The sequence below is a fragment of the Notechis scutatus genome, chromosome 2, assembly GCF_049901735.1.
Source record: "Notechis scutatus isolate UNSWTSFEM ecotype Mainland chromosome 2, rNotScu1.2, whole genome shotgun sequence".
Lineage (NCBI taxonomy): Eukaryota > Metazoa > Chordata > Lepidosauria > Squamata > Elapidae > Notechis > Notechis scutatus.
Genome location: NC_142010.1, coordinates 129,086,777 through 129,158,865, shown reverse-complemented (window position 1 = coordinate 129,158,865; position 72,089 = coordinate 129,086,777). Strand labels below are relative to the sequence as shown.

The following is a 72,089-nucleotide window of genomic DNA, read 5'->3' as shown; positions in this document are numbered from 1 at the left end:
CTCTCTCTCTCTCTCTCTCTCTCTCTCTCTCTCCCTCCCCTCCCTCCCTCCCTCTTTCACACACACACACACAAACAAACAAACAAACTTCTCATCTCCCCCCGCAATCTAGGCCACCCTGAATAGTGGGCCTGAAATAGAGGCCTGGGCCTTGACTTCAACCCTAGCACTGCCACTGCCAATCAACAATGCTGCCTCGCACCTTTCCCCAAAGTGTGATTGCCTCCAAGCCCAGTGTTCCACAAAATCTACCATGTTACCTTAAGATGGTAACATATTAAGGTTCTCTTTCTGCTTGAGGCTGGTCTGGATTGCATGAGGCCTTCATCCGTGTAGCCACTTCAGAGAATGTTCTTCCGCTGCTCCATAGACTCCGAAAGCATGTCCTGTTCTTGTGCAACTTCTGAAGAGGTGTAGATGCCACATGAGAGCAGACCCCATTTTCACATGCACTTTACTGCCTCCGAAAATTGCTGTGACTTTCGAGAATAGTTGCTGTTGAACACTGGTGTGTCACCAAAATGTTGTGCTGGGTCACCTCTAACACGTGTCATCAGTTCACCATTACTGATCTAGCTATATTTTCTTTAAATGAAGATGAAGAAAAGGGAAAGGTGTGCTATGATTGTTGACAATTATTGGAGTCCAGTATTTTGTAAGGGTCCAATCGAGATGACCAGAAGGACAGAAAATAATTTATTGCCATAATGTTTAAAATATGATGACAAAGGCTCCACCAGTATCCTACATTTAAGAAAAAACATTATGCAATGGGGAAGGAGTGCTCTCTATTTCCTCATCATTCAAACTAACACTTATTTCTTACACACTTGAATAGCATAGCATAGCATAGCATAGCATAGCATAGCATAGCATAGCATAGCATAGCATAGCATAGCATAGCTAGTGTGATTGGGCACACAAGGAATTTGTCTTTGTGCAAATGCTCTCTGTATACATAAAAGAAAAGATACATTCATCAAGAGTCAAGAATCATAAGGTACAACACTTAATAATAGTCATAGGGTACAATCAGCAATCAAATCATACTAGGAAACAGTCAATATAAATCGTAAGGATACAAGCGACAAAGTTACAGTCCTACAATCACAAGTGGGAGGGGATGGGTGATAAGGAGTGATGAGAAGGTTAATAGTAATAGTAGTGCAGACTTTGTAATGGTTGAACAATGTTGAGGGAATTATTTGTTTAGCAGAGTGATGGCTTTCGGGGGGAAAACTTTGGGTTTTTGGGTTGCAGAATCAAACCAGACAGTTATAGAGGTGCAGATGACAGACTCAATAATTCCTCTGTAGAACTGTATCAACAGCTCATTCTGCAAAATGTTGCTTTAGCATTCCTTCTATTGACACATTTCAGCTCACATCATTGTTAGAATGTGAAAAAAGGTGCCACTGTTAATTTTTTTGTTTCATGTTTCCCTATCAAACTCTTGTGCTTTCTGGGCTTGGTTGTTTGCTTGCAGACATTTCATTAACTAGATAACATCATCAGTGCTAGTTTTGCTCCCTGTATATATACAGTATCCTACCCTGCCAGTGCAGATGGATGTGTGGTTTTCCCCTTAGTAGTAGTTCCTTGATTAAGGACTGTATAAGAATATTGAAAAATAAGGGACTGCATAACTACACTAGAAGCTGGTTTTTTAAAAATGCAGAAGAAATGGACAGCACCATTCCAACCTTTTAAGTCAAAATAAGAAATCAGAGTCAGAATCACAGCAGCAATTATTGTGATTAAAAAGTCCAACCACCATTCTGGATGGATCAGAAGGCTGCTAGCTTGGCAGGAGGAAGAGTGAATAGGGAGTAAGCAAAGATACAGATTTAGAAGTAGAGAAGATCTCCTTAAGTGTTTGTTTTTGCTTCCTATCGTTTTTCCCACAAATGCAGGGTCTGCTTTTTTTTCTGCATTAACTGAATGTTGATCCATTGGTTGCAACAGGAATTGACCAACCAGCTTGTTGCCCAAGCATGACGCCATGGGCTGAGAGACAGTGACAGGCCCAAAGTCAGCCAAGCAGCTTTCATGCTTAAATAGCGAATAGAACTCACAGTCTCTTAATTTTTAGCTTGGTGCCTTAACTAGACCAATAGGTTTTGTATCTATGTAGGGGCACAGGATTTGATCTCATGTAAGGATCTGGAGGATTCCAGATGTATTCCTCTGATGCCATGCCTATGGTTCAGGGAACAAAATGTTATTATCTGAGTCCAAAGGATCCTAGTTCTTGCTTCAATCACCATACAATATAAGGCAAACCCTTGGAAATATTGATGAACACTGGAATACAAGAAATGTGAGAAACCATCTCATAACAATTTCCACTGTGACCCTAATTACTTAGTATTTGTAAGATTATTCTATTACTGAATATTTGAGATGACTTAATAATTGATCACAATATCCTTCTTTCCTAAATGTGAAGGCCAGTTTATCTGAAAGATGGTATTCGTTCCCATAACTGCATTTATACATTCAATAAAAGAGGAAATGTATGCTGTTGATATAATGGAATTAAGCTGATCTTTTTCAAAAGAAAGAGTAAATATTTCACCTCCCAAATTGCAAATAGTAGTCTGACTTTATTGAAGAAGGATAATGAAAAGTGGCTCTATTTTACTATTTCACCCCTAAATCAATTTAAAAAGAAGAGCAGGTGGAAATAAAACTAGTAAATTCTCCCATAGAAGCAGTGCAAACAAAACATATGCTACTTGCTATATTCCAGCACTCAGCATTGGATTAGTACTTCAACCAAGTTCCCAGGTAGCATTCTTGGGAGTCCAGGCTCAGATTAAACTTCCCTTGGTTGATTTGCTATTACTTTTATTTAATTGGGCCTGAGAAGATCATGAAGTGGTAATCTGGGAATTACAATGAGCCCTTGCTCTAATCTCTACCTAGCACATTGTAGAAAGGTCCTGAGTACTGAAAGCCAAACAGTCAGTTATTTTTCTCCACCCTCATATTCGCTTTTTCCCAATTATTTGTTTTTAAAATTACTGGGTATGTCACCATCTTTCAAGAGTCGGAAGAAACTAGACATTGAATGGGCAGGGTTTTTTCCCCTTCCAACCCTGCCAATGTACCTCTTGGTTGCCCAATGCCATTCCAGCTATTCCAGGTTTTGGTGTCTATAAAGTAGACATCCAACAGAGTTGTGAGGAATCGAAACATATTATTAAGTGGTTTTATGCTGTGTACAAATGGCTACAGAAGACATTGTACTAATTTTCTCTCTGGGTATAAGGCAGAATTTAACACATATCTGAGCTTCAGAAGAAGATGAAATACTGCCCTCTGACAAGGAAAGGCTTTGCTCATCCTAACATAATGTAATATTGCTCAGATATTTTTTTTTACTCTTCCACTAAACTAGTTTACTTTGATCTGAAATATGAAACCACACATTTCTGTAATACTACATGACCGACTGCAACCAAAGCTAAATCAGCCATAGGAGAGAGGCTGTTCTAAGATACAACACACACATGCTGAATACTAATCTTTAAAAACTCACTCTACAATATAAATTGGGGTAAATTATGAGTATTCCCATGCTAATTTTTGAGTAGCTATTTAGTGGTAAGCTTCAACACATTCCTTTACCAGCAATCTCCCTGGTTGTTAAAGAATTAATAGTGTATTAGCTTCCAGCCTTGTTTATTATAAACTTTCTTGGTTGCTTTACAGTAGAATTTTTGTTGTTATGCCTTTAAGTGGAAAAATGATATACCAGTGTTTTTTAAACTTTTCAAGACTAGAGAAGAGTCACGTTTTTAAAAAATGAGGAATACTTAAGACTCCTTTTTAAAAGGGAAAAAGAAGAAACAATGAACTAAAACATGTTAATTTTTAAAAAATTCCTATACTTTTAATACATTACAAACATTAATGGAATATATGATCTTGCAAACCGTAGCATATTTCACCAATATCTGGAATATGATTAAAGAGAGTCACAGAATCAACATACTATTTAGCTTACTTCAGCTTTTGGTCTTAGTTTTAGTGAGTGCTGAAAATTCTCTTTTAGGAGATTATTAAAGAAAAGAGTGGCTTTATGCAATGGGTAGGATGGCATGCCTGGCCTCTCTCCCCTCCTCTTATGTCTAGCCTGCCCCATACTATTCAGAGTTTTCCTTTCCCTACTTCTCCTATGGGCTAATGCTTTTGGCTTAATCAACAACAAACCTCACTGATCTCATAATCTCAGTTTCTCTACTTCCCTGGCCTTAGCCACTGTCATGGCTTTCTCCTATTCTTCTCCCAAAAAGCATCTATCCAGAAAACATGTTTTGAATCCCCACCCAGATCAAACACATGTATTTCAGATCCCTTGCAGATCAAACAGGCTAGTTTTAACCTGGTCTTGAAAATAGCTCTTCCATGGAAGGAACAGATCACGAATGGAGTATGTTGACCAATTCTAGGATACCTATTAAGTAGTGAATGGAACCAAAATCTGGAATAGATACACATGGTTTGGGAATATTGGCATTCCAGAGAGCAATACATAATTTAAGAAACTGCTGCAGAGTATTCTGTATAGAAAAAAAATCATAAGTTTCTGTGGTGGCTTTTTTGTCACCCAAAGTAAACTAACTGATAGCTAGAACAAAAGACAGTATTTTGGTCTGCAGAATTTATAGGAATGACAAGGATTATGTATTAGTATACCAAGAGGAAAAGTTCATATAATGAAATATTTATCATAGATGCATAAAAAAGGCTTTAAGAAATTCAACATGTAGTCTTTATCCTTGCTCTGTGTGTCTGTGTGCATCTGTATCTATAGTACCAGTAGCAGCTCCCATACCTGAGTATTGTTCAGCAATAATTTTAACAAAAGGTTAAAGGGCTCCCAAATATCTTCCAGGATTTCTTAATTTTGTTCCCCATTTATTATTGATGGATTTATAAAATCCTCAATGTAGGAGCCAAGGGTTGTTTGATATTCCAAGATTTCAGTGCATAAGCAAAAGCCACAGAATTGTATGATTGCTTAACTCTTCCACCAATATTTCATTTCTTCCTCCTTGCTCAAGATTGTGACATATGGTCCACATACACAGCCAAAATAATTACAAGTACCTTCAACGTTCACTGTATATGGAAAATCAAACATTCAGAGAGCGATAACATTCTTCTGTGGTCTAGAAAAGAAGCAATCAATTTTTTTCTGACTAAGAGGCACTTTTTATTTTTTATCTCCAAGAGTCTCAGGGTTTGTAACCAGTAACAGGGAAGTCATGGAGAAGAGCAGGACTACAAACATTTGGGCCCACCGGGGTTGTTGTTGTCATTACTGCTGTTTCTTCGTCTTCTTCTTCTTCCCTTTCATCCATCTTCCAAATGTGAATAATATCAAGCTTTGGGAAAGCTTAACACACTGTTTTGTAACTTCAACAGGTACAGAAAGGTTGAAAGTTTACCACCAAGGCTAAGTGGCATGTTGTCATTGAAGACCACAAAATGGGAACTGGGGGTTGTGCCTTTCTCCAATTTAGTGCCTCCAGGTACTAGTTGGAAATTCTAGAAGCTGAAAACTAACAGATCTCCAAACTATTTGGTAAGGGAAGGATGGTCTAGGACAGGCGTCTCCGATCCATGGCCCACAGGCCACCTGCAGCCCTGGAGAGCTAACAATGAGGCCCCGTAAGAACATAGTAAAAATATAAAAATATGTTGAGATAGATAGACAGACAGACAGACAGGCGCGCGCGCACACACACACACACACACACACACACACATATATATATATATACACACACACACACACACAATTATATGTGGCCCAAGACAATTTCTCTTTACTCAGTGCAGACTAGACAAGTCAAAAGTTGGACATACCTGGTCTAGGAAAACCCAGCTTATTTTGGAAAAAGGTTAGAAATTCACTGTGACAGGGAACATGGAAATAAATGCCTATCTTTTCAGCCACCTTCTGATACATCTGACTGCATGCTGTAAAATAGAGATACATACACAATGAACCAAATGGCTGTTCTTTCCCTTTGAGAGGGAGTAACGTGACTATTCTCCATGCATTGTTTTACATCTTGTCGTATGAACAATCAAAGTGCAATAGCAAGTTTTCAAACAACTGAGGCACAAATTCTGAGCCCCTGCTGCCAAATAATTACAAGATGCCCTATAACTGCGTGTCAAAACCTTTGCTCATACTAATTTGTTGAACTCAGCTGGGAATTGCCAATTAATTGTTCAACAACTTCATTCATTTATTTATTTTATTTATTTATTTGATTTGTCAATTGCTTACAAGATAATAGGTATAAGTATATATACATAGTTATCAATACATGAAATGGGTACATATAAGAAAAATAAAATAAACAATAGGACAGGGACGGTAGGCACGTTGGTGCGCTTATGCACGCCCCCTACAGACCTCTTAGGAAAGGGGTGAGGTCAATAGTAGACAGTCTAAGGTTAAAGTTTTTGGGGTTTGGGGAAGAAACCACAGAGTCAGCTAGAGTATTCCAGACATGGACCACTCTGTTGCTGAAGTCGTATTTCCTGCAATCAAGTTTGGTGCGGCTAACTATTGTGTGCTCTTGTGTTGTTATGGTTGAAGCTGAAGTATTCATTGACAGGTAGGACATTGCAATGTATGATTTTATATACCATACTTAGATCAGACCGAAGACGGCATAATTCAAGGTTTTCTAGGTCTAGAATTTCAAGTCTGGTGGCATAAGGTATTCTACAACGAGTAGAGGAGTGGAGAACTCTTCTTGTGAAATATTTCTGGACTTTCTCAACTGTGCTAATATCAGATACGTAATGTGGGTTCCAGATCGATGAGCTGTATTCGAGTATTGGTCTAGCAAATGTTTTGTATGCTCTAGTTAGTAGTGTGGTATTACCAGAGAAAAAGCTACACAGGATTAGGTTAAAAACTCTTAATGCCTTTTTGGCTATGTAGTTACAGTGGGCTCTAGCACTTAGATCAATGAGTATTCCAAGGTCCTTTACAGAGCTTGTATCATCAACAAGATCTTGACTATTCAGCTTGTATTTTATTTTCTGGTTTTTTTTGCCAATATGTAAGACAGAGCATTTATTTGTTGAGATTTGAAGTTGCCATTTGTTTGACCATTCTGATACATAGTCAAGATCTTTTTGAAGGGTAGCAGTATTGTCTGTGGTATTGAACAGCTTTACATCATCAGCAAAAAGAACGCAGTTGCTCTTAATATGATCACAGAGGTCATTTATGTAGAGTATGAAGAGAGTTGGTCCTAGAACACTGCCTTGGGGGACACCACTACTGACAGGTACAGAATTTGATAGGACACTCCCAATTTTGACCATTTGTTGTCTGTTTGACAGGAATGCTTCTATCCAGTTATTCAGTTGTCCAGAGATACCATAAGATTTTAGTTTTAGGAGTAGTTTGTTGTGTACCACTGAATCAAAGGCTTTACAGAAGTCTATGTAGATTGCGTCTATTGCTTTGCCCTGATAGAGTTGTGTCGTCGATATGTTTTTGCAATGTAAGAGTTGCAGATTACAGAATAGTTTTTTTCCTGAAACCAAATTGTTTATTGGAGAGTAGGTTGTTTGTCTCTAAGTGGAGGCTAATGGATTGGTTAATAATTGATTCCATGACTTTACAGGTGACACAGCATAAGGAGATTGGTCTGTAATTCAACGTGGTTTCTGAAGACGTTTGAGGTACAGTGTAGAATGGGCTGCATATAAGCTATCGAAGAAAGTCACTGCTGCAATTTGCAGCAAAAAAAAATCCTCTTGATCTCATCTGAGTCTTGTGTCTCTGATCAGGGGATGATCAGAGTAGACTTCTTGTATTAAAGATATGCCGGATGCTTTCATAGCCCAATAGACTTGCAGGAGTGTCAAGGGCCGGATGCATCACACACAGCTCCATAAAGGCAAAAAAGTCACGTGATGTCACATGTCACATGACATGATCGAATTTGACACCCATGCAATAGAGAAATAGCTAAGCTACATTAACAATAATGACAGCTACAATCTCCAGCACGCCTGCTTTCAGTAGAGATGCCAGTAGAGAGAAAAGTGGCACATAAGTAAAAGAAATAAATATGTAATTATAGTTTACATTCCTTTCTTGCCTATGTGACTCTCCTTGCTTACCTCTAAAAAAAACACAAGCCTGGTTTTTACCAATGTTAACCCTTTACTGCAAAGAAAAATACTCATATTTATTTCAGGCTTCTGTAAAAGCTTTCATGGTAGTACAAATCCTTTCTGATTCTGTGAGAAGTCGGTCTTGTGAAAGAATCCATTCAATCAGTCCCCATCATTTTGATTTATACGCCTTTGGCTTATGCTATAGCTTCACCTATCTCAGCCCTTCTCTCTGCAGCCAAAGAAAGTATCTCTCTTCCAGATGCTCTTCTCCAAGTGGGGTGGCCCTGTCCAGAAATGCAACTTACGCTACCTAATAATGCTGTTTACCCAGCAGTGGGGTAGTGGCTTTTGAGCCTTTAATAAAATTTCCAAACATATTAATTAAAAGCTGCAACATCTGGGAATGAGTGGGTTGAATAGATATTAGTGCTTAACAGGGTGGCTATACTGTACTGTCTTTCCATTAAAATATTTCTATATGAATTGGAGAAGAGCTTCGGGGGGATTATCTAGCTAGTCCAATCTGACTTGTATGTTTTTTTCAGGATGGGACATCTCTTATTTGATGGGATGTGGCAGGAAGACCTGTAAAAATACAATGGGACAATGGCACATCCCCACCAAAGATGCTGGCATGGTCAGAAGCTCTGAAGCATGGAAAACTAAGCATAAGATGAGTCAATGTTCTTCACTGCTCAAAAAACTGAGTGGAGGGAGAATGGAAGACTCTTCCCCACCGTGGGAAGACCCCACTCTGAATGAAGCCCCCTCTCTTGATCCTGTTCCCTTGCCTTTTGCTGTTCTCCGCTTAGTAACTGGACATTGCCTAGTTTTGACAACACTGTTAAGATAGCTGTATCTCATGTAGCCTTATTTCCAACTCTTTGGAAAGGATGTGTCAAGCACTGGGGAAATCTAGAGATTCAGATAGTTCAAATGAGTATAACGATTTATTGCGAGCTTAAGTTTTCTACAAGAATCTGAACTACTCAAGGGAAATGAGCAGAAGCTAAGAAAAGAATTCAAGGTGGGCTGGACTTAGATCTCTTGTGGGCACTCAGGGACTCATGACTGATGACGTGTTTGACCTCTCCCTCGGGATCAACCTATTCATCAGCTACAGGATGTTTCAGATCCATTTAACTGGAAACATCCATAACTGAACCTGATTAATTTTATGAAGCATATGGCTTCTCACTGATGAATCCAGTGGTAATATGTTGTCACTGAGGGCTGGCTCTAAAAAAAAAAAAACCCTCAAGTCTGTGTGTCAGAAGTGTACTCAGCTCTCAGCCCCATTTTTGCACAATATTTTCATCTCTTTAAAAGTATTTAACCTGTTTAACTTCTGGGAAGCTTCACAAACTTACTTTCTGAAGCTGCACACCCACTCCCAAAAATGAAAAATGTGCCAACGGTGATATCACCATCTCACTAACCATATTCCTTGCAGTCTCCTGAAGGTGAAAATAAATTAACAGAAGTGCAACCACTGAAGAAAAAAATGTAGCCCGACTTCTGAGCCCACAAGTCAGGCTTGACTCCTGGTGACTACACAGGCACTTCTCTGTAATTAATTTGGCAACAATACATAAATAGTTCACCACTGTCTTCTTCCTGGATGTTTTTTCAACTTCCAGCCATACCAATAACATTAATCAAACCTGAGCTTTCTTAGCATTTTGGGGGATAGAAGATTCAGCCAAGCTCAGCAGCTCCTGCTGTGATATATGGTAAACTGCTTATATCACTATGGTTAGTCCATCTAACTCACTACTGTATTGTTAGGTGGTTTTGCAACTAATAAAGCAGCTTTTCAGAGAACAGTATGAGCCAGTTGATGAAAACCACAGTAGCTTTATTGTCAATTATTTACCATAAAACCATAGCTTTTTCTATATATCTTTTCTCAAAAGCCTTTTTCTATAGACTAGAGAGAAGGGTTCTACTTCTAGATCAACCCACACAAGCCTTCTGGCTTTCTAAAGTTAGCTTTCAAAACTACCCCTTGCTTTCAGGAGCCACTTTTCTTATTAGGGACTGCCACGTTGACTAGTAGTGGTGGCTATTTCTTCACTTATTATTGCCACATTGGTAGACCTATAGTTGGATGACTCTAGAACAAGGGTGCCAAACTGGTGACCCACGGGCCGGATGCGTCACACGCAGGCCATGCCCACCCCAGCTCCATGAAGGAGAAAACCGTCACAATACGTCATGTGACTTCAACGTGACATGGCAAGTTTGATACCCCTGCCTAGAACAACAGTCCACAACCTTTCCGGTTCCACGGACAAGCAGTGGTTCCAGGGAATGGTTTCACACATGTAACCTAATCCTGCACATGTTGAAATGCTTTGCGCGCTCGCTGATCACTTGCATAACCTGGTTCCCAACAGGCCATGAACCGGTAGTGGGTCGTGGACTGGGGTTGGGGACCTTGTTCTAGAAGACATTAGCATGTGTCTCAGTCAAGATTGGAGGTATTGAGCAATGAATTGAGTACTTCTTACATATGGCCCCGAATGATGCTAGTGTATGCTGGCAGTCTTCCAAGCTCATTCTGGTCATTAGAGACTGCAGGAAAGCTTGATGGCTTAAATCCCATTAAAAAAAAATAACTACCGTAAATGGGGTTTGCTTTGACCACATCTCAGGGTGGTTTCAAAATTCAGCTTTCTGGATGCCCTGTTGACTCTGGATTACACTATTCAAAAAGGTACAGTAGTCCTTCTAGATCTCATTAATATATTGACCATAACACTTGAGTCTAGACCAAATAATTCTCCCCCATAGCAGTTTAATGAATACATTAAATAATGTTTAAGTTCATACACTAAACAAAGTCCTAATTTGATTTTGGTTTAGTATGCTGCTCAAATTCAGCTAAATGTTTTTATTCTGCAAAATATGGTTGAGTGCAGTGTATAAATCCAGTGAATGAGTGCCAAAATGGACCTCTGTTAAATTCTACCAGATTAACCCCTGAAGTCCTATCAGAAATAATCCATAACAATCTTTTGAGTGAACTCTTAGATACTTGAAATGAAACATAGCAAAGCAAAAGCACCTTCCTTTCATCTTTTTCACTCACTGGCTGAACTTGGGCTTTGTGGACTGATATGCTCTACAGATTTTAATCACGGCCTAAGCAGCATGTATTTATTCATTTATTTAGGTGTATAGACCTTCAGACCAAAGAATCTAAATCAGGGGTGTCAAACTCACAGCTTGCGGGCAAGATGCGTCATAGGCTGGCCACCCCCACCCCCGGTTTAGTGAAGGGGGAAAAGTTGCAATATGTCATGTGACAACAACGTGACACCGCCAGTTTGACACCCCTGATCTAGGTGGTGTACCAGGTTAAAAAATATAACTTCACATATCATTTTAAATGCCAGGTGACTTTCATAAGATATTAGCTCTGGTACTTTTTCCTTTTTTGTTTACGCAAGAGAGCTTCATTTGCACTTCTGTCTAGACCAGGTTGCACTGTCAGAGAGCTAGCTGTCCAGTTCCTTTCACATTGGAACTGGAATTCACATAGACAGTGGCTGCTCAAAAAGCAAATAGCAGTCCCACCCAAGGCAACCAGACCAGGTACATATTCTGTTTTTTGGAAGTTATTTGCTATTGCCTCCTTCCCAGGGCTGAGAGGGAACAACTAGCCCAAGATCCCCCAGTTGGCTCTGTATTTAAGGTGGGATTAGAACTCCCAATCTCCTGATTTCTAGTCTGATGCATTAATGTTAAACCAAACTGGTTCTTAATAATCCAATTATGTATTTTAAACAAGCTAATCTAACCATGATGGTAGTCTGGACAAATGCCTAAGGGCCAAAATGCTAGGAACACCTATCTCAGTTATGTGAAATACTCGGCTAGTGCAATTTTGTGCCATAGGTCATAGCTGGAAGAAGAACCTTCCAATCTCTGACTACTGAAGATTTGACACAGTCACAATGGATGATTGCTTGCTTTTGTGCAAATTACAGATACAGGCAGTTCCCATTTAGCAATCACTACTTGGACCAACAAAAGCAGTTGCTAAGTGAAACCATGACTCTGCTTTGGGACAACCATGACCTGGATGACTGAGAATCTCCATAGACATTTACTTCAGCTGTCCTTTCTTTTATAGATCTGCAAAGATTGTAAATGTGAGGATTGGGTGTAAAATTATTTTTTATCACTACTGTAACTGTGGCTGGTTACTAAATGAAGCAGTCGCCTAACAATCTCTCCCTTCACGTGAAGATAACTGGTAAAAAAAATCAAGTTGGTTCCCAATACAAGATTTTATTTAGGTTTTCTTTTTTGTCTGCATCTGGACTAAGAAAGGGTAGATTCCTTGAAAAAAATATGCTAGACAAGAAAGGAAAGAAAGAATGAAGGAAGGATATAGAAGCCACTGTTATATATAATGCTAAGTCAGTATGGGCAACAAACAAACCACCGGCTATACTCTCTTAGACCCTCAAAATACACTTAGCAGGCTCTAGAATACCACTTAATACACTACTGAATTTGATTTTTATTTGTATGTTTTGTAAAAATAAGGGACAAAATACCCATTTTGCCTCTTAAATCTTTTAATCCTGGTCAAACTAGCTGATTTTTTCCAATTTTCCATCAAAAAAAGCAAGTTGCTTATTTTCAAAATGGTACTCAGTAGCATTAATTTGACTTATAATTAGATGGTAAATAAATGGTAAAAAATATCATTGCATTTACTATTGATATCTGAAGGTAATTGGACAATAAATGTCTTGGATGGTTAGGACCTGGGAATTGTTAGCTGCATCATAGAACCACATTAGAAGAGATATAGAACATCTGTTATCAACATCCCATTTCATGGTTTTTTTTCCCTGACTCTATTCATTTAGCAAAGTGAAAATTAGTCAGGCTTGTTTTCTTCTTGATAAATTGGTTTTCTGATTAATTTCAGACTTACAAGGAAGAAAGGATGGATACTGTATATGGTTGTTCTCTCTCTCTTGTCTCCCCAGTAAAGAACTTCTGCTCCTATTAACAAATCTGTTGGGCACTTACTCTTTCCAAGCAGTTCTATGCAATCAAACTTTTTCCCACATTTACAGAGTGACAGTAAACACAACATCACTTTCTCAGCTTGCTCAATTTTTCCCCTTGGTACTTCTGTATTAATTCTCTCCCTCATTCTCTGCCAAGATCTTTCTTTTTTGCTCAGAACTTGCCCAATTAGAGTTGTTCTATCATTCCCCCCATCTCACAATACTTGGGGCACCCTCTAGTTTCCAGAAACAAATCATCCCGTGTGGATAATGGAACAAATAATACATATTTTCCAAATTTCTTTGGACCTTGACAGTTTTCCACATTGGGTGAAGTTAAAAAAAAATCTGCATCAGAGAGACAATATCACAAATCACGGTGTCCCTGCCTTAATTTTACCTTTCTAATTTCCATTTTCAGACTGAATACAAGCCCTGCGGATGAAAACACATACAGTCCATTTTCTAAGAAAACAGGGCCCCTGCAGGTTTGTATTCTAAATTCACAAAGCACCATCATAATTGTAATACCGTCAGTCCTCAACTTGCAACCACAATTGAGCCCCAAATTTCTGTTGCTAAGCGAGAAATCTGTTAAGTGAGTTTTGCTCCACTTTACAACTTTTCTTGCCACAGTTGTTGAGTGAATCACTGAAGGTGTTAAAACAGTAATCTGGTAAGTGAATTTGGCTTCCCTCTTGACTTTGTCTGTCAGAAGGCCACAAAAGATGATCACAGGATGTCTGGGACACTGCAACTCTCATAAATATGCCAAGAATCTTACTTTTGATCACATGATCATGGGGAAATGGTCATGTGAAAAATGATAATAAGTCCCTTTTTTTCAGTGCCATTGTAACTTTGAACAGTCACAAAATGAACTGTTGTGAGTCAAGGACTATGTGTAGACTTTGAATACAGTTATTTATTCCCCAGCCTTCCTTAAGCATGTGATTCTTCAGGTGTATCCAATTTTTGCCTAAGACAGTTTACTTTTTTTTTTTACTTTTTCTCTTTTTTCCTAGCTCTAGAAAAGTCAATGAGATTTAACCCGCCTATCTTGTACTTTTAACCACCTAAAAAGCAACAAATGTTTTTGCCCCTGATACAAGGTTCAGTCCTGAAGAATGCTTATTGGCACAAGATACAGTCTTCTCTCTCTCTCTCTCTCCCTCCTAAAATCAGACTATTTTTAAACCCACTTCTTTGCCTCCTGTTTGCCCCAGACTAGCAAATATTTGCAGCCACAAGTTTTCACAAATGTAAATTAAAGAGTGGGGAGGGGAAGAGGGAAGCCACCTCTCCCCTCGATGCCAGCCGACTAAAATTAGTTTGGGGTTTACTAGACGCATTGACTTCACGCTGCGAACGCTGAGTTACTTTCTGTGTTAAAAAAATATTATTGTTTACTTAACTGTTCTCAGTGAGAAATGTGCGTCTGTTTCTTTAAACGGCCAGCTCGGCAGGCAGACAGAGCGGCTCCGGGGTTGTTTGCACCTCGAGCTGAGGGCGGGAAAGGAGAGCGATGGCAGAGATCTGAAGAGAGCATCCTCTTGTTGAGAAGGGGAGGAGAAATGGCCGTTAGAAAGAATCCGGGGCAAAGCCAGAATTGGAGAGCTAGAAAGAAAACCTCGTGTTGCTGCCGAAGCTCAGGCTAAGAGCAATTGCAGATAATATAGGTAGTCCTGGCTTTACAAGAGTTACAGCTGAAAAGTACAACGTCCCTAGGAAAAAGTAACTTATGACCAGTTTTCATGCTTATCAAAATTAAAGACACTTGGCAATTGACTCATATTTATGACGGTTGCAGTGTCCCGGCGTCATTTAACAGTTTGACTAATTTAAACACCTGCAGTGATTCACTTAACAGCTGTGGCAAGAAAGGTCATAAAATGGGGGTAAGCTCCAGTGGTGGGATTCAAAATTTTTTACTACTGGTTCTGTGGGCATGGCTTGGTGAGTGTGGCAGGGGAAGGATACTGTAAAATCTCCAGTCAGAGGTGGGATTTGCCGGTTCTCCAAACTACTCAAAATTTCCACTACCGGTTCTCCAGAACTGGTCAGAACCTGCTGAATATCACCTCTGGTAAGTTCACTTAATAAATATTTCACTTAGCAACAGAAAGTTTGGGTTCGATTATAAGTCGAGGACTACCTGTACAGGTTTATAAGCAACCTTGTGCCTTCTAGCCACCTTTCTTGCCAGAAATGAGGCGTCTCGATTTTAGCACAGGGGTGGGCAGACTTCAAGCATTGGGGAGACTTGATCCCAGAGATGGCTATAAGGCAGGGGTGTCACTCAAGGCTTAAATCTGGCCCTGGAAATAGCAAAGGACTGGCCCGCAGTGCCTCTGGCAGCCAAAATGGGGCATGGGGGGGGGCACCTCCTGCAGTATTCTGCTGGGCAAAATGGGGCATGGGGGGCCATGTCTGTCCCGTCTCCCCCCCCACACACCAGCCAACAGAGAGAACTACAGTGGTGATCAGGCCCTCAAAGAAATCCAGTTTGACACTCCTACTATAGGGCATTGCATGCCAAAACACAAAATACAAAGACATTTTTCCCCCTGGTGCCATTAGTCTGCTAAGCAACTAATTCCCACAACACTGTTTTAGGATATCAAACCATGTTGTAGGGCTGTACAGGTAGTCCTCGTCTTACAATAGTTCATTCACTTTCACCGTTCAAAGTTACAAAGGCACTGAAAAAAGTGACTTATGACCATTTTTCACACTTATGACTGTTGCAGCATCCACATGGTCACATGATTTACATTGGGATGCTTGACAGCTGACGTTTATGACGATTGCTGTGTCCCAGGGTCATGTGATCCCCTTTTGCGACCTTCTGACATGCAAAGTCAATGGGGAAACCAGATTAATTTAACAACCGTGTTACTAATTGCAATGATTCACTTAAATGTGGCAAAAAAGTATAAAATGAGGCAAAACTCACTAAACAAATTTCTCACTTAGCAACCTAAATTTTGGGCTCAATTGTGGTCATAAGTTGAGGACTCCTTGTATTACTATTATCCTTTTCATCTTTCCTATTACCTATTCCTTTAGCATCTTATGACTTTGTGGCTTGTATCTGATTATTTATGTTGATTACTTTTATTTAGTATATTATGTCTATCTTGTGTGTGTCCAAATCACACTTGACCAATAAAGAATTCTATTATGGTCTATTATCTATTATTATAGAAGTCTCTTTTTTCCCCTTCAGATTGGACTTAATTTTTGCCAGGCACAATTAGCACACCTTGGAGACTTCCAGGAGGACTCGTTAGGCTGGGTTAACCTCCACGCCCTGTTAAGAGTTTGTATATTTTGACAAGTTTTCATTTATGTGGTACTTTTCGTTCGGGGAAGGTTGTCCAGTCGTAATTATAGCTGTCATAACAACCCGTCCATTATAAATAGTGTTATTCCATTTCTATAATTTTGTATTCGACCCAAAGAGCTGCTAGTAAATGCCTGTGGAAAATTAACCTCCGGAGAAGAAATATGTATGTTTCCCGTATACAGATTATTATAAACCTGCGCAGACGGTCTATGTATCTGTCTTCTGTACCCAACTGCAGGTATATCTACAAAAGACTGGTGGAGAAAGGAGCAATCTTTGGTCCAGTCCTCAAACATATTCTTACATTTGGACTTTAGCTGATTTTTCTCTTTTAATATACTGAATTTACATTCTCACTATTTTGATTTTGATTTTTTTACATACTTCTCTTAAAAAAAATAACTTATTGTGAGAAAGGTCCACCAAATTTGAAAGTTATCTGGCCTGTCTGGATTTCTGCTTTGATGTAATTTTATTTTATTTTTATTTATTTAGATCTTGCCTTTACTACTTTTATAAATGACTCAAAGAGGTAAACCTACCTAATACTCCTCTTTCTCCTATTTTCCCCACAACAACAACCTCGTGAAGTGGGTTGGGCTAAGAGAGAGAGAGGGACTGGCTGGAAGTTTATTTACAGGCTTTGTTCCTTGGATGTTTAGTATTTGGTGCTGATTATAACTTGTATTCATATATGATATACCTCAAACATAATGAAGATTGTTTGGACTTATTATGTTGTATGAGCCCAGCTGTTATGGGTGGTGAATTATGGCCTAGTGTCTTAAGTAATTCTGGGAATTATAGCTTATTCAATTATAATTAAAGTACTAGTGCACTGTAGTGGATTATCTTTTGAGATGACTACTTGTCTATCACAATTTCCTGTCTGTTATACCTATACAACTGTCATTTCTTAAACACCAATCCCATACAATCAGACTGAGTCTCCCCTTTCTGAGCTGACTCAAAATATTTTTTGCCTGGGATAGTGGAATCTACTCCATTCCAAGTATGATTGCTGGCTGGTCTGATAGTTGACTCTTAAGCATTGACCTTAGATATTATCTTTTGTCCTACCTGAAGCAAAGGCCAAACAGTTCTGATCTGCTTAGGAGAAAGCCCAATGCTGCCATCTTGCCAGCATAAAGCATCTAAGGTAGTTGTGTCAGTTTGCATATTGGTAGATCCAGCTCCATCTCTTGTGTTTCTCAATTCCAAAACTTCCTTGCATGATTTCAAGAATTAGAATGTGAAGAAATATTGAAGGAAAACCTTCTTGGCCATCTCTAGTTTTTCAGCAGTTTGATGAATTTGTGCCAGAGGTGATATTCAGCAGGTTCTGACCAGTTCGGGAGAACCAGTAGCAGAAATTCTGACTAGTTTTTACAGTATCCTTCCCCTGCCATGCCCACCAAGCCATGCCCCCAGAACCATTAGTAAAAAAAAATTAATCCCACCACTGATCTATGCCATTTTTGTTATCGTATTCCTAGATTTTAAAGCTGCTGCTGTCAATTTAGAATCTGATCATTTGTATATATTACTAACTTGACCTCCTTAATGTCCTATATTAATGTCCTATATTAATGTCCTTACTCATTAGTTAGGTTTCTAAATTTGTTGTAAACATATAAGGGAAAATGTGTAAAAACTACCTTTTTGAGAATATGTCTGTTTACACGTTTGTTTATATCTGTCTCACCATCCATCCTTCTGTCCACCCAGTTATCCCTGTCTAGAGCAATGGCTAGTTCTAGATGACCCAGAAGATAAGCACATTATTTTTATGCCCCCTAAAATTCAGAGTTCAGAACATAAGAAAATGCAGTATCTTTTTTTTCCTGTATTGGCCAACCAGATTTGAGATGAATTCAAGCAGGACATGATGAATACACTTGCTTTTCCATTGGAACTTCACAGCAGCTGGTGTTTAATTGTTAATAGTATTGCTTCTAATACAGGTACTCCTCAATTTAAAACAGTTCATTTAATGACTTCAATGGTGCTGAAAAAAGGGACTTATGACCGTTTTTCACACTTACAACATTGCAGCATCCCTGTAGTCACATGATCAAATTTCAGATGCTTGGCAACTGGTTCATATTTATGACCATTGCTGTGTCCCTTGGTCGTGATTCCCCTTTTGCGACCTTCTGACAAGCAAAGTCAATGGGGAAACAAAGTTCACTTAATAGCCATTTTACTAAATTAACAGCTGCAGTGATTCACTTAACAACTGTGGCAAGAAAAGTTGTAAAATGGGGCAAAACTCACTTAACAAATATTTCACTTAACAACATACATTTTGGGCTCAATTGTGGTCATAAGTGGAAGACTGCCCATAGTTTATGTCAACCATCATAACTACATGAATCTATGTCATGCAGTATTTTATTGATGTAAACAACATCACCATTGAGCTGAAGGAGGTAGTGAATTTTCATATGTAGAACTGAATCAAGAAACATTGTCTAATATTGATAATAAATATGGCTATCCACAGCCCTTCTTTGCTTAACTCAACAATTAATGCTTGCTGTGTCAACAAAGAATTGAAAGCACTAGCTAAACTTCTAGAGTAGCCCACAACACAGGCTGGAAAGATCAAGAGAAGTAATTGAAATCAAGATGATTGTTTTATTTTTAAAACATATATTTCTGGATGTTTCTGTTGTCTCACAGCTTTTATTTCTGTGATTGTATAAATATAGAGTGTGCCATAATGTTTGCAATTTCTGTTTGTAAATAAAGCTTTTATCATGAAGGAACTTGCATTTTCTCATATTTTGTGAATGATAATTCACCCTTCTTTATATAAATAGTGAATAGGTAATTAATCAGGAATATTTTCTATGAAATGGATGCACAAAAAATTTGTAAACCAACCGACACACTGTTTGTACATTTATGAAAGAAAGTTGGATGTTTTTTATGTTTTGTTTGTTTTTGTTTGTCTTTAAAAACCAATAAAACTTGTTTTTTTTAAAAAAAGGAATATTTTACCTGATGTTTTATGCATACATGTATGTGTATGCATTAGAGAGAGAAACAGTGTAATAAAATGTCAGAGTTTCAATCAATTACAGAGTGGCAGATCAGAAAGAAAAGAGGAATATTATTTCCATTTTCCCCTGCCCAACTTACAAATCAATGGGAAGGAATTAAACTACACCAACTCCAGATTTGACATAAGTTTAAAAAGAAATCAATGATTAGAGCATTTGCTAAAGCTTTTTAATTTTTTGGGTAACATTGATGCTTCTTCCATATTGCTGGTTTAGTTCAATGTACTTTATATCTTACTGCCTTTAGCTATTTTAGGTGTTAGTGAAGTTGCTTTTTCCAGCTTCAAGAGCCTTTCCGTTCTTGCATTTAACTGAAGAACAAACAAGTCCGGGTAACATTTTGTTTTTGTGCTGTGTTCCCCATGATGTTTCCTTCATCACACCTTTAGCCCATTTATGAGACAGCCTTCAATCCTCCTCCTATCTGACAAAGTCTTTTCCCCTGGAACCGACAGCAACTAAGAGCAGTCTTAAGAGCAGGGGTGGGATTCTACCAGTTCGCACCTATTCGCTAGAACCGGTTGTTAACATTCCAAGCAGTTCGGAGAACCGGTTGTTAGAAGAAATTACTGGCCTAATCCTGTAAGGAAGGCAGGAAGGAAACATTCTGGTGTTGCTTACAGAAACTGCCTCTTCGTTAACCCTTATTACATTCTTGGCAGGACTAGACTTCCTGTCTCAGGAACTTCTCTGGAGTTATTTTTATCTCCTTTGCTGGTACTTTGCTTGTGTGGAATGACCATTCAAAGTTACAATGGCACTGAAAAAAGTGACTTATGGCCATTTTTCACACTTACAACTGTTGCAGCATCCCCAGTCATGAGAGGCCAGGCGAGGAGATGCAAGCCTCGATGTGAGTGATATTGAGTTGCCCACGCCCAGCCAATAACATGACCACCAAGCCATGTTCACCCAGTCACATGACCACCAAACCATGCGCACCAACTAAGCCATGCCCACAGAACCGGTTGTTAAAAAATTTGAATCCCACCCCTGCTTAAGAGGTACCAAATTTGATATGTTTTGCTACCCACGCTGTTGGCAACTCAGTCAGGTGATCCACAGGGGGCAGGATCTGCCCATCACTTACCGATCACTAATAGCTGTGCATATTCTGAAAACTCTTTTCCATCACTATTCTTTTTCCTTCTTCCCCAAGTGCAGAAAGAGTTGGGGAGTTTCCTGGTTTTGAAAGAGCCATAGGAGAAATAGGAGATTATAAATATGTCAAAACTTTTAACCTCCACATGCTTGCTGAACAGATGTTCATCAGGCTTCCAAAGGTATCTGGTTCTAAAAGAGCTACACTCCCAAGCAAGAAAGCATGATTCTTTTAAAATAAAAAATAAAAACAGGTCTGCAAAATCCACTGAGCAAGCAGAAGAGCTGGAAAATAGACCTACCTTCTCCTCTTTTGCAGTGTCAGCCCACCTGTCCAAACTTCCCCAAAACGATACTTTTGCCCCATCCTTGCATCAGCATTGGGATGCGAAGAGGATTTTCCACTAGCTGGTTAACCTTCTAAAAAAAGGTTGAGCGACACACCCAGAGAGTTTAATACATTACTTTGCTTAACCTATCTGGCACACTTAAAAGAAAGACATCACTATCCCACAGTTAGCCAAAACATAAGCAATAGATGCAGCATAGGGACTGGCAAAAGGGACAGTGAATGTTATGCTGGTACAGTTTTCATTGACTCATATTAATTGGCAGTGGGAAAAGGTCCCTTGTAAAAAAAATGCAGTAAAAAAAGTGCATGCATGGTCTGAATCTCAAGCCAACCAGTAGATTCTGAGACTTCACAAAATTAGGGATGTGCAACATTTTGTATTTGCAGCAGGAGAGGTGCTTTAGAGGGGATGTCACACTCCCACTGTCTTCTTAAAGAAGTTGCATTTGTGAGGCCAAGCAATCCCAGGAAAATGTACCTGTGTAAATTTCCACCTTGTTCAAGACTGATGCTTTTGTTTTTATTTTATTTAGTTTTGTTCTACCATTTAAAGGGATGCTGCATTTATGACTTATTTTCTTTAAGTTATGTTTTCAAATAAAAGCTGACTAATCCTGCCTTTACAAGTATTTGCTCCATATTTAATCCCAGTGTTACAGAGGCAGACTGCTTCTTCCCCCACCTTCACCTCCCCCCCCCCCATTTAGCATGGCAGACTGTCTCTTGTTAGGAAATCTAGGGTAACAACAACACCAGAAAATAATGTGGGAAATGTGTGTATGCCACATTTTAAAGCAGATTGCAGTGTGAAGGAGCAAATCATCAGCGCTCATGTAAAATCCCACCTAAGCATGAACGAAATTAGGGATGGATGGATAACTCAAAACTCAGTCATACGTGCATCTCAGAATTAGCTTTTGTGCCTTCAGGGACCCTCTGAACCACGTTGGTGACATTTTAAGACAAACGGGGGGGGGTCTTTAAGTGTTTTGTTGTTGTTGTTGTTTACTTGTCTAGGAAGGTGGAGAACCTGTTAAGGGAACCTTGGGGTAAATGCATTAGTGTCCTCCAGTTGGGAAGCTATATAATGATTCCTTGTGTTCATAACCTTGAATTAGGCTGCTGACTTCAAGCTGCAAATCCTAATTTAGTGGAAGGCAGTTGTCACCGTCCTGTGCACACTGAGGAGCCAAAGAAGCATTTGATTGACCATAAACTTGAAACAAAAACTTTGGACAAAATATGATTTTTTTTTAAACTGGTTGGGTTGATTTGGATCATGTGTGTTTAATTTCCTGTTTGTTAAAATGTTATATATGTGCTTTTAAAATTCAAATCCTGCAAATCTTATTTCAGTCTAACTCCATAAGACCCACATTAGACATCAGTTATGCAAGTCCTAAAATAGGCTTAGGATTGTTAACAAAATAAAACAAAGTAAACCTTCGGAATTCCCCACTCCCCCCAAAAAATCCTTTGAAAACCTCTTCTTTTGTGAAGAGTGACTAGAATGAAACGCTTGCTGATAATGAAAAATTCAGCAGAAGTAATGGGTGAAAATAAGACTTTTACAGATGAACCTATCTTAAGCCAACATTGGTTAGGATTCTCAAGATGCCAGTAAGCAATATATGCTGGGGCTGTGCACTTCTGTGTTCTCTTATCTAGCAAACCAATTTGAAAAACTGGACTGTCAAATCGAACATCTGAACTTACTCTGTTCCAGTATAGTAATTAATGTGAACACGGTCATTTCAAAAGCCTGGAGAAGAAGAAAAAACAATTTAACTGAAAACTTGCATTAATTTGTCAGTTTAATTTAATGAACTGATCTGACACATAATATTGCCAAAATTTCATCAAGTTATGATTACAGTGGAGCATGTGGATGGGCTTGATATGTCTAAGTAGAGCCAGATTGTGAACACTTGGTACTCCAGAAGATCCCAGGGTTGTTGGTTAGACTGGGGAGGGGGGACGGACAAAAGATAGAAGCAAATATCTTGGTACCATGAAAGCAACAAGGGTGTGCTCATTGAGTCCCCAGGACCTGAGACTTTGACTTGATGGAGATTTTATCAAATATGTATGTTTAAGTTTGGGTATTTCTGTAGGCCAAATAGGAAAAATGACATATGCATATCATACTCTTGTGTGTGGTTTCCCAAAAGGGATGATTGTTTTTCTGTTCACTGATCTTGAAATCAATGTCCACATTTTTGAAAATGCCAATAATATAATTATCAGTAAAATGAATGAATCATTTCTGAAAAGAAACCACAGTAATATTTAAATCAGTCGGAGCAGGGATATCAAAATCAATTTCATTAAGGGCTGCATCAGGCCTGTGTTTGACCTTGGGGGCTGGGGTGGGCGTGGCCAGCTTGACATCACTCATGTCGGGGCGCCTGTGCTGACCCGAGCATGTTGCCAGCCAAAATGGGCTCCTAAGCTTTGTTTTCAGCTGCGACGGCCTGCAGCCCTCTGCCAGTGAAAACGGAGCTCAGGAGTATGTGTGGCTCCCCTGGGCCCCACCTTTGGCCATGGCAGCCTTCTGCAGCCCTTTGGGAGCTCCATTTTCACTGCAGAGGGCTGCAGGAGGCCGTCACACCCAAAAATAGAGCCTGTGAGGGCCATGTGCAGCCCACCCAAGCCCCATTTTTGCTGGCAGAGGCACCATGGACTGGTCCTTTGATATTTCCAGGGCGATCCCGTGGGCCAGATCTAAGCACCCTTGGACCTTGAGTTTGACACCCCTGTGTTAGAGCAACAGTCTCCAACCTTTTCAGCTTGGCAGATGGTTGTGGAAATTGTAACTACAAATACAAATATATATGTTTACTGTATGGGTGAATATACACATACATATATCTTTGCAAGAAAAATGTCTGGGGATTTTTAGTAGTTGCCAAATGATATCTATCTTTTTTTATTCAAAATCTAGAGTATATTGGTACCTAGTAGAGTACAATGATGTTAAATGTCTGTGAATGGTAGATTTCCTCATACAGTTTTCAATAAGAAGGTAGGGCCAGAAATTCAATTCAAGTTTCTCCAAGTAAAACCATTCCTTTTTATTGCATATACAGTATCCAGATATTTATTTGTGTTTCCTTGAAATGCAGAAATTAGATCTCTAAAGGTTCTTACTTATCCATTTCTATTATTAGTCTTTATCCATGACTAAAAGAAGGCAGACAGGACAGAAATTAGCGTACAGAGAAAGAGATGGAGTAATACATTCTCATTTGCATATTACTGAAAATAATTCAGATTTAAAGATGCCCCATAATTACCATTTTGTATTGTTTAATTCACATTCTCAGAATAAATATAAGTAATATCCAAGAGGATAGTTTAATCCTTTTGTTGTTCAAAATTTGACGACTTTGTGTATGAACAATGAAAAACTTTCTAAAGTTTTTCATCAACTACTCTTTGTCCCCAAACCACGCGTCCTTATTTAACCTTAAATAGTTGTCTCGGAGTTTCCAGGAATGTGTTTCTTTGTCAAACATTTGGAAATGTATTTTTTTTCCTTTTAAAGTCAAGAAAGTTTCATATTTAGAAGCACATCCGAACCTCAGTAAGCTCCTTTGATCGGTTGTGACACTGAATGAATGGTAAATACATCCTCAGACACAAAGTAAATATTCAATGGTATGTAACTCAGGTAGAAAGGAGTAAATTTTACACATGTTGGCCACAGACGCCTTGTCATTTCCCAGTAAATTAAAGGGTCTTCCCCTAGACCTTTAAACTTAAATTTGTCATGCTAGTATTCTACCATAATTAATAGTAATATGCACATCCTGTATTTATATTGTGTTTGTTGCCCATAGGACAATAATGGTTTCATGACATATGCACATGCCTAGAAGAAGTGGAAAAAGATGGAAGGCAGGGCTTTTTGTATTCTGTGTAAAACTTTCTACAATTATTTGATTTCTCTGTTTGCTTTCAGTCTTGGCCAGAAATTACAACTTCTCATGCGTTCTTGTTTCTTGGCGATTGAAAAGCCTGTCTCTTGCTCTGGCGTCACTTCAATAATTATGCCACTATTTCCTTGGTAAAGACTCATAAATGTAGTAACTTCTTGGTGAAGGGTGGAGGAGCATGGAACTTGGGAAAAGTTTTCCTCACCGATACAACTTTAAATGCTAAATAATTTATTCCTATTCCCATCTGGTGGTGTTGTAAATATGCCTTGGGCTGTATTTATGAATTTATTAATAATCACAAAAAATAGATCCTGGGTAATTAAGAATGGTAGAGCAAAGAATGCTTGGGCAAAGTGCTCCACCAGTTTTTAAAGCCCTGCCTTATTGTAGCCTGGCAGGGTAAGGAATAGGGAGGAAAGAAGATTTCTCCCATTGCTTGCATTAAGAGATGGAAGCATTTAGTATATTTGCGGTTTATAATGAGCATTTCTGTCATTCTCCATCCAGCATAAGTGGACGCTGGCCAGAGGAAAGCGGGAAAGTCCTCTAAGAGAGCAACTGTACACAGATCCATTCATAAGTACATCCTGTTGCATTCATTGGATGTTTATCCAAGTAAATCCATATGGTAAAGATGAGCAAACATTTGATAGCCAGAGATTGTTCTTAGCACTTTTTCATAACCTAAGAGCCAGAGTGGGTAGAGCCATTATGCAAAATTGATGGGACCAGATCACACACCTGGGTATAGTAACATTTTTGTGTCTCTTCCAATTTATTATTTTAAAACCTGGAAGTTGTTGTGTTAAGACAATAAGCCCACACCTGAGTTTTGTGTGTCTCTGGGCTGATCCACACATTCCATTAACTATTGCACAAAGACACCCTATCCTCATGATGTAGCCTTTATAGCTGCAGTGGTGCAGTGGCCAGAATGCAGTATTATTATTGTTGTTTTTGTTGTTTTGTTGTTATTTATTGAATTTATATTGCCGCCCATTTGTACATGGTGGCTCAAGGAGGCTTACAGAATATTAAACCTCATTTAAAACAATAAAAATAATAAAATAAATTAATATATTGTAATATAATCACCCCTACACTCTATCCCGGCAACAGCAGATCACACAAGCCATTTAATGGGTTCGTATTGCAGACTAATTCTGCCCACTGCCGGGAGTTTGATTCTGATTGGCTCAAGATGGACTCAGCCCTCCCCTCCTTCCGAGGTCAGTAAAATGAGGAGCCAGATTGTTGGGGGGCAATATGCTGACTTTGTAAACTGCTCAGAGAGTGCCGTAAAGCACTATGAAGTATTAAGCGATATATAAGTTTAAGTAACATTGCTATCACTATTTATCTCACCCTGAGCCCTCTTCAAAGGAACCATAAATTTATCCATAAGTGTTCAAGTGTTAGTGTTTTCCATCTTCTCCCAAGACAAATCTTCATAAATGTATACAAACTAGGATGTCTTATTCATAATCTTGGGATAGATGCAGTTGGATTGGCATGTGCTGAGAATATATTGGTTTCTTAGGCTGCTGTGCACTCCCCCTTTTCTCTGGTCACTACATTTTATGGCTTGGGGTGTTAGAGAGAAGACACCTGTCTTCCTCAGAGGCATGTCCTTGCATAATGCCTGACCTGCTGTTCACATATTCTATGACTCAGACAGATAACAGATAATCAGAGTTGGAAGGGACCTTGTAGGTCATCTAGTCCAAACCCCCGCCCAAGCGGGAGACCCTACACCATTTCTGACAGATAGCAGTTCAATCTCTTCTTAAAAGTCTCAAATGATGGCTGTTGCGGCCAGCAAGTGCTCACTCCGGTCCACTGTTTAAGCGGGAGCTGGAGAAGTCCCTGATTGGCTGGACCGTTTGACAGCTCCATATAAAAGAAGCTGTCAAACGGAATCAGCTGTCTCTCTCTCTCAGCTGCTGCCGAGAGCCGCAGCTGAGTTACATGTTAGCAATAAAGCCTGTTAAAGCTTTATATTGCCTCCGCCTCCTTCTCTAAGCGCGCCAAATGTAAAAATGGCACTCCCACAACTTCCGAGGGCAAGGTGTTCCATTGGTTGATTGTTCTCACTGTCAGAGTTTCCCCTTATTTCCAGGTTAAATCTCTCCTTGTTCAGTTTCCTCCATTATTCCTTGTATGGCCTACAGGCGCTTTAGAAAATAGCTTGACCCCTTCCTCCCTGTGGCAGCCCCTCAGATATTGGAAGACCGCTATCATGTCTCCCCTGGTCCTTCTCTTTACTAGACTAGCCAAGCCCAGTTCCTGTAACCGTTCTTCATATGTTTTAGCCTCCAGTCCCCTAATCATCCTGGTTGCTCTTCTCTGTACTTTTTCTAGAGTCTTTTTTGTAATGTGGTGAACAAAACTGGATGCAGTACTCTAGGTGTGGTCTTACTAAGGCTTTATAGAGTGGTATTAGTACCTCCCTTGATCTTGATTGTATCCCTGTTAATACAATTTAGGATTGCATTAGCTTTTTTGGCTGCTGCTGCACACTGCTGGCTCATAATTAGCTGGTTGTCCACTATTTATCTTCATCTGCCTTAGTATGTAGGACTTCTGGATGAATATTAAATAGATTATTAAACATGTTCAGTGATAGACCTGTCTGTTAAAAAAAACAACCTAGGACTGCTGTTTGATTTATAGAAAGAAAGAGATGTTTACTTGTTCTGCCCCAATTGCATGGATTAGGGATTTTTGCTGTTTCTGCCAACAAAGGGATTTGATGGCTGGGTTTTTTACTGGGATTCTTATTACTTTTTGGAGAAGGAAATGACATTTTGCGTACTCTGTGGGATACTTTGACAGTTGTCAACTGTGGCCACTCAGTCAGCACTGCTATTTCCTTTCCTTGCAGTACTTTAGGAATTTGAGATATTTGGAAGCAGAGTTAAAACTGAGAAAGAGTTCTAACTAGTTTCCCCATCTCGTCAAAGTGAGTGAGAGAAGGGTAAAAACTGTTTACTACTTTTCTGGCAGACCTTTATTATTTTTATGTCACTGAGGCTTCCAGACTGGTGCTCAGGGTATAGTTATGGCATAGTTAGCTCTACACTGGCATACTCTCAGATGGACTGAGTGAAAGTGACTAAAATCTCTATTCCAGACAGTTAAGCACACTCACTCAAGCCTGCTACACCACACCTTAAAGGGGAGACTGGTGGTGTTTTTTCCATGCCAAAACATTAGGCTAGGATTAGGGTTAAGGTTAGGGTTAGGAAAGAAAACTGGGAATCTTTCAGCTGTTGCCATTACATTCTCCTAAATCAGCTTGTTCTGATAGGACCACTCAAAAGAGGCATTACTGAAATACGTTAAGCTTGATCATCAGGGCAGCATGAATTGTGCCAGCACTTTTTTTTTTTTGCCAGCTCAAAGATTAGAGGAATGCACCATAATGTGGGTAGGAAGAAGAGTCCTCTGACTTGAAAATAGGAAGAAATGACATGGATTATATTTAGCAATCCTAGCTGAGGAATTTCCAAAGACTGCCAAGAAAAGGTTCAAGAATTGCCACTCCTAGTAAATAAAATTGCGTTCTAAATTTACAAACACTCTTGCTTCAGTTTATTTTTATTTATTTTTATTTTATTTATTGGATTTCAAGGCCGCCTGACTCCAAAAAGACCTGAGTGTCTTTCAATATTTAAAAGAATATATAATTTAAAAAGGAACATGATTGCCTGGGCAAAAACCACATAAATAACATCCAGGGGGGAAAAAGTCACCAGGGGCACCACAAGCATCCTAACCCCAGGCCTGGGAACCGCGCCATTTCTTAAGAGACTCCCAAAACATTTGAAGGTGGGTTAACAAATTCCCACATGAGTGTTATGCAAATTTCTATTATAGCTGTCAACTATTAGGTGAAGGTAAAGGTTCCCCTCGCACATATGTGCTAGTCGTTTCCGGCTCTAGGGTTCAGTGCTCATCTCCGTTACAAAGCCGAAGAGCCAGTGCTGTCTGGATGTCTCCATGGTGGTCACGTGGCCAGCATGACTAAATGCCGAAGACGCACGGAATGCTGTTACCTTCCCATCAAAGTGGTCTCTATTTTTCTACTTGCATTTTTACATGCTTTCGAAGATGTAAAAGCAAAAGCTGGGACAAGTAATGGAAGCTCACTCCATTACGTGGCACCAGGGATTCGAACCGCCGAACTGCCAATCTTTTTGATCGACAAGTTCAGTGTCTTAGCCAGTGGTGGGATTCAATTTTTTTTACTACTGGTTCTGTGGGCGTGGCTTGGTGGGCGTGGTGTGGCTTGGTGGGCATGGCAGGAGAAGGTTACAGGGGTGGGATCCAACCAGTGTAACTACCGGCTTTGTTGCTATGATGAAGTCTCTGGGAGATGGTATCCAAAGATAAAGAAGTCCATTGTTTTGATTATCCTCAGTATTTGTAGAGGACCATGGAGATAACCTGGGAGAAAACAGCCAAAAGCTGCTAGAAAAACAGCAGTTGAAGAAGAAGCATGCATTAAACCAAGTAGGATAGAATAAACAGAGTTTATTTTATTTTTATCTATTTAGCAAATTTATCTGCCACCTATGTCATGGTTGAGACTTGATTCTCTCTGACTCCCTGAGTTATAGGAGGGAGGGAAGAGGAAATATAGATAGATTTGCATGATTCAGTTACCGTAGCCTATCTCAATAAAGAAAGTGTAGTTTTAGTCTTCCTGTGAAGTTAGTTTCCTAATTTGATTTACCTCATTGGGCTGGCATCACTTAACTAGCTATTGGTAAGAGGAAAAATTAAATTAACAATAAAAACAATTAAACAAAATTACAAACTCTAAAAGCACAATGAATGTATATGTATAAAAGAACAAGACATCTATTTATTAAAAATGATAACTTCAGTTTTAACACCATGATTCTGTTTTCAGACCATTACTTAGTCTTGCTTCTCCTTCAATACAAAATTAATTTAAGGCTGAGGATATTAATTTTAATAATAAATTAATAAGGTTTGAAGCTAGAATGAGGACCAACATTATATAATTATACTTATAATATATTTTGGACTTTTTAAATAAAAGGCTAGCCTAAGAAACCTATAGAATTGTCTTTTATCAATTCAGGACAGTCCAGTTCAAAATTCAACCAGTATTATTTTCCCTCCAGTTAGAAATATTGTAGAGATGGGAATGCTGGCTGGGTTTTCTAGGAATTATAGACCTAACAAATCTATATCAGTGGTATACTGACAAAACAGATAGTTACTGATGTAATGGAAAAGAGTTGTGTGTTTAAAGTATGGCTTTGAAACAATTTGATTCTGGCTTGTTTAAGTGAACAAGTTTAAACAAACTATCTCTCTCTGAGTTCAGATACCATAAACAGCTGTGGTTAGTTTAAAAACAATATTAGTTGAGGTTTCCGGTACACTGAAGAAGAGAAAGATGGAGATATCTGAACCAAACTTCCATAGCTGGGTGCTTCCATTGATGTTTAAGTAAAATGCATTTGAAGTGTTAACTTATGGAAATCCTAAACCAGAGGTTCCCAATCCCCGGGCCACTAATGGGCCGTGGCCTATTCACAAACGGGCCACATGAACTGTAGGCCAATGCACATGCACAAACAGCTCAACTTGCAGTCAAGCTGTGTGCGCATTTGCATACATGCTGGCCTGCCAATCGTGTGGCCCAGTTCCCCTCTTCCCCCCGCCCCCCACCCCAGCCAAGCTGCAAAGGTTGGGGACCGCTGACCTAAACAAGTGCTGAAATAGAAGAATGTTCCTGTGTAGATCTGCAGACTACAAAAAAATGTTGAAACAAAACAGGACAGAATGATAAAAGGATTCTGAAAAATAAAAATTTCCAGGGCCTGAAGTGGTCTGTACCCATGTTTGTGTTCAAGCCATTACTTTGTGCGATAAATAGCTAAATATGAAAATAAAGCAATGTTTATGTTAGAAATTCTAAAGATTTGGATGCCAGGGCTGTCATCCAAAAAACACAAGCAAATATCTAGAAGTAATTTTATACAGAGCAAGAGCTTATATTTTCCTGTGCTACTTAAACTCTGTTAACCAAAATTTATTTTTGATATATACTCTGGATGGTACAAAATAAAATTACAAAGGAAGGTGAAAACTGAAAACAACTTAATGGTATATCCAATATCTTAGGATCATTCAGACAAAATATTTGGGTATTATTAAACAAGGTTAAGTTGCTCTTCCATCACCAAAAACATTAAAATACATAAACAATATTTTCCATAGGTAAAGTCTATATTTATGATTTATTGACATTTGATGGTTGGCTTAGTTACTTTGCATGCAGGAACAGTGACATCTAGTGGAAAGCTTTTAGAAGAATTTTATTCAAATATTGATTTATGAACTGATTTAGCTAGAATGAGCAAAATGCTTGAGTTTTCTGTGGCTTATCTCTTCCACATATGTCACGATTTCTCTATTAAGATTAGTGTGAATGGCTCTATTTTTCATCTGTTCCTGAATGACTGGACTGGCCAGTCCAAATTAGTAATAATATATTGTAACACTTTGAAGGCAAAAAGGGGCTTTAGGATATGTGGTGGTGGGGGCATGGGAAGTCTCTCTTGGCAACCCATAAACTAAAGGCATTTTTTCAGTCTTACAGCAGCTAAACAGGGACATCTTGAGCCATTCTGGATTGCACTAAAATTATGATATGCTCATGATATCTTGACACCATCTCCATCCTTATATTTACATTCTGACATCTGAGGCAAGCCATGGGTTTTGCACAGTGGTGCGATTCAACAGATGTAACAACCAGTTTGGTGAGTGCGCGCACATGCTCTACATTTTAAAAAGCCCATTTTCAACTCAAATTACTTACCTTCTGCTGCATCCCCGGTGAGTAAAACAGCTGATGCGTGGCAAACTGCTCTGCTGCGCAAATCAGCTGTGCTTAAAAAAAAACCAGGAAATAAAACACAGGAAAGATCAAGGGTGGGTGGATGGAGCCAAATGTTCACTGGATCAATTGGTAGAATCCCACCCCTGGTTTTGCATCATTTTGTCTCCCCAAAATAAGATATAGCAATCATATATAAGAACCCATTGCAGCCATGCAAATTTTACAAAATCAATACAACTAGGACTTGCAATTAAAAGAAATAGGTATTGCCATATGAAAGAAAGTACAATTGAAATGAGAGAAAAATCCAGTCAGAGAAACACGAATCAAAATGCTTCTTGCAGGCTTTTTAGATTATAGTACTACAGTTTTCCTACTCTGCCCATTACAAAAATGGAATGCAGTACATTGTTTCCCACATCTTATTTACTCAAAGGGCAACTTCTCTTTGCAAGCTGTCCATGGGAGGCAAGACTTAGGGCAAGAACTGCTATGTTTGGTTCATGATGAAGAGAGAGTATACCCAAAAAAAAAAGGAGAGATAAAGTATGTCCAAAGGCATAAAAGGTGTGTGTGCTAGAGAGAGAGATTGGCCATCTTCCTCCAGTTTGACTCTTCAATTCCAGGCATCGTGTAGTCCTTAACAGATTAAAAGATTGTCCAACCCTTCTTTTCTAGATGTTGAGGTAGAAGGGAATCAATCCTAAATATGCAGCAAAGATGTCATGTATATAGTACAGTGATGGTGATCTGGGGCTCATTGTGTCAAAAAATTTAAAAATGCCTAATTTGTCTTCTTACCATAAGAGCAAATTATTCCTAAAACAGAAGTGTCAAACTCAAGGCCCGTGGGCCGGATGCAGCCCAAAGGGTGCTTAAATCTGGCCCCGCAGGCCGGCCTGGAAATAGCAAAGGACCAGCCCGCAATGCCTCTGGCAGCCAAAATGGGACGTGGCCCCCACGCCCCATTTTGGCTGTCAGGGTGATGCAGGAGGCCATCCAGGCCAAAAATGGGGCATGGGGCAGCACGTGAGCCCTCCCCATGACCCTTTTTGGCCAGCAGGGTACTGCAGGAGGCCTTCCAGGCCAAAAACAGGGTGTGGTGGAGCATGCAAGTTCTCGTGGCCCTTTTTGGCCAGCAGGGTGCTGCAGGAGGATGTCCAGGCCAAAAATGGTGTATGGGGGTCCATGTGATGCCCCCACACCCCGTTTTGGCCAGCAGGGTGCTGCAAGCCGTCCAGGCCGAAAACGGGGCACGCAGGGCCACTCTTGCAGTCTCTTTTTACAGCTGATCAGTTTAGGATGGGTCCTTCCTATGTCTCTTTGGCCATTAAGCAGTTGTGGGCTCTTTTATCTGATTGTTTCTTGGGCAACCTCTCTTCCCGTATTCCTCAAGGTCAGGGGTGTCAAACTCAAGGCCCACGGGTCGCATCCGGCCCATGGGATACTAAAATATGGCCTGTGTGGCCAACCTGGAAACAGCGAAGGACCAGCCCACGGTGTCTCTGCCAGCGAAAACGGGTTCCCAATCTCCGTTTTCATCTGAGACGGCCTCCTGCAACCCTCTTCCAGTGAAAACAGAGCTCAGGAGGCTCAATTAGTACAGACTGGTTCATCTGCTGTGCTTCCATTTATTGGCAAAGCTCTCCATCCCACTTAGCTTCAATGCACTATGGCTGGAATGCGCCTTTCCCTGGTCACTGGTTCCTGCTTTCCCTAGCCATTTTATCCTAGGCTCTTGGACCAATGAAAGTCAATTCCTTCCTTCCTTCCTTCCTTCCTTCCTTCCTTCCTTCCTTCCTTCCTTCCTTCCTTCCTTCCTTCCTTCCTTCCTTCCCCAGGTAAACTTGACAAAAGTCTTATTATTTTTCTGTTCTAGAGCAAGTGAAAACAGTGCTTGTCAAAAAAAGATAAAGTGCTGTTTGTTAGGAATGTAAGTCACCTAACAGTTGGGTTGGAAAATATATAAACCAGGATAGACATTTTAATACTGTCTCTTTAAGAGAATGCTAAAATTGTAATTGGGTGTGGTTCCTCAAACGGCCATAAGATGGAGCCAGAAACCTGGGTTGTTTAGTATTGTTGTAGAGAGTGTTGCCTTTCCTGCATTTCCCTATTGACTGTTGCTCATCATCGTTATTCTTGGATTTGATGTGAGTCTTTTACTGAACTGTTTTTGATACTGGACTTTGTTATTGGATTATCCCTGGACTGAAAACTGACTGCTTTAACCGTGAATGACTTGGACTGTTTGTTGAACTTTGCTTAACGGTTTTACTGGAAGTAAAAACCTGCATTTTACTATACAATGTATCTGTGTGCTGGTTGTGTGTTATTCTTCACCACTCTCACTACGTCTTCCTGTGTGCGCTCATTCTCCTAATAGGGAATTACCTCAACACTGTTTCTTTCTTTCTCTGTACACTGGTTCTATCAATGAATGCCTCCGATGGGATGGTGTGAATCTATGAGAATGAATTAATGGATTAGCTTTTTCTTTGGTAATATCACACTACTAACTAGAGCATACAAAACATTTGCTAGACCAATACTTGAATACAGCTCATCAGTCTGGAACCCGCATTACGTATCTGATATTAATACAGTTGAAAAAGTCCAGAAATATTTTACAAGAAATATTAGACTGTCTACTATTGACCTCAACCCTTTCCTAAGAGGTCTGTAGGAGGCATGCATAAGCGCACCAACGTGCCTACCGTCCCTGCCCTATTGTTTCTTTTTATTTTTCTTATATGTATTCATTTCATGTATTCATAACTATGTTTATACTTATACCTGTTATCTTATAATTGCTTGACAAAATAAATAAATAAATAAATAAATAAATAAATAAATAAATAAATAAATCTCCCAAAGGTCCAAGAGGAAAGGCAGGGCAGTGTAACACTGTTGTGCTGTTCCAACGCCACACCACAAGCAGAAAACAGAGTGGATGGCAGGTGAGGCCACAAACACTTTATCTCCTGCATAAAGATATGGCTGCCTTCTGATTTTTAATTGGGTAATCAATGCACAGAATGTTCAACTCAATTATCCTTAATTACGGTCCAAGATCAATAGGGGGGACAAGCAGCTGTACAACAATCGAAGGGTGTGATCCAAAAATATAACTACACTGTAAGTTTTATATATGGTGTACTTCTGTTAACACTGAAGGAGGTGGCTGGGCAATCTTTTCATTAGAGGACAACTTGGGAATTGGATTCCACATAGAATTTGCACCTTAGAAAAACATGTTCTAAGGTTTCAGATCAATCAGAGACAGAAGAGTGCAGATAGTCCTCGACTTACAAAAGTTTGTTTAGCAGGCATGATATTCCCCTCTGAAAAAAAAATCGGGGCCGGCCAAAGAGACCCCCCACCACGCGCCAAGAAATCACCCGCCCGCCGCTCGCCTCGCACCGCCCGCCCGCCCGCTCGCACCACCCGCCGCTCGCCCCACCCGCCCGCCCGCCGCTCGTCCCGCCTGCCCGCGCTCGTCCCGCCCGCCCGCCGCTCGCACCGCTCGCCCCGCCCGCCCGCCCGCTCACCCGCCCGCACCGCCCGCGCTCGCACCGCCCGCCCGCCGCTCGCACCCGCCCGCCGCTCGCACCGCCCGCCGCTACGTCCCTTCCCGCCCGCCGCTCGACCTTTCAGTTACAGCATTGAAAAAAGTAATTTTTAACCATTTTTCACACTTATGACCATTGCACATCCCCATGGTCATGTGATCAAAATTGAGACACTTGGCAACTGACTCATATTTATGATGGTTGCAGTGTCCCAAGGTTACCTTTTATGACCTTCTGACAAGCAATCAATGGAGAGAAGTCAGATTCACTTAACTGTGTTACTAACTTAACAACTGCAGTGATTCACTACACAAGTGTGACAAGAAAGGTTGTCAAATAGGGCAAAACAACTGTTTTGCTTATGAACAGAAATTTTGGGATCAATTGTGACTGTAAGTCAAGGATTGTCTGTATAGCCGAAATCCTACAGGGATTTCTTTATTTCTACAACCATAATTGCAGAAGGGAGGGCATTAGAATACACTTTGGAAAAAGCCCATTGATGATAGAAGAATAAGTTGTTGAAGTACAAGGTTAAAGGTTAAAACAAGATTATGTTGTTACTTCTGGAAATCCTGTTCTGCTGACAGGGATTGAAAAGTTGATATTTTATGGATTTGCCTACAGATAAGGGATGGGATATGGGATGAAGAGATAATTGTTAGCTTAGAGGGGGTGAGGAGTCACTAAATTTATTTATACTTGTGATGAAAGATGGAAGTCATTTCTTTATATATTTTTTCCTCTTTGTTATGTGTTTTCTATTCTTTTTTCTTGCACTTTTTACTCATTTCTATTCTCTTTTGCTTGAGTTTAGTTTAGTATTAGATTTTACTCTAAAAATTCTCTATGTAAAAAGAGTCCTATTGAATAAGCCAGTTCTCCAGTTTCATTACTAGATGCATGGCATACATCTTACTGATAATTAATGGGCCTATAATTAATGGGCTCATTCATCCTTATTTTACTTTTATAAAAGAATTTTAAAAAACTTCCACCATATATTGATAAAAGATAAAACTATTTTATCAATATAGGTACAGGGAAACTTGGGTTGGCATCTGTCAAGAGAGTTTTGATTTTAAAAAATTAGGGGTAATATGGCCCAATCTCAGTACCTTGCCTGCAGAGGTGGTATTCAACAGGTTCTGACCAGTTCTGGAGAACCGGTAGCAGAAATGTTGAGTACTTAAGAGAACCGGCAAATACCACCTCTGACTGGCCCCGCTCCCATCTCTTCTCTGCCTCCCGAGTCCCAGCTGCTCTGCTGGGTCTTCTTTGGTTTTGCCCTGCACAGGAGAATGGAGCTGGAAAGCAGGTTAGTGGGGTGGGAAGGGAAGGGAATGGCAATTTTGCAGTATCCTTCCCCTGCCACACCCACCAAGCCATACCATGTCCACCAAGCCATGCCCACAGAACCAGTAGTAAAAAAATTTGAATCCCACCACTGCTTATCTTTGGTCAAACATTCTATTATCTGTCTGGTGGTCATTGCTGCAAATAATCAATTGCTACAAGTGGTGAAAAGAAGTAAGTATCTGAATTTCATAAAGACTGGTAAAATGAATGTCCCCTCTGAACAAATGCAGAGATGTTGCTAATGTGATCTGAGCAGCAGTTATATGCCAGAAAAGAGAAGGATTTCTATAATTGACTGTTTCAATCAGTTGGTGTCAGGAGGTTAGAAAAACAGCACATTTCCTCATTTTCAGCATTTTTCAATATTTATTTCCAATTCTGTAAGATTATGAAAGGATTTATAACTTATAACTGATTAGATCAGTGCCCTCTTAGCAGCTTTACAATTGGAATCACAGCAAGATTTAGGAAAATATTTATGAATAGTCCTACTGTTTCTATAGATACTATTATTATAGATTGTAATGTAAACATGTGAGATATGTAGCTCTCCTGAGTTTGGTTATGGACATAGTGAGGTTGAAAGCAACATTTCTGAAGAAATTTACTGAAATGAATGCCAACTGGGAAATTAAACCAGATAATGGCTATACAACTAAGGTGGCCTCCAATTAACTCTGGATTGGCCAGCTTCCTCAGCTGGAACATATTGTGGTCTAGCAGATTTATAATGAACAAAATTAAAGTTGTTGCAGAAAAGAAGAAGGGGTAAATTATCCTTTGTTCTAGGTACATCACAAAATAGGAGATATTAGGAACCAAATTATTTAATATTAAAATATAATCAATATTGGAAAGTATTTGCACAGACTGGAAAGTAAAGGGGCTGGAAACATCCTTTTTAAAATACCCCATTTAAAATAATTAAATCCAATGTATTAGCCATTCCTGCAAAATTACTTGTGAGATTCCTGAATTTACAAGAGATTTATTAAAAACAACCCTTGTAATCTGAACAAATCTTCAAGGTCAAGAAAGAAATTATTGAACTGAGCATGAAGTGAATTATCATCTTAGCATTAAAGTCTCTGATCAAAATCAAATATGTTAAAGAAAAGTAGCCATGCAGCATTCAAAATACTGCACTAAATCATGCCTTAGCTCTTCAAATTGTGCTTTCGATCTTGAAGAAGATAAATAGAAGTTGACATTAACTAGACTAAAGCAACTAAAAATAAGCCTAATAAGCCTAATGGCCAAAATCCAATTTGCTTGTAATGGCAAAATTGTCACCTGGATCAGGAGGTTAAGGCTTTTAAAAAATCCCAAAGCTGACACTTGATCTGCCACCACTATTACTCAGTGTGAAAATGATTGGTCATAATTATGAATATAGAATATATTCCTGGCCTCCAAATCTCTCATAGAAACTAAGTATCAAACTTAGTAATAAGGTTAATAAAACCTAGGCACCTGATTTATGAGACTAAATAGCTATATCTTTTTTTTTTAAAAAAAAACAAGTTTTATTAATTTTTAAAACACACAAATTATCATTATTCATTACATGTTTAAACCTTTTCCCATTGTAAATTTAACAAGTCAGATAAATTATGATTCTGTTTTAAACCATTTCCATATAATATACCAAAACCTCTTATTCAATTTCTCTTTACTTCTCTTTACTCTTATTCAATATCATTATTATTATTTCATCTGTTTCTTTCTGACTTAGTTACCATTATTCTCATTCTATATTTCTACAAGTTTTAACTAATTCTCCCCCAAAAAGACATATACACACAACACACAAAACATAAAAAAATCTTTTGGAAAGTAACTTGGACCCAGGTGTCTCTCTCTTCATGGACTTCAATTATATTCATGCTCATCTTACATATCATTACTTATTTTATTTACCATTCTAAGCCTTCTATATTAACTTCTCCACATATTTCACACTTCTTAATTCTACCTTAATTAATCATCTTAGTTTGAATCATTATATTTGTATCTTTTGTCCATTTTTTATCATCCTTTTGTCTCATTCCTTATGAAAAAAAAGAAAATCAGTTTCTCCTGAAATCATTAATCAGAGTATGATGCCTTTCTATCTCCCCCTAAGTTAATCAAATTAATCTTTAAAATAATATCTAATACCCAATCAGATTTTGCTTGGTACATTCTATCTAACTAATACATCCAACACAATTAAGTGCATAATTAGACAATAAATCCAAATATTAAAAAAAAATACTATAATAAAAATTTTATAATAACATCAATACCATAATTTTATTAAACTCTTTAATTAAAACAATATTCTAAACCTCTCCTATTATTAAGTTTTAAAGCCAATCATTTTTAAACATTTTAACATTTTAATCTCTTATCAACTCTTAAACCATTGCAATACTACCATCTCATCTTATGTACCTTGCAAAATCTTTTTTTTTAAAAAAATTATACTTTATCCATTATCCATAAAAATTCCTTTTTCCATTTAATTTCAAAACATTGTAGCTTTTCTCCACCTTTTCCCTTTCTTTCTTCTCCCAACAAACCTTTCTACCCCCCTTCTTCTAGCCTCTGCCTTACCGGCTTCCCTTCTCTGTCGTATTCCTTTTCCCCTTTGTTTACTATCATCATATTGGTTTTGCACTTTATTTTTCCCTTTCTTAAATGTTTTTTTAGATCTTAAGTCCTTAAGTATATCTTATTACTGTTATCTGCAGTATAATTGTCATTCTTGGTTGGGCTCAACAGGACTGATAAATGTGAACGTTGGAATGGTATCCAAAACTGCAGCTGGTGAAGAAACCTGAGAACAGGTGTCAAACTTGCAGCCCATGGGTCAGATGCATCATGTGCTGGCCACGCCCATCCCTGGTTTAGCGAAGTGGGAGAAAGTTGTGATGTGTCATGTGATGACAATGTATCATTGTGAGTGTGACATCCCTGCCTGAGAACATTTGGGCCACCAAAGACCTACTTACAAAATAGATGTTTGAAGCCCCTATGGGGAAATCTATAGACTTGATAAATAGCTGTGAGTCTCTGAAATGAGCCTTTCGATTATAAGGGTTAAGTTGTTGCCTAGAGTTTCCCTTGACTGTAGCTGCTTGGTTTTAGAACTGGGGCCCAAGTGGAAAGGACATTTCTAGATTAATTGAAAGATGCCAAATGTGAGTCCAATGAGCCACAGAGCTCATGACAGTAATTTTCCCCATAATGTCAGTAAATATACATCACAATTGGCAGGCCTGTAGTTGGCCAAATAGCTATGAGTTGCAAGAAAAGAGAGATGTCTCCCAGTTTCATTGCCTCAGAATGTCAGTTCTCAATGTTGCTTTTTTTTTTTTTCTTAAGAGGTTTTTATATCCCATCTTTGCTTGTAGTAACATTTGACTAGAAGTAGATGGTGGTTTCTTTTTATGATCAGTGTCTTAGCTAATATGTGCTTAGCCCTAATATAATCAGAATCAAAACACCTGTCAAATGGAGGATAGTCTTGTACAGACTTATTTGCACTAACCAAAAAGAGTTGATGTTAGAGGATGAAGCTGGCATATGCTCTTAAAACCTCAACCTTAAACAACTGTGGCACTTTGCACAATGGCTTCCTTTAATCCATAGAATTATGACATCGAGGACTTCGGTAGAGTGTTTAGAATTGCAGTGGGTTCACAAGGGAGAATCAACTTAACAATCAGACTTCACAGATTAAAAAGATCCAACACCAGCTTTTTTCTTATTTTAGCCCAGCATCACTTTAGTTGGTTTCATGATAGCTTTTAAAATTTAAATTCCTGATTAGAAAGTCATTTTAAGATACTGCACATCTTAGCATGGAAATGAGCAAAGGTAAAATTGGCTTGGGGATTAAATGTTACACAGAAAGTCTAATGGAACCATTTACTTATTATAGAACCTAAACCACCATGAAAAATGAGGCATGATTGGAAGATTAGCTATTTTGAAACAAGTTTATCCATTTCCTTGGTCAGATGCACTATTAGATAAGCAGTGTTTTTTCCTGAGACTGGTCTATCAGGGCAACCTGGTCTACCCAATTATGGGACAGAGCATACTGCTTCCGCTTTATTTCCTCTTTACTTCTCCCTCTAATACTTTTTTGGTAAACATAAATTTAACACAATATTAGATAAGCAGTCATTTTAAAAAATAAAACATTCATAAATAAGAGAGATTAGGTTTGTTCTCATGTCACATTTCAAACTAACTTGTGCAAATATAGCCTGGCATAAATCTTTGAAAGTCAGACATGGTAACTTTCTATTAAAAAGTGGGGGAGGATTCTGCTGTTGAAAATAATAGTGCTGTGTTGAATTCCCTTTTGTTCTGCCCCAATTACTCCAAATTATCCTTTGGCACTAAAGGCAGTACATTGCACTTCAGTGGAATGGGAACAGGAAAGTCTTAAAGCTCTTATAGAAGAGGCCATGTGTCTTTTTACAACTTCCATCACTGTCACTTATGATCATATGTTGTACCATTTTTTGCTGTTGTAGAGGTTTGCTGAATCATTTTACAAAGGCACATGCTGTTGTCAGAAATATTGTTAATGACTTGGATCCAGAGAGCTACTGATAGAAAAGATACTGGTGCCATTTAGCAGTAGTTTCTTCTATTTCTGGCTATCCTTAAGGAATATAACAGAAGCAAGACTAAAAGGAAGGGTGAATAACACCTTCTCTGACAAGAAGCCTTATTCCATATTCTTAGAATTAAATATGTGGCTTCATTCGTTAGGCTTAATCTATGGCACTTCCTTAAAAACAAAAAGCACCACATCCCATTGTCTCTGCTTCTCCTATGAACAGTCTATGACTATACTCCTTCATAGGGTGGATTAAAACAAAGGACAAAATTATTACTTCTTCCAAATGGGTGTAGAAAAATACCCACTGGTATGACTGGCTACATACAGCAGATTAAATAACATGTCAGTATCATATATAGGCCATTGGCTGGCGCTCACTCCCTTTCACCAGTTGGCCTGCACCATACTCAGTAATACACCTATGTTCCGTTTTTAAAAAAGATAATGTTATTGTGCGCAAGGCAACGTTTCATCCACAATCCTGTGCCCCCAAGTCTAGAAGGAAGCAAAACTTCTTTTTTTAAAATGGGTGAATCTCAGCTGTAAGAGTTTGATTTGCCCTAAGGGGATTATTGAAAACGATGGTGGGAAATGTGATTGGAAGGCAACAGAAATAGAAATGCGTGGCCTCCAGCAAAGGTGCCTGTAAATAAGCCATGGAACTCAAAGGGTGTCACACCCAGTTAGTCTCCACAGCTTATTTCCGAGCAACCAAGCACGAGAAAGCGAGTCCCCCCCCATTACTGTTCTTCCCAAATCCTGTAAATTCCCCTCCGCAACACCTTATTCTAGCGCTTTTGGTGAGTGGCTGACTCATCTCCTAGCAACCCACATCACCACCCTCCCTCCCTTCCGATCCTCCTCCTCCTCCTCCTCTCCGGTTGAGTGACCTCTGACTCCCGCCTCTTCCGTTTCCGCCATCGTCGCCCACTTGTATGCCGGCTGCGTGCTATTGTTTCTCTGCGGGCACCAGGTAGGGGAGGAGGAGGAGGGGGAGGGACGGGACGCCTCGGACTGGGGCTGAGCGGGAGGGAAAGAGGATGTCCCCGCAGCAGTTGCAGTTCCTTAGAACAGCCTTTCCCCGCTCTTTTTATAAGATGGACTACAACTTCCATAATCTTCGGCGGTCGATGGGACCTACGTCCAGCAGGGCAATTGCCTCCCGGTGTGTTGCTGAGGACGCTTATTATAAAGGAGAATTTTAAAATTCCAATTGGTTTAAGTAATCTGCTTTCTTAGGCGCTCTGTGGTTCTGGGCTGCGACAGGGTAGAGATAGGAGGAGGAACTCCGGTTGAATGAAGGAAAGGTGACCGTCGTTTTAAAAGAGTCTGTTTTTCTCTCTCTTCATTTTACTTTGTTTCAGATGACTTGCTCTGGAGCTGCTGCAACTGTCAGACTCGGTATGCACGAACTGACACTGGAAATGAGAGGGAAATCAAGCTCTGTTTCATCCCGGTTGTGAGTATGTGTGTGTGTATAGTGGAATTAGTGAATGGGTCCACCTTAAGAAATATCGTAATTGGACTTTGATGGATCAGGAGTAAGAAAAATGTGCTGGCATTTTGTTGAATAAAGAGAGAAAGAAACAAGATAGCATTGTTAGAAACAAGGAGAAAAATGTGGGTTTTTTTAGCTGAGGTGGTTGCAGTTTGAGTTGGGGATTGGCCTGGTATTTTTTTATTTAATAAAATGGGAAACACATTGGTTATAGCCTGTAAGTGAGTACTATCATCACAGTGAAGGATAAATTGACCTTGTCAAATAAAGTGTGGATAAAGGAGTAAATTATTAGTCTAAAGAAGCTATCGATTCTTCTTTTGATAAAGGATTCATCTGATTTAAGGGAAAACTGTTTCTTGATATACAGTGATAGGATAATTCAGATAATTGAAATGAACATACTTGGTAATTTTTATACTGGGCCAATTAATGAGGTAATAGCAGTAAAGACTATTTTAGGCCTCCAAGTTAGTGTTATCTTACATGATTGAATTAATTATCTAGAGTGACAGTAAATCAATAGAAGATGGGAGAGGCTGAAAGCAGATCTAAATCATCTTCAGGATTCCTTCCAGAATGGAGTTTGGCCTTCTGGACTCTGTGTTCAGTGATGGTACCAGTCATGATCACCTTGTGGTGCAGTTTTCGGCGGTCTCGGAGGCAAGGTCTTCTGCAGGATAACTTGCATAAAAGCAAGCATGATTGGCAAGATATAGACTTCTTTAGCCAGCCTACCTATTGCTGTGTCTGCACTCAGCATATTCTCCAGGGAGCTTTCTGTAACTGCTGCGGGCTGTGTGTTGATGAAGAATGCCTGAAGAAAGCTGATGGTCATTTCCTATGCAAGGAAATTGTGCCAAGAAGCCAAGATGGGAGACCGTCTTCTATGATGCACCATTGGATCCGAGGCAATGTTCCATTGTGTAGCTACTGTGTAGTGTGCAAACTACAATGTGGTACACAACCCAAGCTCTGTGATTACAGGTAATGCTGCAGATTTAAATATCAGGGGAGCGGTAGAGGAAATAATAGTGATGTCACTTCCTTATTTATCCTCTTTAAATTTCTGGGACTTGATCATTACATTGTGTTTTATGCAAGCCACCCATTATAGTTTGTGTAAATTGTTGCTTTTAATTATGGATGGCATCTTTTGATTGGAGAAATTTTTGCATATACTTTTCATAAGAATTGAATTATGAATGCTTCTCGGCTTGCAATTCCCTGGGGCTCAAGAATAGGACAGGGTTTTGATAAAGCTAACACTGATGGTGCTCGGGGGTTTAACCAAGTTTTCACTAGAAACAAGCTTTGGGAGATAAGTACAATGCAGTTTTACTTTGCAAAAATCCTGGTATAAAAAGCCACAAGACACATCTTCTTAATATTTTCTGGAGTCGCTCCTGAGGGCAAAAGCCATTTGGTTTTGTAAAGAGCATCTCGATCTTGTTGGGTAGAAATTTCCCTATATTTTTTTAAAGAACCATATTCACATTTGAAAAACAAATTAAAAACGTAGTAGGTTAAATAGAGTCAATAAGAAACCTTTTGCATTCCAAGAAAGGAAAAAGGAAACCTGTTTGTTCTCTGAATATATCAATCTTAATTTAGCATGTGACTACCACTTTTTATGTAAAGTTGCTGGAATGTTTTCCGCAAGCATCTACTTTGTACATATCTTCGCTCACTACTTGTTTTATACTATTGCTCAGCCTTCCTCAACTTGGCATCTTCACATGTATTGCAATTGCATTTTGCTTTACTTATAAAACCTCTATTGTATTTTGTTAAGAACCACTGCCAGTGTTAACAGACATCAATGTCTGCTGGGAATTTTGGATGTTTTAGTCACAATATCCCTGAAGATAGGTCGATAGGGGGCTTCTGTAAGTCTTCCTCACTTGAAAGGACCAGAGAATAATTGGTCCTACCGGTAATTGTTGATGTCTATTGTTAGTTGCGAAGTCGTGTCCAACCCATTGCAACCCCATGGACAACATTCCTCCAGGCCTTCCTGTCCTCTACCATCCCCCAGAGTCCATTTAAGCTCACACAGACTGCTTCAGTGACTCCATCCAGCCACCTCATTCTCTGTCATTCCGTTCTTCTTTTGCCCTCAATCATTCCCAGCATTAGGTTCTTCTCCAGTGAGTCCTTCCTTCTGATTAGGTGGCCAAAGTATTTGAGTTTCATCTTCAGGATCTGGCCTTTTAAAGAGCAGTTAGGATTGATCTCCTCTAGGACTCACTGGTTTGTTCGCCTTGCAGTCCAAGGGATTCCCAGGAATCTATACTGTGTCTTTTTCTTTCTTGGTATAATTGAGACTATTTTTCCACAATGTGACAGTGATGCTTTTAAAAATATAAAATTACGTACAGTGCCATAATGCAATATGAAAGGTATTCCTTTTCAATAGTATATCAGTTCATCTATCTGTGAACATATAGCAGAACTGAACTGTATTTTAATAAATCTATTTTAATTATCCCTTATTAATTCATTTTTGTACAGAATTTGAGTGTCTCTTGTGTTGGCTGGTGAAAACTACCTTCTGCCAATTCTTCACTTAAGACCTTTTGCCTTCATTTGATGTAATTAAAAAAACAAAAATACATCTGTTTTTTTCAGAATCAAACAGATTTGGTTACCTCATTATTCAACCATGCAGGGGTTTTTATTTTATTATTTTTATTTTTATTATTTTTTATTAGAATATTGTCCAAAACATTGTCCAGTGTCATTCAAAATAACATCCATGAACAATTATAAATGTTATTTTCTCTTTCAATGACTGGCTCATTTTTGGATTATTTAAATGAACTAAGCTTCCAACAGATCCATGATAGAACTTACATTGTCCATCTGTTGCTTGGAGGGTATTGAGGCTGCTCATGAGAATTATTTCTCTTTAACTTTTAATGCTTTTTTTTTCTAAATTGAGTCTGAAGTCGTGATGCCAAGCCACCATTTTTGTTTTTTGTTTTGTTTTAAACCAAGCTTCCTTTTATTAAAAATGACGCACTTGACTTTTTGATGATAAGTTCTTTTATGCTTGGGGAAAACAAGTTGTTGTCAAAGTTGTTTTTTGTTGTTCCTTTTCTACGCTGATATTAATGCTTGGGCTTGGCTGTGTTAAACTCAGAGAGTAATTTATTTGGTTACAATAGAATGGTATATCTAAAAATTCCTTTTATTCATTCAATGAGCTTTTCCTTGTCTTCTAAATATTTTCACAAAACTTTACATTTGCTGCTCACAGAAGAACACTGAAACACCGTTGGCAATAATGCAAAGCTGCTGGAAAGTGAGGATGGAAGAGAGGCTTATTTTCAGCAACATCCATCTGAAACTAACAAGAGTAGAGTTGATGTGCTTTAATTCAGTGGTTGAATGATTTTTTTGTTTAAGTCCCTCAAAAATGATAATGTTTCCATAATTGTCTGGTAGTAATAGATGAGAATGGAACCAGTCTTTCTTTGTTCTGATTGTTATTCTGACTGTTCTACTTTCAGGTGTATTTGGTGCCAGCAAACTGTACATGATGATTGTATGCAGAGTTCTTTGCAGAATGGGAAATGTGAATTGGGGGAGTTTCGCAACCTCATTATCCCCCCAACTTACTTGCTCAAAGTCTGTCAGATGCGTAAATGCAAACCCATGAAGGTAAGTGCTATGGCGTTTGTTCTCAAGGTCCAGCTGCAGAGGCCTTTGAAATATGTGTTTCCAGGAACTCAGAACTATTGACTGTGGGCAAGGAGTGGATTTGGTCTTGCATGCTGTGACCTGTGTCAGACCAAAACAAAGAGGAGAAATAGAATACAGGTGTTGGATTAATTCTGTAGTTCACTGAGAAAAACCGTAAGAGAAAATGAAAGAAGCCGTTGCATCAGTACAATATATAACTTACGTAAACGGCTTGTTGGCAACTTGGTATGAAATAGCTTCTCCAGAAAAGTTCACAAAGCATTATCTTTATGATTGTTACAGATGCTTTTATTATCCACACTGTAGTTTATGTTTCATAGACTGGATTGCTCTGTTGAAAATCCATATCTTGTGCTTTTTTAATGTTACATTTGAAGATTCCAGTTAATATATAATTTATCTAGTTATAGAACAGGACACTTGCACTTCTTGATAGTTGGTTAATAGTGTACTAAAAAATCATCTCTCTGATACAGGTATGTGGCAGCTACCATAGTGCCCCAATAAAAGATAGTAAAATGCAGGTTAGTAGGTTATAACTTTACTCAGCTGCTCCTGGAATGACTGGGAAGTAAAAATTCATCCTATGGTAAGATCAAGGAACAGAATAAATGTTACCACTTGTTAATTGGCAAAAATGATAGAGATTGATTTTACGATGGCTCTATCAAAGAAAGGCCAGCTTTTAAGGCACCCATTTGGCTGCTTGAACAAGTTCTAGTTTATATTTCAATTTCTGCGCAAATTATACATAAGTTAGCTTGCTTGTGGTTTAAAAGACTTATCCAGATCAGTTTTGCAATCTAAGCATAGGCTCTAACATCTATTGTGGATATTAACTTTTCTGTACCTGTATATTAAGCACCACCAGGACCAATATATACAACCATTGGTGCATAGAAAAGTTTTATTATATATTTGAGTTCTAAAAGGCTGTATTGTATTTGATTATTTCAAAATGGCAATCATATGAAAATCGGAATAAATCATATACAGTATGTGAATCATGGTTTAGTCTTACATTGAGCAGGAAAATTGGTATTTCCTACAAATTATAAAGCAATTTATTTTTCTCTAAGTAATTTTCAAGAGCACATTTTCTCTTTTACAATTTAAGAGTTAATTTCTCAACAACATGAGGAAAAAATAAGAGGGTGATGCTGTTTTGTGACAGTACAGATCTAAATACCTTGCTTCTGCCTTTCTCTCTCTCTCTTTTAGCTATCTGAGTCTTATGGGAATAATTGGACCCCAGTAATAATTCTGGTTAATACTCGGAGTGGAAACAATATGGGGGAAACGCTGATAGGGCAATTCAAGATCTTGTTAAATCCAATTCAGGTAATTGTATTGATGCAATGAAACTAAAGATGAACTAGATTTGTTGCTTAAGTAAGAAATTAAACAAGACACCCTTAAGTATGCTTTAAAAGGTGGGGGGGTTAGAAACTTGAAAACTTCCTAAGGAATTATCACTGTGGTCAAGATGGATTCAATTGAAGAAACATGCATAACATTGCAGTATAGAAATGAGCATGATACTGTTCAGCGGGGTTTCTCAACCGTAACAATGTTAAAATATGCGGGTTTCAACTCCCAGAAGTCTCCAGCCAGCCTATAATGTGCCCCGCCAACCATCTGCCCACCCACCTTCCTTTCTTTTTCCTTCCCTTAGCTTTATTGCCCAATCCTGATCCCACCAGCCAGACCTTCTGTTCCTTCTTCCCTCTCTGATGATCATTCTTTCTTTGGCCCAACTGCCTATTGATCTTTCCTGCATGTTCCCATTCCTTCTTCCTTGTTTCTCCTTGACTGCCGTTGCTGCTACAGATGTTGATACATGTCATTGCCAAGAAAATTGCTTAGCAATTTCCCATTCTCCATACTTCCCTCCCCCCATCATTTCTGCCTGGATTAACCACATTCCATGCACATCCCTAATACAGGCAGTCCTTGACTTACGACCACAATTGATTCCAAAATTTCTGTTGCTAAGCGAGACAGTTAAATGAATTTTGCCCCTATTTTGCAGCCTTTCTTGTGACAGTTGTTAAGTGAACCACTGCAATTCTTAAATTAGTAACAAGTTGTTAAACGAATCCTGCTTCCCCATTTGGAATTTGCTTGTCAGAAGGTGGTAAAAGGTGACCACGGAACCTCAGGACACTGCAGCTGTCATAAATATGAGCCAGTTGCCAAGCCACTAAATTTTGATCATGGGAAAGCGGCAAGAGTCGTAAGTGTGAGAAACGGTCACAAGTCACCTTTTTGTCAGTGCCATTGTAACTTTGAACGGTCACTAAATGAACTGTTGTAATCGAGGACTACCTGTACTTGATACTTAGTGCTCTTTCAAAAGGCCCTGAAGAGAATAGTTTTTGCCAGCGGGCCTAGGGACCCTAGAATGATACAGAACCCATCAAGTGATAGTTGTTGCAAGGGTCTAGGGTTACATTGATTAGAGCTTGTGTTTGGAGTTTTATTTCTGTAAGCTGTCTGGAGATAAGGAGAATGAATTCCGCAGATATATAAAGGTTCTAAATAAATAACTATAGTGACCATTAGCTATCATTTTACATGTACAGTACAATGACACCCTGCAAATATGCCATATCGTTTGAAAAATGTTTTTCCAGTTGTTTTGGAGACTACATTGTGACCAGCCCTGTTGCTCACAAGATTGGCACAAGGCAGCAAATCTCTTCCTTACGAAAGGATTGTATAGCACTTTCTTTCAATATTTGCCACTTGGATAATGTGCCATTGATGGTGAAACTTTAATAAATAGTGTAGAATAATTAGAGTACACTTGCAACATTCTGTAGTAATGTTGAAGGACCCTTACGCCTTAACTTTTTATTTTTTAATGACAGCTTTTGCCACTTTAGCCTTTTTCTTGAACATTTTCTTGAATATTTTAAAAAGAAAAGAAACAAGTGTGCTTTCCTTGTCTCTTCCATGCTTTGTTATATATATTTTAAGCCTTCGCTAAAATCTTCAACTTACCATTGGAAATATTTCAAACTTTCTTCCTGGGTGCTATCATGCAGAGCTATGATAGAAACGTGCTATTCCTTCAGTTTCTTGTTCCACAGAGCCTGAAAACATGCTTAAATAATTTCAGGGTCTTAGAGTTACCTTTGCAGTGAATACATTCCAATAGTCCGTAGAACAAAAATTATAATTTTCCTCATTTTTAATGTCATAGATCATGGCTTAGATCAGGGGTGGGCAAACTTTTTGGCTCGGGGCCGCATTGACTTTTAAAATTTGACAGACGGGCCGGGTCAGCACAAGATTTTTGGGAATCGCCCCCCCACCCTTCCCCCCTTCTCCTCCTTCCCCTCCCCTCGGAGGCCCCTGAGTCAGGAGTTGCTACCGCCGGCGCGGCTCCGCGCGGCTCCAGTCCCGCGTTGCCTCAGGAAGGAAAGGCAAAAAGGAAGAGCCGCGGCGGCGCTTGCAACGGCAGCAGCGGCTCCTGGTTTGCCTTTCCCTTCCCGAGGCAACGCGGACTGGAAGCGTGGAGCTGCACCGGCGGTAACTCCTGACAGCCCAGCCGGATACCTGAGCGGAGCCGGGTGGTGCGGCGGAGGCCGCTGAGCGGCAGGAAAAGGGAGCTGGGCCAGCCACAGACCAGCCTCCGTGCAACACGCCGCCGCCCGGCCCGGCAAGGGAAAGCAGCAGGCACTCCCGGGCGCGCGGCAGGGGGTCTCTTGGCCGCCCCATTTTTTTTCAGAGCGGAATATCATGCCTGGCGCCCGCGAGTTAAAACGAAGCCGAAAGTTGCTGGGAAGTTGCTCGGTGCTGGGAGCAGGCTTTTAAAGTGCCGCCCGAGCAGGACCGCCGAGCCGGGAAGCGGGCACCAAGGCAGGGCAAGGCTCCACCAGCAGCGGCCTAGCTTTAGGTGGCTCCAAGCAGCCCGCCCGCCCGCCGGGTGGAACCCTTCCGCCCTCGGCGGGAAGACGCTCCAGCCTGCAAGCTTTGCCTTTGCAAAGTTTAAGCCTGGAAGCCCGGAAAAAGGGGGATCGGGGGGACTCACCTTCGGAGAGGTCGCACTCGAAGGTGATTTCGAACTCCCAGCCGAGGCCTTTGCAAATTTCTTTTCTTTCCTACCCTAGATCGCTCCGCACTGTTTTGCAGCTTTGGGGGCCACGCGGCACAGGGCAATCGCCATACCCAGCGATTTTTTTTCAGGGGCGGGCCAGATTGGACAGACCAATGGCAGTGATTTTTTTTCAGGGGCGGGCCACATTGGACAGACCAACGGGCCGGATGTGGCCCCCGGGCCGTAGTTTGCCCACCCCTGGCTTAGATGAATAGGCCTCATTTAACCTAATGGAATTTCTTGTCCCCAGAGGTGAGGCTCCCCCCACCACCACCACCACCAATTCTTGCCTTCTGCCAAATGTTGTGGGGATCAGAGAGTGGCACACAACCCTGGGGATGGTTGGTGGCTTGAGAAGCCACCCTCCACTTTTTAACTTCTCTTTTAACCCTTTCTTATTTTGTTCTTCCTTCTTTTTAATTCTGTTTTTAACTATGTCTCTTTTTTATGGTTTAATGGCTTGTGGCCAGAGTCATTTAGGTAGTGACATATGAAGAACAGTTACAGGAACTGACAGGGCATGGCTGACAGGGCATGGCTAGTCTAGTGAAGAGAAGAACCAGGGGAGACATGATAGCAGTCTTCCAATATTATTTTTAAAATGTATTTTTAGGTATTTGACATAACCAAAACAACTCCAGCAAAAGCACTCCAGCTTTGCACCTGGCTACCTAGCAATTCTGCCAGAGTCCTTGTTTGTGGTGGAGATGGCACAGTGGGTTGGGTCCTGGATGCAATTGATGGCATGAAAATAAAGGTATGATGTTTCAGAATATCTTGGCAACCCCTTTTCTTTTTTGTTATCCATAGGTTTGCTTCTTTGCCAATTCATTGCACCTCTTCCAGTACAATATTGTTGTAAGCATACTTTTTCTACAAGATGTTCTTTCCTCTTTTCTGTGCCACACAATTTTCTAAAATTTAGCTCAGAAAAGTATGCTAATTTCCTGAAAATTAACATGGAGTATAAAGGTAAAGGTTTCCCTGTCCGGTCATCTCTGACTCTTGGGCGCTGTGCTCATTATCGTTTCTTGACTAAGTGAGCCAACGTTGTCTGAAGACATTTTCCATGGTCATGTGTCCAGAATGACTATACGCCCAAAGGTGCACAGAATGCTGTTACCTTCTCACCAAAGTGTCACCGATTAATCTACTTGCATTTGCCTGCTTTTGAACTGCTAGGTGGACAGGAACAGGAGCTCACCCTATTGTGTGGCGCTCAGGTCTTGAATCCAGGTTTTACAGCTGACAAGCTCAGTGTCTTTAACTGCTGACTCATCACACCCCCAGAATGGAGATACAACATGGGTCGTCCCCCAACTGCAAGTGATGTGTGCAGCCATGAAAATCCTTGTCCCTAATCCAAATATGAATGCAAAAGGGCTACTTCTAAGAGTCAGTTTGGTCTAACGGTTAAGATGCTGGCCTAAAAATCAGAAAACGATGAATTCTAGCCCCACCTTAGGCACAAAAGCTAGCTGGGTGATTTTGGGCCTATCACACTTTTTCAGCCCAACCTGAGGCTCTTGTGGGAAACATAGGAGGAGAAAGGAATATCAGGTTACTGATATTCTTACAAAGTATACAAAGTATAAAGGTGAGATAAAAGTCAAATAAATAAATAATCATACATTGATATGAATGTATTTCGGTCCCTCCTTAGGCTGAAGCTTTGCCAGGCTTAGCAAATATTATTGTATAGTTTTCCAGTCCTTTTCCTTAGAAGCCCAGCTGTGCTGTTAAGGAAGAATCCTTGAAGCAGAATTGCAATTAGTGGCATTCAAGCTGTCTCTGAAATTTCAAGGATCAAAGACGTTAGGCAGCCAGGCATATAAAATCTCAACTCTTAACTCCGAATTAATGCTTCTGTATCACAGGGACAAGAAAGGTATGTCCCTCGGGTTGCAATTTTACCCCTGGGCACAGGTAATGACCTATCAAATACCCTCGGCTGGGGTACTGGCTATGCCGGGGAAGTTCCAGTGGAGCAGATTCTACACAACATTATGGATGCAGATGAAATCGGGTTGGACAGGTGAGTGCTTGAAAGCAAAACCTCTCTCAAATTCCTGGTCCTGTCTTTCAGAAAAAAAGAATGCCCCTTGAATTGGATCTGGAATCTAATCTCTTGAAATTTAGAACTGGCTTTCGCGTGGTTCTTTATGAAGCTGGAAGAACTTTCTCATTAAATACAGGTTTACGTGATGGTTGCGCTGGCATTAGAACATTTCGTATTGATTATTCTGTTTTATTTCTAATATTGGTTTAAGCCATATATACCATGTTATATACAAGCACAAAATAAATTAAAAAATCCCCTTGGTGGGTTTTTTTTTTTAATCATGCAGAGCATTTGGGATTCTGCCAATTGAGGGTAAGGCAGCTTGGTCTGTGACCTATCAAAGCTTTCTATTTCCTGCTCAGTAATGTTTCCTCCAAGTCTGTGTTTATAACTCCTGACAGTCAAAGTGGAATTATTTTCAGGGATCTCTGCTGAGACAAAAAACAACATTATGTTAGCTAATCCATTTTTAATGAACAAAAATTAAGGGATAGTATAGTACATAGGTAAGCGGTGTCTGGCACCTAGATTACCTAGATGGCCATGGTCCTCTCCATTCATACCTGCTGGCCTTCCTGCCCCAGGAAGGGTCAATAAAATCAATATTTTAGGTTCCACATTTAAATACATGGGAAGCCAACATTCTGTAAAACCACATGACAATCTTCAGCACCAACTTTGCTTACAAGAATTCATTCCTCTGGGCTTCAGATAGGTATTAAAAAAATAAAAATATAGAAAAGTACCCACATCCCCCCAAAAAGACAATGCTATTCTAGAGTTGAAGTAAACATCTTTTTAAAGACAAATTTTATTAGTTTTACGAAACAATACACAAACAGTCAAGGCATAATAACATAAAACCAACTTCTCCTTTTCATTCTATTATCCAAATTATATTTCTTGCTAATTAGAATTTTATTGCCTTTCAAAAACAATACACAAACATACAAAACATAAAACATAAAAAACCTTTTCTGAAAGCTGCTTGATCCCGGGTTAAAACTCTTCGCACAGACACAAATTCAAAAATCATATTTACTTTATATATCATTCCATATCTTATTACCATTTTCAATTTTCTATATAGCTTCTTCCCTCTTTTATCTTTCTTATTTTTATTTTATTTATCTTATCTCAATTCAATTCATAATACTTATCATTCTTTGTCTGTTCTATTTCCAGCTATCCATTCATCTTTTCTCTTTAAATATACTTCTCCTGTACACTGATTGGAGTGATGCCTTTGACTCTTTCCCCTAACTTAATAATACTTAATTTAACACTTAGTTTATATTGGGATTCTGTTTAGTACATTCTAAAATTACACAATAAATTTTATGAGAAAAACAAAAAACAAAATAAAAGCATATAAAACCACTATCAATACCATTAAAAAGCTAATCATATATATTGATACTCATTTATATCTTAAACATTTTACTCTAAATCAGGGGTGGGCAAACTTTTTGGCTCGGGGCCGCATTGACTTTTAAAATTTGACAGACGGGCCGGGTCAGCACAAGATTTTTGGGAATCGCCCCCCACCCTTCCCCCTTCTCCTCCTTCCCTCCCCTCGGAGGCCCCTGAGTCAGGAGTTGCTACCGCGCGGTCAGCGGCTCCAGTCCGCGTTGCCTCAGGAAGGGAAAGGCAAAAGGAAGAGCCGCGGCGGCGCTTGCAACGGCAGCAGCGGCTCCTGGTTTTGCCTTTCCTTCCCGAGGCAACGCGGGACTGGAGCCGATGGGCTGCACCGGCGATAGCAACTCCTGACAGCCCCAGCCGGATACCTGAGCGGAGCCCGGTGGTGCGAGCGGAGGCCGCTGAGCGGCAGGAAAAGGGAGCTGGGCCAGCCACAGACCAGCCTCCGTGCAACACGCCGCCGCCCGGCCCCGGCAAGGGAAAGCAGCAGGCACTCCCCGGGCGCGCGGCAGGGGTCTCTTGGCCGGCCCCGATTTTTTTTTCAGAGCGGAATATCATGCCTGGCGCCCGCGAGTTAAAACGAAGCGAAAGTTGCTGGGAAGTTGCTCGGGTGCTGGGAGCAGGCTTTTAAAGTGCCGCCCGAGCAGGACCGCCCGAGCCGGGAAACGGGGCACCAAGGCAGGGCAAGGCTCCACCAGCAGCGGCCTAGCTTTAGGTGGCTCCAAGCAGCCCGCCCGCCCGCCCGGGTGGAACCCTTCCCGTTCCTCGGCGGGAAGACGCTCCAGCCTGCAAGCTTTGCCTTTGCAAAGTTTAAGCCTGGAAGCCCGGAAAAAGGGGGGATCGGCGGGGACTCACCTTCGGAGAGGTCGCACTCGAAGGTGATTTCGAACTCCCAGCCGAGGCCTTTGCAAATTTCTTTTCTTTCCTACCCTAGATCGCTCCGCACTGTTTTGCAGCTTTGGGGGCCACGCGGCACAGGGCAATACGCCATACCCAGCGATTTTTTTCAGGGGCGGGCCAGATTGGACAGACCAATGGCAGTGATTTTTTTCAGGGGCGGGCCACATTGGACAGACCAACGGGCCGGATGTGGCCCCGGGCCGTAGTTTGCCCACCCCTGCTCTAAATACACATATAAAAACACAATCTTATGTACCTTCCAGAATCCCTTTTTCAATTAGATTTACCCATTGTCTCTGAACAAGTTTTGTTTCTTTAAATCTTGCTTCCCACCATTAAGGCTTCTCATCCCCTCCTTTCTCTCTTGCTTATTTTTCTCCTTGCCCTTTTTACCCCTTTGTCTCTCCTCCTCCCTTTTCTTCTTCTGCTTACCCCCTTTCTGTTGTTTTCTAACCTTGTATCCACCTTTCATCTCATTTTTCTCTTTTTTGATTGTTTTTTCAAACCTTAAAATCCCCTTTTTCTTTTCCTCTTTCTCCTCCTCCCCAAAAGGAACCCATTGTTCATCAAAGATGGCTTCTTCTTCTTCTTTGTCCCAGTCATCCTGCTGCGTAGTCAATTTTTCATAAGTGCATACCGCCATTTCTAGAAATTGAAAAAGAGTGCCCAAAGTATCTTTTCCATCTTGTTCTTCTTTTTATATTTTTGATATTCAATTTTTAGTTCATCCACAAGCAATGCCATCGTGAAGAGAAAAACTTTTTCCAAAACAACCACCCAAGTATTTTTAATCAAGAATAATTCCAAAAAGTTCCAAAGTCACCAAAGAATCCAAATAAACTATTTCTTTTAATACTTTTTCTTTCTTTCTTGTATTTCTCTTTCTGGGGTTACTGTTTAATCAAAAAGTTCCAATTAAGATATATCTTTCTTGTAAAGTTCTAGGCAATCTCCTCCTTTTTCAAATTCTGCTCCAATTTTTTTTTTCCTCTCCCATCCCATTTACAACAACAATTTTCCTTTAATTGTTCAGAAATCCATACCTCCAATACAGGTTTTCCGCTTTCTTAAGTTGTTAAATCCAATGTCCAGGAATCCTTTATCCCTTGGCTTTATATGGGGTGGGAGAGTGAAGAAAAAAAACTTTCCCTTGACAGCTTTCTCCGCCGCTTTCCAATCTTCTTAGGGATACAATGTATCTTTCAGGCAATTCAAGCAATTCAGTTTCCAGGGTATTTAAAAGTTGTTATTCTCCCGGCTCAGCCAGCACTTTCACTTCTCCTGTTTCTTCTTTCTCCTTCCTCCTCCAGCACAATCTTATCCAGCTGCCGGCTTCTTTGTGGCGGCCATTGCTGACCGCCGCTCCACCGCCTTGAGAAAAGGAGGTTATGCCGGGTGGGGAGGGGGTCTGCGATACCCCCAAACCCCTCTCCGGATCCTCCCTATCTTCAGCTGCCTCTACGGGGCAGCCTTATCCTCCAGACCCGTCAGGATCGGAGGCACCAAGATGGCTAGCGCAACAGGGATCGCGCAGGATCGCGAATCCCCGCCGCCGCCGAAGCCTGGCAAACCAGAAGTCCCACAGAGTTGAAGTAAACATCTTGAGAAGCTAGAAAAGCAGCAGGGAATCTTTGCAGTTTTGCCTTCTGATGACAAGGGTTATATGGCAAGGTATGCCCACCAAAACAAACATGAATAGACCAGCCCACTCAAGTTGCAACTATAAGGGCCTGCCACTTCCATGTAGTCACAAAATGAACCTAGGAAGTCCTAAAAATGTATTGAAAAATTTGTTCAGCAGTTGTCATTGCCTCTAAAAACAACATTGGGACTTATTCAGGGTGCCATTGTTAGCTCTTCATTTTCTGTTTGTTTTGCCATGTAAGATGCCAATCTGTGCATTCTGTCTGTCTAGGTGGAAGGTTCAGGTAGTAAACAAAGGATACTACAACTTAAGGAAATTGAAGGTAAGGCTTGGACATGTTTTTGTATAGTGATTAAAATGCTATAATACAGGGGTGACAAACTCACGTTGTCACGGCAGCGTCATGTGAGGTATCAGGACTTTGCTAAATCAGGCGTGGGCGTGGCCAACGTGTGACACGTCTGGCCAACGGGCCGCAAGTTTGACAGCCCTGCTATAATATAAAAACCTGATCCTCTATGGGATCAGGGTAACTTCTAGTGATCCGCTCAGACCTGCTAGATTCTGGGTTTCTTGGATCCAGCACGATTCTTAAGCAAGCATACATATTCAGGAGAGCTGGATAAACTTTAGAGCAATCCTGGTGTGAGGTATGAAAGAGGTGGATCGTCTGCTATTTCTACGATTCTGCCAGCTCATAGGGAAGAAAGTACATTTTTTTCCTCTGAAGGCTTGTTATTGACAGTTTGGGGAGGGGAAATATCCATGTGAGTCTGAATTGTGACATTTCAGGAGAAGATAAGAATGTTGTTAGGGCAGAGATGCCTCTCCCTCCTCTCCTCTTTATCAGAGGGGATGTAATTCTCAACCATCCTACTCAGTGCCAGAGAAAAGTTCTAAAATTTGGTCTAGTCTTCCCGCTCTGCCTTCTCTGCAAAGAGATATAAGAATTTTTTCCCTTTAATGTTGGTAAGCAGTGCTGAGCAGGAGGCAGAACAGAATGTTCAAATCTACACACATTCTCCAAAAAGAACATTGCATGACCCGACTGGACTTCCTTCATCAGCCTCATGGCATTACTTAAGTCCCAGGTCTTTTTTTTTTTTTTAAATAGTGTTTCTTGACGTGTGTGTGTTTTGCAAAACTGACTCTTATAAAAATTTTTGAAAATTTATTCTTTTCCAGTTTTGCATCGATTATTGGTGGTTGGTGTTCTCTCTCTCTCTCTTTGCAGGTATTCACAATGAATAACTATTTTTCGGTAGGGCCAGATGCCCTCATGGCTTTAAACTTTCATGCGCACCGTGAGAAGACTCCGTCTCTTTTTACTAGCAGGATTATTAACAAGGTAGGGTTGAATGAGCGGAAAATTCTGGTATAGGTAGTCCTCAACTTTTACAACCACAATTGAGCCCAAAATTTCTGTTGCTAAGCGAGACAGTGATTACATGAGTTCTGCCCCATTGTGTGTCCTTTCTTGCCACAGCTGTTACGTAGTTTTTAAGCTAGTAACATGGTTGTTAAGTGAATCTGGCTTCTCCATTAACTTTGCTTGTCAGAAGATTGTCAAAGGTAATCACATAACCCCAGGACATTGCAACCATCATAAATATGAGCCAAGCGTCCAGATTTTGATCACGTGACTGTGGGGATGCTGCAACAGTCATAACTGTGAAAAACAGTCATAAATCACTTTTTTTCAGTGCCATTGTAACATTGAATCCAAATAAGTCAAATAAATGCACATAATAAAACTGTACCCATTTTCTCCCTACAGTAGGGAGGAAGTAACTAGCTGAAAGTTACCAGTAATAGTCTAGTTCAATATACTTGACCGTTAATACTGTACATTCTGGAGAATATGTGTTATCCAATCTTCTTGCATAGACACACTTTTTTTCTCTCTGATGTGATTGCCTGGTTTTCATGACTACCTCTAATTTAGGACATTCTCAGTCTGAGAGGAGCATAACACAGGTATTCCTTGACTTAACAACTAATGGAGCCTGTACATTATGATTGCAAATGATGATGGTCATTAAGTGAGGACTACCTGTATGTTGTTATCGATGTAATTTGACTCATAAGAACATAAAAAGTTCACAAGTTCTACCATGAAGGAAATCTTCAAGATGTAATATAAACCTTATACTGTGTGCAGTAATTGGAATGTGGATGGTCCCAAATTAGAAAATTCCAGAAAATGGTGTTTTTTCAGAATCACTAGTGGTGTTATGCATTGTTTCAGTGAGCCAGGGATGGGGGTGGTGGATGGGGGTAGAGCAAAAAATGTAACCAATAGCTTGTAGAATGAAAGAGGATCTTTCTGTCCCTTTGCATTAGAATTTTAAAAATTTGTTCATGGTAGTTAGCTCTTTCAAAATATTTCTATTCAATAATTCCATGTCCTTCCAAAAGCATTTAGAAACTAGGTGTGTTCTGTAACCGGGAAAAAATGCCATCTGTCCAGTCTTCTCCTTCATTGAAATCCCGCCTCTGTTTGTTTGTTTTATAGGCTGTGTATTTTTTTTATGGAACCAAAGATTGCTTAGTTCAGGAATGTAAGGATCTAAACAAAAAGATTGAGGTAAGATAGGCATATTTCCTCTCTTCCCTAGAAATTTAATTTACACAAAAAATATCTTGTCATTTGTAAGGAGATGCTTTTGTAACCATATACATGAAACTCCCCTGGATCAATTCATTTTTAAATCACATGTGAGAGTCACACTTTATATGAAATCAGAATGTGATTGGTTTGTTTCTGGCTTAGCATAAGGTATGAATGGGGCCAATAAAACAAATTGATCTTCCATAACAGACCAGGCCACATGGAGTTTCCTGGTTTGTTTTGTGCTCCAGTCAAGTCCCTGACCAGTCCATAGACTTTACAATGCAAAAGCAGTGTTTAAAAAAAAACAAGAGAAAGCAAAATAACAATTGGCCAAATAAGCTGGGATTATTTTGCTTTGTTTGCAAAATTGATAGTGATTTGATTGGGACATTTTCCCCAAATCATGATTATCTCTGGCTTAGCATAATAGGCGAGTCCAGAGGCTATACAAACTGATTGCTTACCTTCCTTTATGTTCCCTTCTGATTTGCCCCAGGTGGCTAACATTTTGAATTCATTCTAGCAGGTGTAACTTACTAACACCCTGTTGTATATCTTTAAAGCTAGAGTTGGATGGAGAGAAGATTGACTTGCCCAGTTTGGAGGGGATCATAGTGCTAAATATTGCCTACTGGGGAGGTGGCTGTCGATTATGGGAAGGAATGGGGGATGAACTTTATCCTCTAGCAAGGTAGGTTAATAATAAATTGCATATAAATTATATATAGTTGGGAAGGTTCGGAGAGTCTTGTATCCAGGGGCGATCCATCCAAGCAGGATCATCTGATAGTTGGATAGCTCAGTATTTTTAAAAAGATACTCCATACTTCCTTATTTTAGCTTGCCTTAGCAGCCTTTTTCCTTGTTTAACAATGAAGAAATCCCCAAAATGGCACAAATCTTCAAAAAGGAATAACAGGCTGTGGCTAAAGAGAGCCTCTCTTAGTTTGATAATAGTCCTTAAACATGATTAAGAAATGAAAGGCATAATCTAATGTCCATTTGAAAAATAAATTCCAAAATGGCTGTTTCTTCAACAACTAACTGATTGCAGCCCTGCCCCCACCCCAGCTATCAGCACGCGGGCTGCTTGAAAGCACTGCTCCTGGAGCTACTTGCAGACCTGTTGCTATAAGGAGGATCTTGTGGGATGATTCTAGGACTTTCCCTGACCCAGGAGAGTGATATAAACTAAAGGAATATCGGTTCCTTCTATATTGGTAAGTTGAAAAGGTGACAGCCAGTGGAAAACCCTTCAGAGATCTTTCCTTGAGCATGTCATTTAGTTGGCCATCTTAAAAAGGAATAATTTGTTCCAATAGAAGAGATAGCACTGATAAAGTTATCTAGTTTGGTAATGAAATGTCTGCAAAAGAAGAAAAAAAAACCAAGCTCAGATGATCCCAAGGATCCCACAGTTTATTCCATCCTCAATTCTTGGCCTGGTGTTCACACTTCCTCTTTCTTGCCACGTAACAGTATCTAGATCATCCTCTCAATTTTCTACCTCTTTTTCTTTCTGACTTTTAAAAACTTTTCTGCAAGTAGAGGCAGAAGTTGGATTGGGAAGCGAAATTTAGGCCATACCTACCCATTTGGGTTTCTCAGCATACCTTCTCAGCCTGGGGAAGGGTTGAGGTTGCTATTTACTGTGGGCAGGGCTGTGATACCCGTGAATGAGGTAACCTTTTTGACAGTTGGGCCAAGGATATCTTTTACTGATCCTAAACTTTCCTTTTCCTTCTTAAGGCATGATGATGGACTGCTGGAAGTCGTTGGAGTCAGTGGCTCATTTCACTGTGCACAAATTCAAGTGAAACTTGCAAATCCTGTCCGGCTGGGACAGGCCCATACAGTAAGGGTATGTTGCATATCTCTGGGACTGTTTTTCATACTCTGGACTGAACCTTTTATTTGAAGCCCAGTAATGAAACAAAATGTGTTGGGAAAAGGCAGGGCATGGAGACTGACTTCACCATCCATTAGTTTAATTTTTCTTGAAACTAAACAAACCAAATCAGGAAACCCCCGTATTACATGAAGAGTCTGTAGCTCTGGGGCAGGTGCATGACAAAATACTTTGGAGTTTGGGCTTACATTTGTTATTAATTTTTAGTGAGTATGCAGGCAAATGGGGATAATTCCCTTTGGTACCTTGATTCTGGTGTAGATGATCTGGTTATATTCAGCAGAGGATCTTATGCCTGTTCATTTGGAGTATCACTCAAAACTTGCCAAGCTAGTACAAAAAGAAGAAAAAGGACATACCTACTGTCTCCTCTTAACAGTGTACGTGCTTCTGTTGATACACAAGGAAGTCCACTTTCTCCAGCAGTCCAATCAATATTTGCTTCACACTGAGACACAATCATGGACTCAAGACAAAAACATCGCTTGAATGCTTATACTTTCCAAAAGCTTTTTCTAAAATGAATGATTGCCTGTCATTTCTCTTGTTTCTTGTTCAGGGCAGACTGTTGCCTCATTCAACTCTATCCTCTCCAAAATCTCCTGTTTATTCCTCTCTCCAAAAGAATTTAGAAATTGTTCCAATTTTTTTTTTAATAAGCTCTCAAGAGTTTCCTAGCTTTCATTTTCATGCCAAAGGGGAAGCAGTCTGCAGATTAGGTTTTTGCTTTGGGAAAGCCTCTTCTGCCACCTTGCTGCCTTCCTGTGTTGGTTGCAAAGGAAAGTGATTTTGGGCCAGCCACTCTCTCCCAAAACACCACATGGTCTGTTGTGGGAAAAATAGGAGGAGAAAGGAAGAAGTATTAGATCTGTTCACTGCCTTAAGTTACTTATAAAAGCATAAAATTCTAATACGGTAATAAATTATAAAAGAGATGCAAACCTGAAGAGACCATGACAAAGGGATTTGTTCATGCTCCTACTAATTTGGTTACTCGCCTGAATAGGGGAGTATTAATAGAGCAGAATTAATTACACTGTTTAATGCATACTAAATATATTTAGCATAGAGCCGTGGTAGCGCAGTGGTTAGAATGCAGTACTGCAGACTACTTCTGCTGACTGCTCAAGGTTGACTCAGCCTTCCAACCTTCCGAGGTTGGTAAAATGAGGACCCAGATTGTTGGGGGCAATATGTAAACCACTTAGAGAGCTATAAAAAGCACTTTGAAGCGGTATATAAGTCTAAGTGCTATAGCTATTAATTAGCATTCTGTGTGAAAACAATATCCTGGACTGACTTAGTTGTCAGATTCTTTCTTAACTTCTCTTTGTTTTTCCATTTCAGTTGGTTTTGAAGAACTCAAAGATGCCAATGCAGGTGGATGGGGAACCTTGGGCACAAGGCCCTTGCGCCATCACTATTACTCACAAGACCCACGCACTGATGCTCTATCATTCAGGCGAACAGACAGATGACGAAGTGTCCAGTGTGTCCGAACAGGAGCCGACAAAAGATCAAACTGATGAAGACACATAGGTCTTGAACCAGGTTTGGCCTGCTAACTAGTAATGGTAGTTCAGCGTGGCTTTTGCTGAAAAAAACTTGCACTATGATCCTGGCTCTCACAGAGGCTGTACCATTTCTGCTTTTACCAAGTTTGTAATTTGAGGCTTGAAGGCAGTTCTTCCATTAACTGCACAAAGCTATTTATGGGGGGATTCAAATACCATTCTCGTGCAGGCATAGCAATGCCTGATCAGAAATATTATATGGAGTCAGCTGCTCCTTTTCTTTCCCTTCCTCACCTCTTTTAGTAATGCATTCCTTTTTTCTTCCAGACCCTAACATGGCGCAATGTCCGGGACCATTATTTTAGCTCTCTTTTTGAAAATGGAAGGGTGAAAAATGGGAAACATTTGTATGAGAAAAGAAATCTCCATAAGGTTACAGAGCTCTCCTGTGAGCAAAAACTATGTCTGTGCTAGGTTCACAGTCAGCTTCGAGTTCAGTTTTGTAAAATAAGTAGTAGCATTGGTGACAAATATGCTGCAGACTATGGCGGTTGATATTCTTACCTTTTTTGCAATCCTGAATAGCGTGAGGGCTAGATATGTATGCTGCCTACCCAGTCAATATTGATAACATATTTGGAGTTCTCATAGGAAGATGTTCGTTGTTTGGAATATTAATCTTGCTTCCGTACTAGTTGTTTTTAGAGGTGTTTTTTTATGACATGCTTTGTTTCTGATGTCTGTTACACTTTATTTATTTATTTATAGAAATGGCAATTCTAATTAGGACTCCTCAATTAACTGTTACAACTTTGGAGATTACTTTTAGATTCATTTTATAGGAAATGAAGGCTGCTGCCAGAATGTAAAATGTCAGGAAGTTAGCAAATACCTTGCAGGAACTTACAGGAAGTTAGATAAGAACAAAGATACATTGAGATTTCAGCATTTTTTATTTAGAACTTTGAGATATATGAGAATAGGTTATTTTTGTGGTATTCCAGCTATTTGTATTACTGTGTTTTTAATATTTTGGCACTTTCCACTGGAAAAAAAAACCTTGCCAGTTCCTGATAGCCAAAAAATTGCCAGATTTTTGACAGCCTGGATATTTGAATGAGAATAGGGAGACCATTTTTATTAATTTCCCACTCAATCCTCCAGTAATAACTGCATTTTTCGGGGGGGGGGGCAACATTCTGGAGATGCTAAGTCAAAGACTACATGAATGGGGGAGTTAGAAGAATCTGTTAGTGGAATGTACTTGCTTGAAGGAACACTGGGTCTAAATAGGTATAAGGTGAGCATGCTTAAATTAATGTACACAGCTGCTATTGCTTTACTGTAGGCACAATTTATCAGGAATTTTCTATGCTTAGAGCCTACTAAATTAACACCTGCACAGGGCTAAATTTCTGTTGGTAAGACACAGTCCTAATAAATTGTGCCATCAATCCAAACACTGGTTTTCTTGCCCTTTTAGGAAATTTTGTGTGTGTGTCTCTTTCTTGAAATAACTTTTTTAAAGTTTGCTAGTCGTTTGAGTGGAATAAATCCATGTTTTGAAACTATTATATAACTAAAATTAAGATCTATTCACTTATTTGATGGTAGGGAAATATTTAAATGTTTTGATAAATCAGGCAGGTTTAAATATTTTTGTGGGACTTATACCAATGCATGAACTGGTATGTTGAATATGAGGGTCTTGGTTACTTGTAGCTGAGTGAATGCAAGGGACAAGCATGTGTTAGAGGCAGCAAGAGTATATGTGTTGAACTGTTTTGTTAACTATTGTAATTTTATTTTTTCAGTCTTCTTGCTGCTTGATGATTATCATAGTATTATGGTTACTTTACTAGTTTACATGGATAAATGTGTTATTCATAGGATATTTGTGTTCCTGATTATCTTCTGTTTGTACAAGATTTATTTATTAATTCAATTTATATAGCCCCCGCCCATCTCACCAAAAGCACAGCAACAGATGTATAAAAATCCATATTGAAAACGTATCTCCAGCACAAGACTATTGTCAAATGCAAACAGTTTATGTAAGCAGTGCCACTAGGTGAAATGCCCCCCAGTACTTGAGAACATTGCTGGTCAGATCAGCTAGCCTGCATTTTTCTTACATTGGTTGTACAGAATGCTCCGTCCTCTGTGACATCCTCGCTGGGGGAAGATGAAAAATGCCCTTTTTCGTTCTTACGCTTTATCAGAAACTGTTATAAAATTCTTGCCATTAATCAGAATAATGAGGAAAGATATACACATAAGTTCTCAAGTTACAGTTTGTCACTTGATGACAGTTCAAATATATTGAATAATATCACATACAACCCATCCTTGAAGTTACGACTGCTGCATCCCTGCAGTCCGGTGATAGCATTTCAGGCAGGCAGTTGGCGACTTGTTTGCACTTAAAACAGGTTGTTAAGTGTTGCAATCTTCTCTTCCCAGTTTCCCCAGAAAACTAGTGTAAGCTGCTGCTATTGCCTGCAAAAGGGTTTCCCCTTCTCTCCTGGAGGTGGAGGGGAAATCCTGCATGAGGCTGCAAAGATCTTCGAGATTTTCCCCAGCCTAGCACCAGAATCCCCCAACCCCCACAGAGGGGAACTCCCAACACCAGATTGGAGAAAAGAAGCTTGCGTTCTGAATGTCTGATCTTCTTTCTAATCTTTCTACAATTCAGAAACATCATGTTCGTAGCATTCCAATCAGAAAAGCCAGGGGAAAAAAAAAACATGTTTCCAAACAGTAAAAAGGCTCTTTCCAGCCTTTATTACCTTCGGAAACATCACAAGAGCTGGTGTTTTGTTTTGTTTTTCCTCACAATTGCTCTAAAGGCTAGCAGAGCCTCTTTTTACCATTCAGAAACATGAAAAAATATATGCATATGCACTTTATCAGCAGTAGACCAAGAAACAAACTTTGAAGCATTTAACTAGCTCTTGGATATGATGCCCGAAATACAGATCTAACAGATACATTTTTCTTAATCTGAATTGTTATATTGTTTTGTAAACCTATTTATTAACTTCTGTGTTTTGATCTTGAGTGTCCTGTCATTTATATGGATTTGAAAATAAGTTGACAGAACTCTGAAAGAGATTCGTTGAATGACTTGTTCCATTTCTGTTTCTGTTATCAAGAGTATTATAGAATGGTAAGAAGCATCTTTTGACCATGGCAGACATAATTAATTCGATGTAGTTATCAAATAGACCAAATATAAATGAACTCTATATGAGCAAATTGTACCACTTTGGCTGAAATTTTTCAGTGAAGAGAGAAAGGCTGGTCATTGTGTCATTTAGAATCTGTAGTTTAAAGTGAGCTTTTAAAAATATACATTGATTAGAGGTTACTGGTGCTCTCTTGAATACAAAAACCATGGGATTTTTGGGGGAAACATAACAGATACGAAGTACTTAGAATATTTGATGGATCCTTAAATGTGTGGTAGCACTTATGTCCCACAAAGCCACAATGACTTCTGATGCAGAAAGGACCACAACATTGCAAATGGGTGCATGGGTTGTACCCTGTTGATTGTGCTGGGAGTCTCAAAGACTTACAACAAGCAGTTGTTCATCTCTGGTGGACTAGAAAGGGGCTGTGATACACATTCTTCAAGCATCTGGATAGCATGGTAGAAGCAATATCTTTTTTTCAAGCTTATAAAGTGTTGGGTGATGCCGTAATTCACTCTGTGGGTGGATTTGTTGCTCCACTGTTGGGTGATGCTCTTGGACTATAAATGGAATATCATTTATGGGGAATATAATTTATCTTGGACTATAAGTACGGTAGAGTATCATTTATGGGGAAACCATCATTGGGCATATTCTTGCAGAAGATCTGCACATCGATTCAGACTAAGCTTACCAGACTAAAGGTCATGGGCAATCCAGGTCAAGGTGTCAGTTCCCATTTTCAATTCTTGAAGATGTTGCACAGGAAAGTCTAATAAGGTGGGTCTCCATGAAACTAGGGTCAGAGACAGGATCAAGAACTGAGCCTGCTGGAGATAATGGATAGTTGGAAGACGAAGGTGATGGTGGAGAACCTGAGGATGGAGGGGTCAGTGATGGAGGAGCCCATTTGATGAATTGGAAAGGCTTCTTTGGGCCTCTGACAAGTGACCCGGAAAGTAGGGAAGCCAGTAAAGGAAAAAGCTCCTTCTTGAGCATCCCAATATTCCAGAGATGGTCAGCGTGGCATCCTAGGGCCTCGTCATCTTCAGGGGACCAAGACAGCACTTAGATAGCAAGGCAGCTACCTGTTTGATTTTTGAATTCTACAGGGTGTCAATGGAACTTGTGCATACTGAGATTCTGCTGCAGTGGAAACTACTGCATACAGTAGAAGTCTTCAAACCTGGTCACTTGAAGATATGTGGACTTCAACTCCCAGAATTCCCCAGCCAGCCATGCCAGCTGGAGAATTCTGGAAGTTGAAGTCCACAAGTCTTAAAGTGGCTAAGTTTAGAGACCCCTGGCCTACAGGAACACAGGAACCGGAGCTGGAAGTGGTGTGATTGGAAGTGCCTGAGGGAACATCTGTGCTTCTTGTATTACCATCTTTACTGCTGATGTCTTGGGGTCCAGAGAGGCCAAGACACTACTTCTTCGATCTTGTCATAATCAGCAGCTAAAACCCCTGCAAGTTGGTTAACCCATCAGGGGAGTGGCCTGGATCTTAGCTTGAGCACAGGGGGTACAAGATCACACCCGTGCCTTCCCCAGCGGTCGCCACGACGAGGTGCCCAGGCCGCACAACTAAATCTCTAAGAGAGTCATAGTTACTCCCACCCATGATCCTTGGTATCGCAGTCTGCTTTCACCCATGGCAGTGATCCTTGGTCTTGTAGTCAGTTGATTGAGGCAGTGTATAAAGGTTGCTCCTTAATAAAACAGGCACTAGGTAGCATCCTTCTCTGCCCGCAGTGTTAAGCGGAGAGTGCCGTTGCACATCTGAACCCAAAGAGGGAGGTTAAGCCAGCCCTGATGTTCTTGTATGGCATTGTATGCAATCCTCTCTCCTTTCTATTCTTATTTGTTATTTATTAAGCAAATGTTATACAGCTGCCCATCTCACGGAAAGTGACAATTAGTTCTCTTCCAATTTAGGTGGTCAGGTCAGCTAAATTGTGAAAGAGACAAATTCTGAGCTGAAATGTAACGATTGGAGAGTCTGAATGATCTGCTTCTGGAGGAAGCAGTTTGGACACATGTTACTGAACCACAGTGCAACCATTGTACCAATTGACCCAGGAGAGAGTGTCCAACTACAAGTAGTCCTCGACTTAGGGCCACAATTGAGCCCAAAATTTCCATTCTTAAGTAAAACATTTGTTAAGTGCATTTTGGCCCATTTTATGACCTTTCTTGCCACGTTTGTTAAGTTGATAAACTAGTAACCCAGTTGTTAAGTGAATCTAGCTTCCCCATCGAGAGGAATTGCTTGTGAGGAGGTGACAAAAGGGGATCATGTGACTCCAGGACACAGCAACGGTCATAAATACAAACCAACTGCCAAGCATCTAAATTTTGAAGCCATAATCAAGGGGATGCTGCAAAGGTCGTAAACCTAAAAAATGGTTATAAGTCACTTTTTTTAAAATTTAAGTTTTATTCATTTTCTACTATTACATTTAATTAGTGCTTAATGAACATCATGCTGTCTGCATTATTTCATTTGCTTAACAATGCACAAGCTTCCTAAGCTTTCCCCCTTTTTTCCAGCCATTGATAAAACGAATTAAGTCCCATTTTTCAGTGCCGTTGTAACTTTGAACGGTCACTTAAATGAACTGTTGTAGGTCGACGACCTTAAATTGGTTTCCTCCCCACTTGCTCCTTTGCATGACGGACATCCTTCATGCACATCCTTCACACACTTTCCTCGGGCAGTTGGTTTTTCGTTGAGCAAATGGGAGAAGCCCATTCATTAAATGAGCTGGAATGATATATAACTTAACTGTCTGCCCAAAAGTTCCTGATTTGAAATTTGGATTCAGGGCACTCTGTTGTCTGTGGGGTTGGCTGGCTTCTCTCCATCCACACCCCCCCACACACACACACACACACCCACACCCCCAGTTCCCAGTTGCAGGCCCTACTTTTTATTCCTGGATGCCTTACATGTTGGAGCTTATCCTTCTCATTCAGGTTGGCAACTGGGCTTGGGTGTTCTGTATTTCTACAGGAACACTTCTGGCTCTTGATTTGCCTTCTTGGCAAGTACAGTGCAGGGTCAGGCAACATATTTCAACTTAGGGCTTTGACTTAATTATTAATATACGGGTAATCCTTGACTTACGTCTGGTGGCTTAACGACTGAAGTTCTAGGTGAAGCACAAATTCCAGGATGAGGGTTGGCATTTGCAGCAATGCCTCAACATATTGCACCCATTCATTCATTCATTCATTCATTCAAATGAAAGGCCATATTGGGTTTTTCTTTTCTTTTTTTAAAAAATGTAAGCTCTTATCAGTGTGTGTTTCTTTTCTGCAAATACCACATCTGTCTCAGGTTTTGTTTTGGAAATCTTGCTTGAAGTTTTGAGTTTCTGAGAACACAGTTTTTTTAACCTGATTTTGTTGAGTACAAATCTATACAGCTGCAATGCATTCTTTAGAATCTGATGTGTGTGACCTGTCTGCATGCTTAGCCTGCATTGTTAGAAAAATACTGTTAATAGCTTAAAGAGAATATGGACAATCGACCCCGAAAAGTATAGATGGAAGTGACTGTAGCATATCAGGAATGACTACCCTGGAGTGCTTCAAAGCGCCTGTTTTCTAAGTGGATTAATTGGGAGATAAGGTACACTTAGTGTTGTATTTGCACTCTATTGTTCTCACTACCTGTCTTTGTGTTGAAGAGGCAGTTGTGGTCCTGTTACAGTTGTGTGGCTTGGTTGGCGCTATCTGAGGTAGTATGTAGGAATTACCTGGCATTTTCTAAGGAGGCATCACATGTTCTCGAATGCTCAGCCATTGTGCTGAAGCAAAAGTAAGGATAGGCATATTGCATACTAGTAAGAGAATACTTTCCTCTGCTATGGGTTACCTTACTGAAAGCATCAAAAACTGTATGGCAAGTGTGGGGAAGCTACTGGTCCCCCAGAAGAGGCTGAAGTACAGTGCCTTGTAAGCCCAACCAGCAGAGCTCAATGGCAACTGGTGGTGAATTGTCGCTAAAAAAGCCTTCCAGGTTTCCCTTCCTAGTCTACGACTGACTTAGATATTGCTGATTTGCAAGAATATCTTCCCTTGAGTATTCCAGTGGAAACACGGAATATAAATCAGATAAAGAAATAAAAGCAAGGAAATGAAATACGTAGAGAGAACATAAAGCCATACTCCCAGTGGCTTCTTTCAGTTTCATTTCCTTCTGTAAGTCCATCCTTCTATGATGGAATGTCTAATATTTTGACAGTAAGTAGCTTATTGTCCATATATTGCATGAGACATTATTAGAGATCTCTAATAATGGCTTATTTAGGGATGATTTTTAAGACTTACACGGTTGCTGCTATAGAAGCAGAGCAGGTTAGTTAATTACAACTATGTTGAATTGTATGGAAATATTTTTGGTGTCAATTTTCATGTAGATAACCACCTCTGGTCAGATACCTGAATCTCACAGTGGTGATCTTTTTTTTATTTTTATTTTTATTTTGAGCTACCATCATTGTGGAAATTAGGGGCCGGTTTCTAACGAAGGGACCAACTGACCTATGTAACTCTACCATTTATAAATATCCCGAATACCTCACTTTGGTATAGCCTGTGGATCTTTTTGTTTCTAGTTTACATAGCTTTCCTTTAGTGGAAATCTCTACCACTTTTTCTGTCAGGGTTAATGTCTTCGGACTGCAGTCATCTGCTTTATTAATTTTGTATTTCTATTTAAAATGAAAGAAACTGAAAGCCATTCCAGAATCTTGTTTAAGCCATTTCTTGCACGTCTTTTCCCTCTAGGTATCTCCATTTGGGGATTCAGCACGTGCAAGGAAAATTATGTTTGATCATTCAATACATGAGCAAACTGGGGTCCTGAACTTTCACCCCCCCATGCTGCTATTCAGTGATATTGTATAGCATTTATTCTGTAGGTGAAGTGAACTGGATGTTTGATTTTCCCCAATGGATTTACAGTTCAAGTACATTTTTCTTCCCTGATATTGAGAAAATAGCTTTGGTCTGCATCTCAGTTTACATTTGCTCTAACTTCATATGTTTGACTACTGGCACAACAAACTGCTTTTAGCAAAACCCTTCAGAACATCTGAGAGTACTTGCACAAACCCTTGACTCTCACATTGTCGCATCAGGGAAACTTTTACATTTTTTCCCCCAAATAATTTTATATTGCTTTTCAGTATTAAACGCAGCCACTTCTAAAGAAGCTAACAATATTTTTTTTTAAAAAAAATTACAAATAAGCTATGATAAGGAATACCTTTAGGACTGTTTCCCAGCTATTTATATTTATCTACCCTGGTTCTGGTATATTGTTTGGCAGCTGTAGACGTGAAGAAATGAAACTTAAATCTAGAGAGAATCACTTTGTGCATAGGTTCCATTGCAAACAAGATTACATTTGGCTCTTGTCATTACAAGGCATTCCCCTCTCTCCATTTTCTTTCCATCATGAAAAAGTGAAAACATGGTAGAACTTATTTTAGAGATGTCTTCAAGAATCTCTGCTTCATACTTTCTAAGCACTGTTTTTAAGAAATACTATTTTCACACCTTTGAGACATCTACGAATGTTCCATAATATGTCTGTCAATAAATCATGTATTTTGTCTATGTAAATTTAAACTGAAGAAAATCTGTGTGTTTCGGAAGCCATGTTCTACTCTTTAATAAGCCATCTTGAATGCCTATTTCCATGAGCTATAATAAAGTAACTTTGGCACCTAATTTTTGTATTCCTTTATTTTTAGTTAACATGCCAATGATTGACACAATACTTCCTTAAATCAGCCTGTACTAACATTGTTCGGACTGGGAATGTATGGACAAAGGGACTAAAATCCACATGAAATTATAGTTTGAAAGAAAACTTTTATAAAATGATGTATCAATGGTACTTGACCCCAGATAGATTAGCAAAAATTTATAAAGGGATTTCTAATAAGTACTGGAAATGTAGTCAAAATTCAGGTTCATTTTATCAGATGTGGTGGTCTTGCAAATATATGAAAACATACTGGATAAACATAACAATGACAAAGCA

The 72,089-nt window shown here is 39.7% G+C and overlaps 1 protein-coding gene across 1 annotated transcript; it reads left to right on the top strand.

The window, feature by feature from the left end:
* Positions 1-42,356: 42,356 nt before the first annotated feature.
* On the top strand, positions 42,357-62,993 carry DGKE (diacylglycerol kinase epsilon). Its single transcript, XM_026680802.2, has 13 exons — positions 42,357-42,430; positions 42,822-42,916; positions 43,463-43,942; positions 46,471-46,639; positions 47,894-48,004; positions 51,382-51,525; positions 52,646-52,803; positions 57,065-57,116; positions 58,029-58,142; positions 59,310-59,381; positions 59,972-60,099; positions 61,158-61,269; positions 62,665-62,993. The coding sequence occupies exons 3-13, from the start codon at positions 43,485-43,487 to the stop codon at positions 62,854-62,856; spliced, it is 1,710 nt and encodes a 569-aa protein (XP_026536587.1). The 5' UTR covers positions 42,357-42,430; positions 42,822-42,916; positions 43,463-43,484; the 3' UTR covers positions 62,857-62,993.
* The last annotated feature ends 9,096 nt before the right edge of the window (positions 62,994-72,089 follow it).

Bases quoted from the DNA above. Each gene is read 5' to 3' on its own strand.
- DGKE (XM_026680802.2), top strand. From the start codon at position 43,485: ATGGGAGAGGCTGAAAGCAGATCTAAATCATCTTCAGGATTCCTTCCA. The intron at 59,382-59,971 runs GTAAGATAGGCA...ATATCTTTAAAG, and splicing joins ATCTAAACAAAAAGATTGAG to CTAGAGTTGGATGGAGAGAA. The intron at 60,100-61,157 runs GTAGGTTAATAA...TTCCTTCTTAAG, and splicing joins GAACTTTATCCTCTAGCAAG to GCATGATGATGGACTGCTGG.